The sequence below is a fragment of the Malus domestica genome, chromosome 01 (genome assembly GCF_042453785.1).
Source record: "Malus domestica chromosome 01, GDT2T_hap1".
In the NCBI taxonomy this organism is placed as follows: Eukaryota; Viridiplantae; Streptophyta; class Magnoliopsida; order Rosales; family Rosaceae; genus Malus; species Malus domestica.
In genome coordinates, this window is record NC_091661.1 from 1,823,702 (window position 1) to 1,895,790 (window position 72,089).

A 72,089-nucleotide genomic window follows, 5' to 3' on the forward strand; every position below is an offset into this window, starting at 1 on the left:
AATGGCGTTCTAGGATTCATACAGTCGACCCCACTTAGTGGGAAAAGGCTTTGTTGTTGTTGTTGTTGTTGTTGCTCCAACCCACAACCCAAGGTGACTTTTTATACAGTGGTCACTAATATAATCATATTGAGACCACCCAATTATTGCCCCAACCAAAGATGACTTTAATGGAAGCTAAAATCTCAGTAACCACTTTATCCCATATAAAGAACGCACACAGGACATACTTCCACAGCAAGTGAATGGCAACCTTTAGCGAATTTCAATTAGATTAGAAATTGCTTTCCTTCTTGAAGTTATGGTTATTGTGAAGATATGAATGCATTAGTGCCAATGGTAACAAACAGGAGTGTTTCTTACACCAAAACAAAAAGAAAAGGTGTTTGTACCATACTTAGGGCATCCGTATTTAGATCTCATATAAATACTCGGACGACTCAAATGTAATTATGTAATAAATGAAAGGGCAAATATGTAATAAGTGAGGAGCCCTTATTCTATAAAAGGACCCCTCACTCTCCTCATTAAGGGAGGCCAATTCTTAGGCCTAAGATCCCTAAAGCCTCACTCTCATGTTCAGAGCTCTCATCCTCAAAGAGAAGCTCTCTCCTTCACAATCCTCTCAGAGAAATACAATATCAGTGTGGATGTAGCCTAAACATTGGGGTGAACCACGATACATCTTGTGTTATTTACATTTCTTGCAGACTCACGGTCGGATTTACGTTGTTCCAAGACCCCTCCGATTTTGTGCATCAACATTTGGCGCCGTCTATAGGAATCGACACGAAAGCTATATCGGTTCTCTCTCAAATTTTCACCTCCACCGTGAAACTGCAGAAACCCAAGAACCCAGAAAACCTCACTCTTTGGGCTTTTCCATAAAACCTTCGCAGACTCTGTGCAATTTTAAGAAACCATCCAAAAACCCATTTTCCATCTCTGTTTGAAGAACACAGCTATCACCGCGCCTTTTCATGTCTCTCTCTCTCTCTCTCTCTCTCTCTCTCTCTAAACAATATAATCAGTTCTAGGTGTAAAGACAAAGAGAGGCTTTGGTTGGAATTTGTGAAAGGATAAGCATGTAGAAGCAAACCCATCATCTTCTCCGACAAGAGGAAGAGAAGATGAAGGACTCCTGCACTACTGCCTCCAGGACCCAGGAGGAACTCGATTGGATTTAGCAGAGCAGCCTCGCAGTACTGCCTCCTGCGCTCCAGTGAAATCCTCAGTGGACTGCTGCACTCGACCGCCGGCCACCATCACTTTTTCACCAAAATCTCAGCAAGCCACCGTCTTCCCTCTCTCTCTCTCTCGGCGAAGGGACAAAAGCGAAGTTGTGGAAGAGCTCGCGAAGACTGAGTTGCTGACTCGTAACTCATTCGCGAGGCTTGGCGCAAGAGGTTTGTTGCGACGGCAGAGCTGGCGAAGGCCACGGCGATGATGAGAGGGAGCGTGTGGAACCGTAGGACGGTACAGAGGCTACAGCAGCTGCTGATCTCGACCGTTGGATCGATGAAAGTCAAGCTTCTGCTGTGCTGTTGCATCGGATTCACGCTCATCGTGCTCGCCAGTCGATCAGCTTCTTCCCAGCTCTTTCTCGAGCTCTAGAGCTCTGCAATCAAATCAATGCACTCCGCATTCTGATCAAATCTCAGCCCTCCATTGTTAGCCTTGATGTAAATCTCAACCCCCTCACTCTCCTCTGTCGATTCGCCCCTTTAGATCTCTGCAAATCTTGTGGGGTACTGAAGTTGGATACTTGAATGGTAAAAATGGTAGCCGTTGAGTTTGGGTGCGCAGCTGCTGTACTATTTTTCCTTTTAATTATTGGCAGAGGTTACATGTGCAGAGGTTACATGTGTAGGTCCAGAGGTTATATGTGCAGTATTATCAGGCGGGTCCCATGTGCGGTGGTATGAAGGAGAAGGCGAAGGAGATCAAGAAGAAGGGGAAGTTGCTCAAAGGGTTGTCGAAGAACCTGGCGGCGTATTCTTAGATGGGTTTTGGACCGTTGGATTCTCAAGAGGGTTTGGTCGATCAACTTCAGGGGAAGATGATCTCGGAAAACGCTGAGGAATTATTGCTAAAACAATTAGAACAACTAAGAGCAGAGGAAAAGAATATTTCAGAAAAAGAAAAAGGGAAGAAATGGGCAGAGAAGGAGCTGAGAGATCAAGAAAAGCAAATGGGTGGTGTCAGACCAAAGAAGATGCCCACACTTTCATCATATGCATGTTCCCATTTTCTAAAAAAGAAAAAAAGAAAGCAGAAAAGGAAAAGCTGAAAAGAAGATGCTCCACTATTCCACTATCCCACGGGATAACATGATTAAAGATAAGAAGATGCCCACCTAGGTTCCCCGTCTCCATTTTCTGTTGGACTAGAAGATGCCCATCAACATGCTGAAAACATGTAATTTATTTTTCTTATCTTTCAAAGACATCTTTATAACCCCATCAGAGGGTAAAACAAAAAAAAATTTAAAAAAAAAAAAAAAAAAAACGGCAAGCCTAAAATAATAGGTTGGAATATTATGTGGAGAGCAAAGGCCCATATACCCAAAAGAGCCAGGCCCTCTATTATCACCAACCAGGTGATCAAAAGTACGTCCAGTACTACAAAAAATTATTCGGCAGCCAGGCCCTCTATTATCATCAATTAGGTGATCAAAAGTACGTCCAGCAGTACAAAAAATTATTCGGCAGCCAGGCCCTCTATTATCACCAACCATGTGATCAAAAGTACGCCCAGTACTACAAAAAATTATTCGGCAGCCTGTCGCTATTACCACCAACCAGGTGATCAAAAGTACACTCAGTACTCTAAAATTATACATGAGCATCACTCATGTCAATCATACATAGACATTCATGAGCATCATTCATGTCAACATTCATGAGCATCACTCATGTCAACATTCATGAGCATCACTCAAGTCAATCAACATAAACATTCATGAGCATCACTCATGTCAATCTAGCTTCAAAAGCTTTATTTACAGAGCTCTAGCTTCAAAGCTTCACTTGCAAAGCTTCACCTACAAAGCTTCATATGCAAAGCTTCAGTGTAAGGTATACAAATACCGCCTCCGAACAACCGCCACTTCGGCCCATACATGGATTCAATTTGAAGTCTACAGCCAACATACCCTATTGACTGAAGACTTGGGGGACTACACAATGTACCATATATTGGGCCTCATAAAAAATACTTGGGGGACTTAGCCCATTATTTATGTATTAAGGAGCGAACCCTTATTTTATAAAAATAACTCCCTCACTTTCATTAGAGAACACTCATTATTCATGTATTGAGAAGCGAGCCCTTATTCTATAAAAGGGACCCCTCACCATCATTAGAGAGCATCGCCGCCAGCTGAGCAACCGCCTCGCTGCAAGCATCAACTCTACCTCATTATTCATGTATTGAGGAGCGAGCTCTTATTTTATAAAAGGGACTCCCTTACCTGTATTAGAAAGCAACGCCGCAAATTGAGCAACCGTCTCGTCACGAGCATCACTCCTAACCCATTATTCATGTACTGAGAAGCGAGCCCTTATTTTATAAAAGGGACTCCTTCACCTTCATTAGAGAGCATCACCGCCAGTTAAGCAACCGCCTCACCGTGAGCATCACTCATAACCCATCACTTATGTATTAAGGAGCGAGCCCTTATTTTATAAAAATGACTCCTTCACCATCATTAGAGAGCATCGCCGCCTACTAAGCAACCGCCTCACCGCGAGCATCAACTCTAGCCCATCATTTATGTATTGAGGAGCGAACCCTTATTCTATAAAAGGGACTTCCTCACCTTCAACGCCACAAGCCGAGCCAACCAAAGCAACATAAGCCACAAACCGAGCAGCCTCGCAACATGTGCTACTTCTAATTGAGCACAGCCTCATATCGAGCATCAGTTCAAGACGACATCTAGTTACTTCGGCCCACACATGGACTGAATTTCAAGTCTCCAGCCAAAAGATTCTCTTGACTGAAGACTTGGGGGACTACTGTACCATACTTAGGGCCTCCGTATTTAGATCTCGTATAAATACTCGGGGGACTCAAATGTAGTTATGTAATAAATGAATGGGCAAATATGTAGTAAGTGAGGAGCCCTTATTCTATAAAAGGACCCATCACTCTCCTCATTAAGGGAGGCCAATTCTTAGGCCTGAGATCCCCAAAGCCTCACTCTCATGTTCAGAGCTCTCATCCTCACAGAGAAGCTCTCTCCCTCACAATCCTCTCAGAGAAATACAATATCAGTGTGGACGTAGCCCAAACATTGGAGTGAACCACGATACATCTTGTGTTATTTACATTTCTTGCAGATTCACGGTCGGATTTACATTGTTCCAAGACCCTTCCAGTTTTGTGCATCAACAAAAGGAAAAATGAAGAAAAGGAGAATCGAAAAGGAATAAATAATGCACTAAAAACCCAAAGTTTAATATAGTCGGGGAATCTAGAAACCATAATTCACGATACTCCAGAAGTTGACATTACTAGTTATGATACACCGAGACTTGAAGACAACAGGAATAGAACTATAGCATGATAGACTTAAAATACATCTATAAATCACAATAACTTTCTAAAAAATACAAAGAATCTCAATCATGCAGTGCGAGTCACTTGAATGGACTAATTTACTAAACTTTGAACTTAGCTCCTGTATTGACATAGGTGTTTAGTATATCTTATGCATATCACTATTGCTTAAGGAGAGGGATTCCAATTTTTATTAAAAATGGGGACCTACTGTGGGTGCCACTTTGCATTCTTTTACAACAATGTGAACTGTCTATTTTTCAAATCTCCATTCATAGATCATCCTTTTGAATTGGACCCCGCATGTAGTTCCCTTTTCTCCCCAAAAAATGAGGATCCCTCACCTTAAGTAACCTATATGCATATATATGAAGTTGAGAACACCACATACGCTCATAGAAAGATGGCATCTAAAGAACAAAATGATACAAACATGTCTCCTTACCCCATTTTCAGACAACGACTTTAAGGGAGCCTGATATATCCTTGCAAGTCCAAAATCCGCAATTTTCACAACTCCTTGCTCCTCTTTGTCGCCCATAACCTATGAGCAAAAAATGGGTAAATGTAGCAGACATTTATGCTCGTTCACACTTTGCAAGCAACATAAAGTCAAACAAAGTTGCATCAGGAAGAGAATGAAAAGGTTATACAAATCATACCAAGATATTAGATGGCTTTAAATCACGATGAATGATCCAGTTACTGCAAGGAAGGTTCCGCATAAGTAGTCAAACGATAATGTAGATACAGCAACAGAACAAAACATCAGCAGCGCAATGTCAAACAAATAAAACCATACCTATGGAGATAATTGAGTCCATTGAGCAGCTGCCAGAGCAATGTCTTAATAGTGTAATAATTGATTGCGTGATTAACTTTGTCTCTGTGATGTCTAATGATTTCCTGTGAAGCAAATGCACGCAACCCACGACATATTTCTTCCATCAGCGGAACTTGAAATCCCATTTCAATTGAAAGAAAGAAGAAAAGGGAAAACATCAGATACTCACATAAAGGTCATGTTCTGCGTAATCGAAAGCCAGATAGAGGGACATGTCTGTGTGGTTGATATGAACGTTCACGAGCTTCACCACATTCTCGTGCGATATTTCCCGCAGCAACTGAACCACCCAAAAACAGTTTTTTTATATTTTTTTAAGATTTTATCCAAACCCAAAAGCAAATTCTTCATTTTTCTTAATTTTTGAACAAAATTCCCAAACGAAATTTCGAAGGATAGCGTCTGTAATGCTTAAAATAAATAAATGGGACAAAAAGGATGAAGAAGACCATGATTTCACGGATGGCAGTGGGGGAGACGCCATCACCGTCCTTGGACTGCTTGAATTTCTTGATGGCGATGGATTTTCCGCGGTTGGACGGAGGAGACTTGGTCCTTGCAAGAAACACCAGGCCGTAGGTGCCTTCCCCGATCTTCCCTATCAGATCGTACTGTTGGAGCCACTCCGGCTTGTTACTATGACCACCGCCGTGGCTGTGGTTGTTGTTGTTATGGCCTCTGTTGCCGCTTGCGCCGCCGTCAACCATGCTGGGCTGGGCTGGGCTTCCACCGCCACTCCTCCACCTGTATCTGTACGTGTAGTAATTGGGAAGATAGGCAAATATCTCTCTTTGCTCACTGCTCTCTACCTCCTCCCCCTCTTGCTGGCGAGAAATTTTTTATTGTTACGGAATAGGGTCACTGTGAGAAGATAAATTTTATTTTTTAACTTATTAATATTGCAGTTCTTTTATATTAGTAATGTATTGTGTAAATTCTAATAGATTTAGGAATATCTCTTTATATTTCTGTTGACCCTAGAAATTACAAAGCCTACGTGGCGCGCAGGCCGAATATATTCTAAGCTAACTACGTCCTTCGGTGATTGCGGGGCGTGCCAACTCGTCGGCCGAGGCTCGGCCGAGGAGTAAATTTGATGATGCTGCGTTGGGTCGCGCTACTGACTTCTGCGTCTTGCGATTGCGGCCGAGAAAGGAACGCGTCTCGGCCTCTTGGGTTCTCGAGCCTGAAGACAAGGCTGCTATTTCTTACAAAGTTCACGAACCGAATTCGGCTTGCAATGTGCCGAATGTAATAACTGTAACACCTCACCTCGCCGAGAAGGCTAATGAGATGACCTCGACCAACAAGGATTCGAAAACCCTTCTCGACCGAGACTTGGATAGGCAATCGACCGTTCTCGCCGCAGTGCTGTTGATGCCAACGGAAGATACTGCGAGACCGACCGACTCTACGGTGACAGAGCTATCTATGCCGACTTAAGATATCACCGGTTGCTTCCACAGTGCTGTTGATGCCAACGGAAGATGTGTCAGCGAAAAAGGAAAAGAAAAAGATCTCAAGTTGTGAGAGTTTGCGCAGGGCAATTTTTGTGTTGATTTGCAGAGGCTTTTTCCATTGCTGAATGTCTTGTATTTATAGTAGCAGAACACCGAGCCCGAGTTCTAATCCTATTCGAACTAGGTTTCCCTCTCCGGATTAATGTTACCTCAATCAGTCCTATCTCTGCTAGGACTACGAATCTAGTCCTTAACTGAGCCGGATTCGCCTTCTAGTTTTACTGATCTCGTCGAGGGTCCCCATTGTATTAGGACTCGACTTGCACTCTGATTTAACCGATCTAGGCCTAGAAGCCCATGAGCTGGACGCCCCCATGACTCTCTCGCCGTACGTCTTCCAGGGCCGAAAGTGATCCCTCCCTCGGCCCAAACTGTTATTTTGGGCCCAAACAATTTCTAAAAGTTGTAATCCTAACAGCTAAGGAATTAACCTACCTCCTCCCCCTCTTGCTGGCGAGAAATTTTTTATTGTTACAGAATAGGGTCACCGTGAGAAGATAAATTTTATTTTTTAAGTTATTAATATTGCAGTTCTTTTATATTAGTAATGTGTTGTGTAAATTCTAATAGATTTAGGAATATCTCTTTATATTTCTAAAAGTTGTAATCCTAAAAGCTAAGGAATTAACCTACCCTATTATTATAAATAAAGACATATTGGGATGGAATAGAACACACCTCACAATTGCACATCTCTCTTCTCTCTACTATTGCCGCACCCCTCTCTCTATGGCCTGCCTCCATAATTATTTAGTAAAATTATGCCTACAACACGTTATCAGTACGCTCTTGACGCTGCACTAAAGAGAATTCAATCTTCAACTAAGGGAGTATTACGTTTTAATCATTCTTTTTATGATTAATTTATTATTTTATTAAATTGATCTACATGCTATTGATTCAATTTAATTTTTCTTTGTTGAATGTGATATAACGCATTGAAGATAAAATTTCAGCTTTCCGAGAAGGATCTTCAACAAATTCAAAGGCTTTTGTTGTTTTCTGCCAATCAGGTATGTTTAAAATAAAGGAAGATATTTGAAACAACCATGAAGCATGAAAACATTCCCCATGATGCATGAACCCCCTACATTTATATTTACATTCCAATATATATTGTATATGTTTCATATATTTGTCAATATATATATATACACGTTCCATGCATTACGCAATTTTTGCTATGTGGAATTTGTGAGTCAAAGAATCGAAAGAAATTAAAAGCAATTTAGGGTTTGTCAAACCTTAACTATGTCAAAAAACAAAAACAAAAAACAAATTTTGGGCAATGTGCGGCACCATTGCCGCACCTCCACCATGGCACCATCATAGTAGTAGCCCTTTGGGCCTTGCTGCAACCACATGGACAACCCCCAAGTCTTCGGCCTAGTTGACGTGCATAGGCCCAAAGCCCAATTTGCACCCTAAGGAAGCCCATAGACTTCCTGGCCCATCCTTGTGATCTCGGCCTAATCTACCAGCAAGCTTTGTGCTTGCTAGGCTTTCCATCTGCCATGGCCCGTGATTCTATATGCCAACCCATGTGGCTGGGCTTGTTCCACGAACACAGCCTCGCGTAAGCCAACCCGCAAGCTAGCCTCGGTTGGGCTTGCTCCTACGTCATGGTCTCGGCCCACATATGCCAGCAACTTGCTGCTAGGCTTAAAAACCCTCGACCATTGGCTTGCAACCACAAGTGGGTTGCCTTTTGCAGCCAACCCAAGCCCAAAACTCCTCTAGGGCTTTGCCCGACTCATAGCACCCAAGCCCAAACCCTTTTGGGCTATACTTTTTTTCGACCCAATGCTAATTTTTGGCATTCTAAATAATTTTAACCTGAATGTCATAATTATTTTTGCTTCTACGATCGACCCCGAATGGTCCCGATCTATTGAACTAACTAAAAGTGACCAGCAATCCATTAATCTGATAATTAATCCAAAATTAATGGCCTAAAGCCCACTTTTGGACATTAACGATTCAATAATTTATTTATCTTCTTTGAACCGTTGACTCACTTTCGTAGTCCCGAAACGCTCACACTTGAGTTCCTGAAGTAACTCAAGTCCACTACACTTAAATCAGCATATTGTATTATGTGTTCTTGAAGGAACCTCTCTTTTATGAACTAAACGTTCATAAACTAAAATTGAACCTGTAATTTCAAATTTAGTGTCTTTGAAACCAGAAGTTTTTATAAAACAATACACCCATGAAAACCCGACGTTTTTCATGAAAACCATGTCTTAGAACTAGAACGTTCTAACTTTGATGCTTATGGATGATTCATTCCCATATCACCAATCACAATCTTGTTCCCTCTAATTCTCTGGATTGTCGAACCATCATAAGTTCGATTTCCCTTATTTGGATATTTCTAATAGAAACCACTTTATGTAGGGTACAGGACGTGAATCTCCCCTTGACTATCAAGAAGCTGAGAAACCATTGAAGCTAACAATGTAATGGAAGAGCTGAATAAGCCTCCGCCATGATCTTCATTCGAAGACTTACGCCCGAAGCATTACAAACGGAAGTACCTCTTGAATGAGGATTCCATGGCTCTTTGGCTCACTCATATAGACCGTCTAATCATGAAAGATATTGCCTGAAGCACACTATGATTACGTCCATGAATAAGTACAATTCTGTAGTTTATAAATCCGATCGAATTTTGACTAGAGAATACTTTTCTCGTCCTTCCTTGTTTCTAACTCGCTCATAAAGCAACAAGTGTAAAAAGCGGAAGTTTACCAAAATCTCAGATTTGATTACTACCACAAACTTGAGAAAAAGGTATAGACCCAGCTTCGGTTGGAGTCTACCAAATGGCTCAAACCCAATTCGGTCAAAGCCTACCGAATAATGATGCCTTGCTTCTGCAATGATGCACCAAAGGGTATGCTCTGCTTCAACGGAGCTGCACCGAATAATGCTAACTCTACTTCAGTAGAGACCTACCAAACAGACACCTCCAGCTTTGGCTGGAACCTACCAAACCCAAGTTCGGGCCTGTCTCTCTCACGATCCAATTTCGAGTTTGTTTTTACAACATTTGGTAGAATCAAGGGCTGCTAAGGTGTGGCATCACGTCCGAAGCATGATACTTGGCATCTAAGACCTAAAACTTCAAGAATAAGGGATAGTATTCCCAAACCTTAACCCTACAGAATCTACTTCCATTTTGATGGAATAAATCATTGACTATGCACCTGTTTGTGCCCTTACCAATGTCGTTAAGAAGTACTATTCTCGTAGTCAATATGTGAGACTAATTTTGCTCCACCAAACATTGTTGGAAGAGCAGAATTTTGACATGGATGGCCTTGTTGGCCGAATCCCCTTAGTAAACCATTTACTTTATGAACACTTTTCCATGTTCTTGGATTCAAGTTTGGTGTATGCTTTTTAAGGGAAATCTTAGAGATTAATATGGGATTTCGAAATGACTAGCATGCATATACAATTCAAAATTAATATACATAAGCAACGGAAGCATGTTATCAAATAATATCAAAGCTATAGTCATGCAAATCCCCTTCAAGGTTCATAGGTTTATATATAATGCATCTAAAACATTTAAGTTAAGAACAAAGTGAAGGAATAGATCTATACCTCTTGATCTAGATTTTAGACCAAGGATGGACCACCTCCAAGCCCTTTGCTCCTTGAACTCCTTGAGCCTAGCCTCCCTCCTTGCCTCATCCACATTGTTGGTAAGAGTGCTCCTAGGTTCTCCTTTAGTCTCCAAAGGAGAAGACCTCTAAAGATCCACACCCACTAGTGTAGTGAGATGGATGGAGGAATAACCAAAAGAGTGAAAAAGGATTAGCTAAATCACCCTTAAGGTGGCCGGCCTTTATGTAGTTTTAGAGAGCTATTTCTTTTGCCTCTTTGTTGTTTTAAACACACAAAAACCCTAAGGAATAAATCTCTATAAAGTTCCTTATATAGACAAAAAGAAACCTAGTCAACAACTTGACTTAATATCTCTCCCTCTCCACTTTAAATGGCCGGCCCCTTTGTGTTGGTTTGGGCTTTGGGCTTTTATTTATTTCTAGACATCCAATGCTTGAATAAAAGCCCAATGGGTTTAGGCCCAATGGGCCCAATTAAACCCGAACGTTTCTTTAAGCCCAAAACGATCTTTTATCGCTTTTATGATTTCTTTAGACTTTCTAAATTAATCACAACACTTCCATCATCCATTAATCACTCACCACAAGAGTGTATCGGTGTACAATCATTTTAGGTTCTAATTAGCAAGGTAGTGAGGTGATTGACATCAATCCAATTGATTATATTTAATTCAATCACTTAGTGAATTAAAACTTCCTTTTAATTCACCTTCTTCTTTGATGACTACATTTAATCATCTAGAAGAACTCACAAGCTATGAGTGACATCTAACCATATATCATAGCTACCCAAGCTAATGTAGAAGTTGTTCGGAGAACCTATTCAGTTGGAATTACAATGTAATTCGATCCTTCTCTAAAACAATACTCTCAATCACATTACTAGGGTATGGTTATATCATGTCAAACCCCTAATGTGATTATTCCTTCTTATATGATTCAATTGAGTCGTATAGGAACGCTTTCCTTTATTACGCTCGATACTTCGGCCGAAGATTCCCGAATCATATCTTAGAGTATTCTTCCTCTCCTATTGAGGATTAGAGATTCCTTGTTGCGCATTCACTTGCCTTCATGACTAAGTGGCTTAACCCCAATTATGCCGTGGACACCCACGAATGGGGTGACTTTGACATAATCAAAGATTAAGTACTTAGCCACAAGACAACGACGATGCCTCAGGTCAAAGGACTACTTACATTATTCCAACCATTAAAGTTACTTGCTTGACATGTGAGTAGACCTCCATGCAAGTACTCTCATTTGATTGTGTTCAGTGAACTCATTCCCTTAATGAGCACCTACATACTTGTCTTAGTGTCACCACACGAATGGGATGAGACTTTCCATCCTTCCATTTAAAGCAGACACAGTATGTACCGGTCTAAGTATTGTTAGTATCCCTCCGACAATCCAATGACCAGGAACCTTTTTGGACATTATGGTTATGTGAAGAAGGTCTCTGTAGTCTAACATCATTAGATTACTTCTTCAATCGATCCATTGTCCATGGATTCACTATTTAGGACATATATCGTTTATTGAGATAGTCCTAATTAGTATCTTTGCCATTTGATGTATAAGAATCATCTATACATCCATTCATTTGTCCTGAAAGGTTTCTTCCAAAGATTGACTTTCAGGGCATATTTCCAACTGTTTTACTTATGGATAATTTTATTGATATTGTCCTCGAATATGAGTTAATTTAATCATGTTTCTTGTATACATGTGACCAAATTCAATTAAACACGTGATTAGGTAGGAATGTGGGGAAGTTAGTTGTTTGGATGAATGCGATACTACACACACTAACTTTACACCTAAATCACATCTCTAACAACGACTTTAGGTCTATCCAACCTGATTAAGAGCATTGGCGAGCTCCTCGTTGTATGAATGGTACTGAATTACCATTTAAGGAACCTTAAATTCTCCCCGTCGTTGAGTTTTCTTAAGGATATTTGAGTTGACAATGATCATAAATGAAACCACTGAAGAAAATAGAGTGAAATATCTTTGCACCACCTCCAAAAATGAGTGATGTAATATAAACTAACACACAAATTAAACCCGATAATTTAGATAATTGTAGTATGAACAAGTAGGGATCGTTCTAAGCGGGGGATTAGGAGGGATGCTAATCAACACAAATTAAACTTAAAAACTGAAAATTAAGCTAGACTAACACAAAATAAGAACTGAGGGGGATCTTTTTGACGAATTTGAAGAAAAAAAATTAGATAGCAGCAATCAAATTGAGTTGTAAGGGGAATGTGGGTAAAAAGCTAGCTAGAGGATTCTTCTTCACACATGAAACATATGCACATAAATTGATTTCCAGTTATTCTTTCTATAAACCATGAATGGCAATGCCCCAAATTAATTGTGAACAACACTAATTAACTTTCAAAATTTTCCTAAGTTCATTGAATTGGACTCAGCGACCCAACCAAATTATCCTTCTCAAGTTCCCTAACTATGAAAAGCATGATAGAGACACATATCAAAGGTCATTAAGTTCTGTGAAAATCATAAGCATTGACAAGGCATTCGTAACTATGAAAAGCATGATACTCCTGCCATGGATTTACTTAACTCAATCATGACTAGTGACTTTTACTACTTATAAATATAAGTTCATAACAATTAGGTGAAATTCTCTTATATTCTAGCATCAAATCCCTACATGCAAACTAAGTATGCATCCTTAATAAACATACAAGAATAAGTTATCTATAAAGCTGATAAGTAAATTGCTTTCATGTTTTACGAAACAATAATTGGATGTAATCAATTCATATAATACATATGAACATGACTTCGAATTCACCTTGTTGATGCACAAAACCGGAGGTCTTGGAACAATGTAAATCCGACCGTGAATATGCAAGTAATGTAAATAACACAAGATGTATCGTGGTTCACCCCAAGGTTTGGGCTACGTCTACACTGATATGTATTTATCTGTTTGTAGGGAGAGAGAGCTCTGAGAGTGAGAGCTTTGAGAGGGGGTGAGAGGGGTGAGAAGACTCTAGAAATGGCCTCCGAGGGTGACAATGAGCCTCTCCCAATTGTGAGGGTGAGGGGTCCTTTTATAGAATAAGAACTCCTCACTTATTATATATTCGCCCCTTTCTTTATTACATAATTACATTTAAGTCCTTCGAGTATTTATACGAGGTCTAAATACGAGGCCCTAAATATGGTATAAACAATAGTCCCCCAAGTCTTCAGTCAAGAGAGTCTTTTGGCTGGAGACTTGAAATTCAGTCCATGTGTAGGCAGAAGTAACTAAATGTTGTCTTGAACTGATGCTCAATATGAGGTGGTGCTCAATCTGAAATGATGCTCAACTAGAAGTAGCACATGCTGCGAGGCTGCTCGACTCGTGGTTTATGTTGCCTTGGTTGGCTCGGCTTGTTGTGTTGAAGGTGAGGTAGTCGCTTTTATAGAATAAGGGCTCGCTCCTCAATGATGGGCTATGAGTTGATGCTCGGGGTGAGGCGGTTGCTCAGCTGGCGGCGTTGCTCTCTAATGAAGGTGAGGGAGTCCCTTTTATAAAATAAGGGCTCGCTCCTCAATACATAAGTGATAGGTTAGGAGTGATGCTCGGGGCGAGGCGGTTGCTCAGCTGGCGGTGTTACTCTCTAATGAAGGTGAGGGAGTCCCTTTTATAAAATAAGGGCTCACTCCTTAATACATAAATAATGGGCTAAGTCCCCCAAGTCTTCGGTCAATAGAGTCTGTTGGCTGGAGACTTCAAATTGAATTCATGTATGGGCCGAAGTGGTGGTTGTTCGAAGGCGGTATTTGTATACCCTGCACTGAAGCTTTGTAGGTGAAGCTTTGCAAGTGAAGCTTTGAAGCTAGAGCTCTGTAAATGACGCTTTTGAAGCTAGAGCTCTGTAAATGAAGCTTTTGAAGCTGATTGACATGAGTGATGCTCATGAATGTTTATGTTGATTGACATGAGTGATGCTCATGGATGTTGTCATGAGTGATGCTCATGAATGTTGACATAAATGATGGTCATGAATGTTTATGTATGATTGTCATGAGTGATGTTCATGAATGTTTATGTATGAATGACATGAGTAATGCTCATGTATAATTTGAAGTACTAGGCGTACTTTTGATCACCTGGTTGGTGGCATGAATGGCTAGTTGCCAAATTAGAATACGGGTTGTACATCTCATCACCTGGTTGGTGGCATGAATAGCTAGTTGCCAAATTATATTAGAGTACGGGTTGTACATTTCATCACCTGGTTGGTGGTAATAGCGGCAGGTTGCTGAATAATTTTGGAGTATTGGCGTACTTTTGGTCACCTGGTTAGTGGTAATAGCGGCGGGTTGCCGAATAATTGTGGAGTACTGGGCGTACTTTTGATGACCTGGTTGGTGCTATTTTGGGCTTATGGGCCTTCGCTCTCCACAACATGCCAGCCCATTTATTTTGGGCTTTGTAGTTTTTTTTTTTTTTTTTTTTTTTTTACCCTCTGATAAGGTTTATACAGATATCTCCGAAAGATACGAAAAAAAATTACATCATACAAAAACCAGAAAAGTAAATAACATCATTCTGGTGGGGTGTTTATTCCTCCCTTTTGCTTTCTCTTTTGTTATTTTTTTTTTTGCTTTCTCTTTTGCTTTCCATCGCACTCTCTCTGTCTTTTTGTCTTTGCGCTGCTGTCATACATGTGCACCTACTTAATCATTAATACCTTCTTTACAGTTTACCCACTTGAGGTCCTACCCAGTCAAATCCCAATCCCTCAGATTTTATTCTCTTCTCTACTTTAGCCTTCTGCTTTGCAGGTTTACAGCATGGGTGAGCAATGACTTGGAGGTTAGTGTTGGAAATGTGCCCTAAAGCCAATCATGTGATGATACTTTACGGACATTTCACATGTTAAACTAATCTAGTTTTACATATAAAGGGCATACATTATTGTTTGAGCCGTCTCATATAAATGTTATATGCTTAAACAATAAAGTCCAAGGAATTTGTGATTGGGAGAATGTAATCTAATGAAGTTAGATTCTTGAGACCATTCTTTCGTAGACACATCCTAAACGTTCCTGATCATAGGATTGCTAATTGGGCATTGACAGTCCGTCAAGATCGGTACGTACTATGTCTTCTCTCAGGGAGAGTGATTAGTCTCGAATCATTGGTGTGTGTGACATCAAGACAAGTGCGGTAGGTGCTCAATAGAGAATGAGTTCACTGAACGCGATCAATGAAGAGTTCTCATATTCCATGTCACATGAGAACTCATGGTTGGGATAATGCAAAGTAGTCCTTTGACCTGAGGCATCATAGTTGTCTTGTGGTTAAGACCTTGATCTTTGATTATGTCAAAGTCATCCCACCAGGAGGGTGTCCACGGCATCGTTGGGGTCAAGCCGCTTAGCTATGGAGACAAGTGAATGCGCAACAAGGGATCTCTAACCTTCAAACTGTTTGAGGGAGAATACTCTCTGATATGATTTGAATCTCTGGCCAGAGTATGAATGAGATTTGGGAATGTGTTCCTAATCACATTCAAGGTAATCATATAAGCACAAGACACACATTGGATAGTAGACATGAGAAAATAAACTATCAAACCAAACAATGTGGTCAAGAGTATTAGATTAGAGAAAGACCGTATTGCATTTGTAATCCCAGACTGAATAGGTTCTCCACCTCTTCTGATTAGCTTGGGTAACCATGACATACGGCTAGGTGTCACTCATGGTTTGTGGAAGCCCTAAACGTGTGTAATCACTAAAGGGAGAATTGAAAATAGTTTCAATTCACAATCGATGTAAAATGGTTTTAATCGCCCACTACCTCGCTAAAAGGAACCTAATGGATCGTACACCGTGTAAGGTAGAGATGGACGAAATAAATGAAATGAGTAAGATTAATTGAATGGTTTAATTATTTATGGCAAGGATTAATTAATATGTTAATTAATCAAACGAATAAGTTCGTTAAAGACCACGGGATAGTTTTGGACCTTAAGGCCCAATGGGCTTCGAACGTCAAGCCCATTAACTTAAGTTGTATGACAATTTAATGAATAAAGATTCATTAAAGCCCAAAAGCCCAAAAATCCCTAAATGGCCGGCCATAAGGAATGAATTAGGGTTTTGGTTATTTAGGTCACTTAAAGAAGTGACTATATAAATGACTTTATAACTAAATATTCATTAAGTGAAATAAGGGTTTATTTTTGGGGAAAATGGGTGAGAATTGTCTCTCCATTTTCTCTCTAAAGAGGCCAACACCTTGGAGGTGATTAGCTAGTCATCTAATCCTCCAAGGTCACTCATTCATCATCCAATCTCTCCTTGGTGTAGAGACTTAGAGGTTCTCAATTTTGGGAACTTGGAGAACCTATTCTTCCATCCAAATCCATGGATCTAAGAAGCAAGGAATGAAGGCCCTATCTCTTTGGGTGATTAGCCTTTGCTTATGCAAAGAGGAATCTACAAAGGTATTAATTTCAACTCACTTATTTTTGAGTTGATTATTGGTTCACCAATCTACTAGGCTTTGAATTTCATGGTCATGTTTTGTTTTTGAGTACATACAAGCATGATTCCGCCTTTTAATTGTTAATTGCATGCTATATGATGTTGCTCAAATGAACATGTTTTTCAAAATAATTCCTTCAAGTGGTATCAGAGCCTAGGTCTAGTAGTTGGTGAATCCTTTTGGGTTTTGTAGTTCATAGTATGTGATCTAAAAGTTGTAATTGTTACAAGCTTTATTCTTGCTTCTTTGAAAGTAAATTTTGTTGGAAAATTTGCTATCTCAAATGTTGTAGATGTTGTTCATATGAGCATGAATATTGGAGCTAAAATTTGGTGCCATGCTTTTGGGAAAATTCGGCCAAAATCAAAGGGTGAATTTTTGGGTTCTTGTTTGACTTGTTAAAAGTGTTTTAATGTGTTCTTTGGAACCCCTAAGTACCCTAGTTTGGTTAGATGTTATTTCCCTTAAGTAAGAATGGTTTTGGAATGTTTTTGGGTGGAAAAAGTTCATGGAAAAATTTGGGTTTTTCATGGATGTTCTTCATTGTTCTTGATGTTCTTGTCAAGAACAAAAAGGTTTGGTGTTTTGATTCAAAGTTTTGAATTATTTCATAAAGTATATGTGATATGTTTTTAAATGATTTATTATGTATTTAAAGTGTTAAATATTTGTATAAATGATGATTGAAATAATTGTGTTTGAATTATTTCAAAAACATATCTTATCTTACATACACTTGCATGTTTTTGACAAAACTCACAAATCAACACACACACCAACCTTATCCCTCCCTAAAACCAGCCACTCCCTCAAAGGGAGTACTTTTGGGGCTTTTATGCAATTACATAAAGTTTTGATACTTTTGTGTATTTGCACTTTGGCCCAAAAGTTTACGTTTTTACGTTTAGGTCCAAAAACGCTAAAGGACAAATTGTTTTGTTCCTTTAATGATGTTTTTGCATTATTAAAAGTTTGGGTTCTAGTTGTATTTACATGAAGTTGTGACTTTTGTGTATTATACAAAGTGACCCCAAAAGTTTTTGTATTTGCAATATGGCCCAAAAGTTGAGGTTAATTGCAAGATGGCCCAAATAGGATGAGAACAAAATTGTTTTGTCTCTTTAAATGAGAATTGGATTTTCATTTTGTTTAGCTCCATTTAAATCAATTTTATGGATACAAAAACCAAATGAAAATGTTGCATTCATTAATTAGTTAAAGTGTTAATTAATTAAAGGGTGATTATGAACCTAAGCCTAATATAATTGAGCTATGTGAAAGGCGTTTCAAATTTGTTTGAACCATGGGAATGTGTAGATTAAATTTTGGTTGTAATTTGATTTGATCAAATGTTGTAAAAGGGCTTAAGCTCTTCTTTACTTTAAAGTAATTTGTTAAATGCAAATGTTGTAATGAGCATAAGCTCACCTTTACTTTGAAGTACTTCTTTCTTGCTTTATATGATATGCATGAAAATGAAGTAGTTGGGTCCAACGCCCATAAGACAACACGCCTTAATGTGATTAAACGCGTAACTAAAATCAATCTTCATTCCTAGACTGAGGTTCAACACAAGGCTCGTGTTGAATCTAAACAAAGGTTCATAATCATCCTTAGGCCCTAAGGCAACTATGTAGTCCATCAAATGAATGCAAAGTTTATGTTAGTAGTATCATATACTCTTGCTTTAAAAATCGTTTTAAAAGCATAGTGGGAGTATTATGTACAACTAAAACAATGAGATGGACCAATAGTTGTTATAGGACCAAAATAGTTTTAATAGAGATTAAAATGTATGTTTATATGTGATGAGACCTAAAACCCTCAACCAAACCAATATTAAGTTGATAAGCGAGAGATGTTTAGAATATCTCTTCGTGGCCTTCCACCGTGGTGGGATCCAATCGTTTATGACTTGTACACCGGCTTCACCCTATCATGGGGGAGTACACAGTGCATGCTTATACTCAGGAGGAATCCATATACATATGATGAGGTGAGTGTAGGCAACGAGGATAGCTATATATCGTATCATCGTGAGGCTATTCTTGAACCCCTTCACACACTAAGCATGGTGGGAAGAACTTAACTAAGTGCAATGGAACCAATATCATATCATTGTGAGGTTACATTCTCTAGAGGCCAAATAAGATGGGTACTTGCATGAGTTGCAAATGAGTAAGCGTACTCTCTCATTATTATTGTTGCTAGCCATATATCGTATCATCGTGAGGTGGGCTTGGTAATAGTGAGCCTCCCATAACCTACTAGGAGTTTCATCCAAAACTCTCGAATTCCTATGAGGGATATGGAATTTGCCAAAAATAGTGGGTGGTGCTATTTTGATTTAAAGACCCGAATCAAATGGCTTAAAATCAATCAATTTATATTCGTTATGTATTTGTTTACCAATATATTTGCAAACGCTATCCAACACTTGACAAAACCGAATGTTTTAGTTTCCGGACTTAGGTACCACAATCCCAAAGAATGTCTTAAAAGGATTGCATATGTATCTAAGTAGTCTCATCCTCACAATCTTCCTATTGATAATGTATCATTAGAAGAATATGTTAGAAAAGGTCTATCATAAAGAGGACAACACTTTTAATGTCATAATTCTTCAATTACAATTTGTTGTATGAAGAAATAGGAGTTGCTTTGAACAACTCTTAGTCAATGCAAACACTTAGTGCTTGTTTCTTTGTTAAATGAACAAAGAACTTGAGAAGAAAGCACAAAGGCATGAACACTTAAATGTGCCATGATTCTTCATTTACAAATTGTTGTATGAAGAAATGAGAGTTGCCTTGTACAACTCTTGAAGGTTTGTAATTATGTTTAGAACATAATGGTTGGTTGACAAAAATAGTCCATTAACATGGACTTATGATGATTTTGAATCATTGAATGTTGAAGTGATAAACCACTTAAACGAGACGGAAACTAGGCAAGGACTTCACCTTTGTTTCCCTATCCTAATCGTTCACTAAGTTTATTGTAAACTATATAGTGAACAATAACCACATACTCTCCAAAATGTTTGATGTGTATAACACAATTGAAAAAGGTTTCAAGAGAGATAGTGGGAGTTTAGGGACCATGACTAATGTAGTCAAAGGTGAAAGTCAAATAAAGAAGATAAATAACTCCAAGGGAACAAACTTTCTTTATGAAAGGATGGATATTGGAAGGGGTATTTGCAAGAAATGTCTTGCAAGTGTCAAGGACACACCTTTCGAAGGTGTTGTAAATTGTTCTTGAATAGTTCAAAACAGTTGGTTCTTCTACTTGAATGCATGATTCTGTATTAGTGACTATGTTTTACAATCGTTGTAAAAGTGTGGCTAATAAGAAGTAGAAGATAAATGAGAGAAGAGAAAGTACTTCACATTCGAAACGTGAATCAAATGTAGATCTCTGCGAAAGCAGATGGTACTTACTTCCTCATATGAACTACCAAAGAAATTGGAAAAACATAGATTGTCTTTGTATTCCAATTTTAAGGAACTAAATTCAGTCACTATGTGAAATGGATAAATGTTTTGTTTGACAAAACAATGTTCTTTATTAATCAATGATTGGATTATGGTAATCTAATTAATTATCTCTATAGTAGAGATAATATGGTGGTGTTAACTGTTTAGAAAATAATGATGCTTAAAACCCAAAAGGTTGCAAGGTAGTGACTAATCCCAACTAAAGTTGTGATACCTCTAAAAACATAAGTTATGAGTTGGTGAAAGATGGATGCTTTGGATCGTTAGATCCGGATCCAATACCTTCTTGTTAAAATTGTATAGAGGCAAAATGTTTGAATCTTTATTCTTTTGGAAAGAAGAAAGAATCACAAAGTTGTTGAGATTAATTCACTTAAATGTTAGTGGCACTTGTCCACAAACATAATATTACTCATGTTGAATTACATTCACCGAAGATCACTCTCGGTTGGACTATAGTTTATTTTGAATAAACACAAGTCCGAATACTTTGCAAAATGTTTCAAAGAATTCAAGTAATGTAAGTTGATGAGTAAGACGTCTAAAGTATTTACCTCCTTAGATTTGATCCAAGGAAAGGTAACACTTTAGATGAGTTTCCTTGAAAGATATCAAGGAAAATAGCATCATAAGATAATGTATTTCTCCATTAGGAGAAGAACGAACTTGAATAAGATTTAGTTCGTTAGATGTTATCTATTACCCATATATAGGATATATACTTCTAAAAACAATATGATTGTCAATGAGAAGATCTTCCAATATTTTCATGACTCCATAAGATGTAGTTGGAAAAGAAAGACAAATCTTAAGCATGTTAAAGATTTGGGGTTGTGTGCTAACAAGCAATATTTGTTTGATAATAATCTTGTAGGATATCCTTAAAATAACTTTTGGATATCGCTTCTATAAACCAACTAACAAATGTTGTTTTGTTGGATAGTTCATTGTAATTCTACAATGTGATTTGCCTAAAAGCAAATGAACGAGAGATAGAACTCAAAGAATGGGTTCTTTGAGAGACAAGAAAGTAATCAACAAATATAACAACCTAGTTCCTATACCACAAGCTCCAAGGTAGTCGATAAGGATTTAAAAACCGTCTCAGTTGAATGGTTTTGAACTTTATGACTATGTCATAGAGTTGCACCTCTTAATTCGAAAGAAATAAGAATGAAAATCCTTATGACTACATTGAGTGCATATACGATATATACTCAAGGAAATGGTAAAGTACCATTTGACTCGAAATAATGAAACCTTCATAGCTAATTGGTAGCTTAAGGTGACTACAATCAAAGAGAATGGTTAACTTTAAAGGAACCATTTTTGACGTAGTCTTAGTTTCAATTAATTCAAAGATTGTTAGCTACAACTAAATGGTGATCCAATGTTTTGACATAATATGGGTTTCCGAAACCATTATTAAGATAGTCTTGATAATATATGTCTAAAACTATGAATCACAAGACATGAAAGTTGTAGAGATCCATCCATCATGGATCTTAGCAAGTTAGTGGGAGCTATTTGCATTTTATGAGAAAAATGATCAAATCGTTTGATTTCTCATAAAGATGTAAATGAATCTTTTGTTTACTAGTTTTACAAAAGATTAGTGGGAGTTAATCATGTTCCTAAAAATTTAAATATATATGATATATTAATTTTGGAAATGAAAAGAATACTTCTTCGTTAAAGTTATGACTTTAATACATTATATGAAGATAGAATGTATATGGGAGATATAGTCTATATACATGGGATGGAAATCTATAATGATATATTTCATGATATAATTGGATTATATCAATCCCTAATAATAGACAATGGATGCTAGGAAGTTTCTCATATGATGATAAACTTCAATTAGAAGGATGACTCTAGTAAGACTAGCAAGTTGCCCTTCTCAAAGGGAACGTGCCCCTTTGACTCCCAAAGAAATAATGCGTAAATAGAATCCTTTATGCATACGCAGAAAGGTGATTTATGTATTTCATATTGTATGAAAAACATTGATATGAGTTGTACCTAGAACGGTACAAGATGATATCAGTGCAAGCCCAGGATTAGAACCATGGCAACTGTCAAGTGAGTCCTTAAGTATTTAAGAAATACTAAAGGATAAATTCCTCAAAGATCGAGGAAGAATCAAAGTAACGTAATGGAAGCGTAAATGTATTAGATTATGAATCTAATCCATCATTGGATGTTTCTTCATTATGAATGAAGAGATAAACAGATATCTCTTTATTATGAGTAAAGAGATATTTGGATGGAAACATTAAAGTAATGACTTTAGTGTGTTCCATTATGAATGCAAGATATATTGCCATATAGAAGTTTACAACAATGTTGTTTGGATGGGAAAGTTCATTTATGAACTCTCTATTCGGTTCCAACCAGAAAGTGTATGACACTAATGGGGCGATAACTCAAGCCTGGGAATCAAGGTCTCATCAAGATCCGAACACAAATGAGAGACTGAACCACATGATTGAGAATCATGTATAATGGTGACGTTGTTATTCTCAAGGTTGCTTCTGTGGATAACACATATAGATATCCACTGCCTAGGCCTACTATTCAGCCATTTATGAAATGACTACAGAAGAGATATCATCATTGATGATCAAGCTGATTGGCTCTAGTGCAAGTGGGAGATTGTTGGAAATGTGCCATAAAGCCAATCATGTGATGATACTTTACGGACATTTCACATGTTAAACTAATCTAGTTTTACATATAAAGGGCATACATTATTGTTTGAGCCGTCTCATATAAATGTTATATGCTTAAACAATAAAGTCCAAGGAATTTGTGATTGGGAGAATGTAATCTAATGAAGTTAGATTCTTGAGACCATTCTTTCGTAGACACATCCTAAACGTTCCTGATCATAGGATTGCTAATTGGGCATTGACAGTCCGTCAAGATCGGTACGTACTATGTCTTCTCTCAGGGAGAGTGATTAGTCTCGAATCATTGGTGTGTGTGACATCAAGACAAGTGCGGTAGGTGCTCAATAGAGAATGAGTTCACTGAACGCGATCAATGAAGAGTTCTCATATTCCATGTCACATGAGAACTCATGGTTGGGATAATGCAAAGTAGTCCTTTGACCTGAGGCATCATAGTTGTCTTGTGGTTAAGACCTTGATCTTTGATTATGTCAAAGTCATCCCACCAGGAGGGTGTCCACGGCATCGTTGGGGTCAAGCCGCTTAGCTATGGAGACAAGTGAATGCGCAACAAGGGATCTCTAACCTTCAAACTGTTTGAGGGAGAATACTCTCTGATATGATTTGAATCTCTGGCCAGAGTATGAATGAGATTTGGGAATGTGTTCCTAATCACATTCAAGGTAATCATATAAGCACAAGACACACATTGGATAGTAGACATGAGAAAATAAACTATCAAACCAAACAATGTGGTCAAGAGTATTAGATTAGAGAAAGACCGTATTGCATTTGTAATCCCAGACTGAATAGGTTCTCCACCTCTTCTGATTAGCTTGGGTAACCATGACATACGGCTAGGTGTCACTCATGGTTTGTGGAAGCCCTAAACGTGTGTAATCACTAAAGGGAGAATTGAAAATAGTTTCAATTCACAATCGATGTAAAATGGTTTTAATCGCCCACTACCTCGCTAAAAGGAACCTAATGGATCGTACACCGTGTAAGGTAGAGATGGACGAAATAAATGAAATGAGTAAGATTAATTGAATGGTTTAATTATTTATGGCAAGGATTAATTAATATGTTAATTAATCAAACGAATAAGTTCGTTAAAGACCACGGGATAGTTTTGGACCTTAAGGCCCAATGGGCTTCGAACGTCAAGCCCATTAACTTAAGTTGTATGACAATTTAATGAATAAAGATTCATTAAAGCCCAAAAGCCCAAAAATCCCTAAATGGCCGGCCATAAGGAATGAATTAGGGTTTTGGTTATTTAGGTCACTTAAAGAAGTGACTATATAAATGACTTTATAACTAAATATTCATTAAGTGAAATAAGGGTTTATTTTTGGGGAAAATGGGTGAGAATTGTCTCTCCATTTTCTCTCTAAAGAGGCCAACACCTTGGAGGTGATTAGCTAGTCATCTAATCCTCCAAGGTCACTCATTCATCATCCAATCTCTCCTTGGTGTAGAGACTTAGAGGTTCTCAATTTTGGGAACTTGGAGAACCTATTCTTCCATCCAAATCCATGGATCTAAGAAGCAAGGAATGAAGGCCCTATCTCTTTGGGTGATTAGCCTTTGCTTATGCAAAGAGGAATCTACAAAGGTATTAATTTCAACTCACTTATTTTTGAGTTGATTATTGGTTCACCAATCTACTAGGCTTTGAATTTCATGGTCATGTTTTGTTTTTGAGTACATACAAGCATGATTCCGCCTTTTAATTGTTAATTGCATGCTATATGATGTTGCTCAAATGAACATGTTTTTCAAAATAATTCCTTCAGTTAGGGATGCTGTTGGAAATGTGCCCTAAAACCAATCATATGATGATACTTTACGGACATTTCACATGTTAAACTAATCTAGTTTAATATCAAGGGCAAAGATTATTGTTTTAAGCCGTCTCATATAAATGTTATATGCTTAAACGATAAGTCCAAGGAATATGTAATTTAAAGAAGTGAGATTCATGGGACCATTCTCTTTCGTATACATATCCTAAACGTTCCTGATCATAGGATTGCCAATTGGGCATTAACAGTCCGTTAAGATCAGTATGTGCTATGTCTTATCTTAGTGAGAGTGACTGGTCTCGAGTCATTGGTGTGACTGACACCAAGACAAGTACGTAGGTGCTCAATAAGGAATGAGTTCACTGAACACGATCAACGAAGAGTTCTCATACTCATGTCACATGAGAACTCATGGTTGGGATAATGCAAAGTAGTCCTTTGACCTGAGGCATCATAGTTGTCTTGTGGTTAAGTCCTTGATCTTTGATTATGTCAAAGTCACTCCATTCGAGGGTGTCCACGACATAGTTGGGGTTAAGCCACTTAGTCATGGAGGCGAGTGAATGCGCAACAAGGGATCTCTAACCTTCAAACCGTTTGAGGGAGAATACTCTATGATATGATTAAGAATCTCTGGCCAGAGTATGAATGAGATTTAGGAAGTCGTTCCAAATCACATTCAAAGTAATCATATAAGTAAATGAATCACATTGGATAGTAGACATGAATAAACTATCAATCCAAACAATGTGATCAAGAGTATTGTATTAGAGAAAGACTGTATTGCATTGTAATCCTAAACTGAATAGGTTCTCCACCTCCTCTGATTAGCTTGGGTAACCATGACATACTGCTAGGTGTCACTCATGATTTGTGGAAGCCCTAAACGTATATAAACACTAAAGGGAGAATTGAAAGTAAGTTTCAATTCACAATCGATTTGAAAGAGTTTTAATCGCCCACTGCCTCGCTAAAAGGAACCTAATGGATCGTACACCGTGTAAGGTAGAGATTGAAGAAACAACGGAGATGAGTAAGAATAATTAAATGGTTTAATTATTTATGGCAAGGATTAATTAATATGTTAATTAATCAAACGAATAAAGTTCGTTAAAAGACCACGGGTTAGTTTTGGGCCTTAAGGCCCAATGGGCTTTGAACATCAAGCCCATTGACTTAAGTTGTATGACAACTTAATGACAAATAATTCACAAAGGCCTTAAAAGCCCAATGAAACCCTATGGCCGGCCATTTTGTTAAAGGAGTGGGTTTTGGACTTAATTACAAGTTTGCCACTCCAATGAATAAAGGTATAAATATGACTTTATAGCCAAAATTCATTTAGGGTTTCTTTTAGAGAATTGGAGAGAACATATCTCTCTTTTCTCTCTAAGAGGCCGGCCCCCTTGGAGGGATTAGCTAGTAATCTTTCTCCTCCAAGGTCACTCATCTCTTCTTCACATCTTACCTTGGTGTGGAGACTTAGAGGTTCTCTATTTTGAGAACTTGGAGAAACATATTCTTCCATCCAAATCCATGGATCTAAGAAGCAAGGAATGAAGGCCCTCTCCTTGAGTGATTAGCCTTTGCTTATGCAAAGAGGAATCTACAAAGGTATAAATTTCTCAACTCACTTTGATTTGAGTTGAGTCTTGGTTCACCAATCTACTAGGCTTTGAATTTCATGGTTAATGTTTTGTTTTAAGTGCATACAAGCATGATTCCGCCTTTTAATTGTTAATTGCATGCTATAGATGTTGCTTAAATGAACATGTTTTTCACAAAATTTCCTTCAAGTGGTATCAGAGCCTAGGTCTAGTAGTTGGTGAATCCTTTTGGGTTTTTTAGTTCATAGTCTTTGATTTAAATGTTGTAATATGTTACAAGCTTTATTCTTGCTTCTTTGAATGTAAATTTTGTTAGAAAATTTGCCATCTCAAATGTTGTAGATGTAGTTCATATGAGCATGAATATTGGAGCTAAAATTTGGTGCCATGTTTTTGGGAAAATTCGGCCAAATCCAAAGGGTGGATTTTTGGGTTCATGTTTGACTTGTTAAATGTGTTTTCAAGTAACTTTTGGAACCCCTATGTACCCTAGTTTGGTTATATGTTATTTCCCTTAAGTTTGAGTGGTTTTGGGATGTCTTTGGGTGAAAAATGGTCACCATGGGAATATGTAGATTAGATTTTGGTTGTAATTTGATTTGATCAAATGTTGTAAAAGAGCATAAGCTCTTCTTTACTTTAAAGTAATTTTATTCAAATGTTGTAAAGAGCATAAGCTCATCTTTACTTTGAAGTACTCCTTTCTTGTATTATTTGATATGCATGAAAATGAAGTAGAGGGTCCAACGCCCCTAAGACAACACGCCTTAATGTGATTAAACGCGTAACTAAAATCAATCACCATCCCCAGACCGAGATTCAACACTAGGCTCGTGTTGGATCTAATCAAAGGTTCATAGTCATCCTAAGGCCCTAAGGCAACTATATAGTCCATCAATGAATGCAAACCTTATGTTAGTTGTTGATGCACAAAATCAGCGAAGACTTTGGTACAACAGAAAGTGTCAGGTTTTGTGACCTTCGCTTGGTTGCTTCGGTCACTAGTGAGGATAAGTACGTAAATGAATAGAGACAGAGAAGCAAACACAGGATGTACGTGGTTCACCCAGATTGGCTACGTCCACGGAGTAGAGGAGTTCTTATTAGTAGTGAAGGGCTTACACAAGTACAAAGGATCAAGCTCTCAATTTAGTGAGTTCTTGTGAATGATTTAACACAAATGGCATTAGGCAATATTGTGGGGGAATGACCCCTATTTATAGAAAAACTTGTAGCTTTGTCACATTGACATGTGTCATGTTGTGATTAGTTCTTGATGTCGACACGTGCTGCGCTCTGATTGGCTTCTAATCTTGACACGTGTCGAGTAGTGATTGGCCTCCTGGTCGGAGGGGAACTCTTCTGGGTCCTTGACAGTATAGCGTTGGCCGGTGCTCGGTAGTTTCGGGATTGGTCAAGTATGGTACAAACAGTGCTCCCCTAAGTTCCCGAGTGAGGGAAACTCCTCGGTTGGGGACTTGCAAGATCCAATCCCTTGAGTAATCACGAAACTTCTAAGTACCGAAGTGTGGTCTGATCTTCATCTGCCCTTCTCTGGAAGTACCTTTCCTCCATCCGGGAATGGTGTATTTAGCTGATGTTGACGCACAAGGTAATGTATCAATTTCACTTGAAGCTTACTTGTAGTTTCGGGCTTGGTCAAGTGCGATACAAACCCTATAGTAGGAGTCCCCCAAGTCGCCGAGCTAGGAGATCTGCCGAAAGAGGTGACAGACAAGGTAAGCAGTCAAACTTCCAAGTAAGCAACCCAGGAGCAGAGGTTTGACTTTGGCTTCCGGTTGATTGTTCTCATTCTCCTTGTCTCTCATTCATCTGCCAGGATAAGGAGAAGCAAATGGATAAGAGATGATATGAGATACTTTTGCTTTTGAAGAAGTAACTTTCCACAGGCTTATTCTTGAACTGTGCTGGAGGGTTTTCTGGTGCCCTTCAGAGTATAAGGCCGACTAAAAAATTTGAGGGTCAAAACAAGTCCATCAAATCTAGAGTACGTTCGACCTTGATGATATGGGATACTATTGCTGTTGACGGAATAATGAATGTGGTATGGAAAGGTGTCGTGCTGTAGTGATCTGTTTCAGCCCACCGTTGAACCTTCTGCTTCAATCTTTTGCATGGCAGAAGTGGTGTGCAACCTTTGCATTTAAATGGTCCTTCAGAACATTCCTTCATAGTGACTCATTCACGCTTGGCAGCTTCAGTGTAAAGAGCCAATATCTGATCAACTGTCATGAGGTATTTGCCGGTGGAATTCGTGACCTTGACAGCAGTTGAGGATGAGTACTCGAGAGCAATGCTAAGTAAACGACCAGGCAAAGGCTCCAGGCAGTCAGTTCCAAATTGGAGGTTTGATTTCAGGTTCCGACTGACTGCTCTCTTTCTCCTTGTCCTGCAGGTGTGGACAAGGACAAAGACAAAGACAGGGAGAAAGCATGATATGAGATACTCTTGCTTTCGACCCTGATGATATGAGATACTCTTGTTCTTGGTGTGGCTTATTTGCTGAGGTATTATCGGGGGGAAATAAAGCTGAGTATTTCGAGAGGTTATGTTGAGGGTGCCTTTTCGAATGCGAGAAAGGGTTGAGCATTTTTGCAGGTTTTCCTGTCCGTTGAGGAGGGAGGTCAATGTATATAGGGATTTCCCAATAACAAGTAGTAATGCTATTCCTTTACCCTTCTTGGTCACAGCAATGTAGTGGGAGCTGCCAGCTTCACGTGTTTTAATTTTGTCAGAGCACTTTGAAAAAGTGGTATGTGGTATCTGGAAAGCTGATATTACGTGTGAAGATTACAGACAAGCTTTATCTAAGGAAATCTGGCTCTCGAAGTTCTGAGAGTTGTGCCTCTTCGGTTTTCGAACAAGCAATCCCGTCGAGGATCTGACTCTCGAGATTCGGAAAGCGGTGTTACTCCGGTTTTTGAGAAAGTAATTATGTTGGGAGTCTTTTCTCGAATGTGAGTAAAGGTTGGACGTTCTTGCCAACCTGTCTTGCCGCAAAACACGGAAGTCGACACACATAGGGACTTTCCAGTTGTCAAGCAGTGGTGCTGTTCCTTTACCCTTATGGGTAATAGTAGGGTAGCTGGAACTTCGAAATTCTCGTGCCTAAACTTTGTCAGAGATCTTTGACAAAGTTATATGTGGTACCCGAGGAGTTGATGGTGCATATGGAGAGCGGTGATTGAACAGTAAGATTCACGTGCTTTCTACTTCACCAGAAATCTTCGACAGATTGCCCGTAATTTTCGCAAAGCTGAGTGTGCATGTGACAGGTGCTGACGAGGCTGAAAAAGCAGGTGCTTCTTCGATTTCTGAGATCGGCCCTCGTGGTCTCTGAGCAGCCCAGCTTTTGAGAAAGCAAACGCCTCTTCGATTTCTGAGATCGGCCCTCGTGGTCTCTGAGCAGCCCAGCTTTTGAGAAAGCAAACGCCTCTTCGATTTCTGAAGCTCCGTCGAGTGCAGATTTTTATAGAGGCTGGCATTAAGTTCCACAGCACACTTGAATCTCTACCAGTAGAAGCTCATTTCTTGCACTTCTAAGATCTTGATTTGTCTGACCTCTTCCTTCTTCAACACATTTGAAAATGTCTGGACCCTCCGACCGTCGTTTTGACTTGAACCTTGGAGAAGAGACAGCCACGCCTTCTCCAGACAACATATGGCGCCCATCCTTCATATCCCCTACTGGTCCTCTTACCGTTGGGGATTCTGTGATGAAGAATGATATGACCGCTGCAGTGGTGGCCAGGAACCTTCTCACTCCCAAAGATAACAGACTACTTTCCAAACGGTCTGATGAGTTGGCTGTTAAGGACTCTCTGGCTCTTAGTGTTCAGTGTGCAGGTTCTGTGTCTAATATGGCCCAACGCCTATTTGCTAGAACCCGCCAAGTTGAATCATTAGCTGCTGAAGTGATGAGTCTCAAACAGGAGATTAGAGGGCTCAAGCATGAGAATAAGCAGTTGCACCGGCTCGCCCATGACTATGCTACAAACATGAAGAGGAAGCTTGACCAGATGAAGGAATCTGATGGTAAGGTTTTACTTGATCATCAGCGGTTTGTGGGTTTGTTCCAAAGGCATTTATTGCCTTCGTCCTCTAGGGTTGTACCTGGTAATGAAGCTTCAAATGATGAACCTCCAATGCCTCCTCCTTCTGGGGTTTTGTCAAGTACTGAGGCTCCGGATAACCACCCTCCGGTGCTTTCTCTTTCTGGGGCTCTACCGACTGCTGAGACTTCCCCTAAGCAACCTTTGTGAAGGCTCCCTTTTGTTTGTTTATTTTGACTCATGTATATGTACATATTTGTGGCTTATCGAAAATATTAATAAATAAGCTTTGCTTCATTTCAACATATTGTGTTAAATACACCAGAGCCTTCTTCATAAAGTTCTTTGAATTTTTGCTTTTGTTGAAACCTGTATTGTTGAAGCTTTGTGAGTGAAGCATGTAGTTTGAGGTAGTGTTCCCTTAATTTCCCGAGTGAGGAAAACTTCTCGGTTGGAGACTTGAAAAATCCAAGTCACTGAGTAGTCACGAACTTTTGAGTACCAAGGCGTAGTAGCATATGGTGGGAGTCCCCCAAGTCTCTAGTCGAGGGAGTTGACGAATGAGGTGTCTTGCTAATAGTCCATGTCGTAAGTACCAAAACTTCATTCTTTTGTTTTCTAAGTGGTAGCCCCGGACTTTTTCTTCATATATTTTGTTTATGAAGGTTGCTAGGCCCGAATAAGTGGAATTGCAGAAGGTGTAACGGTTGGTAGCTGTTTTATGGAAAGCCATCTGACTACGATAGTCTTGCACATGATGACTATAGGGAGATACACACACATACTGCTATGATAGAGGGTGTAACCGTTGGTGCATTACAATCATAATGGAAGCATCACAATGATGGAAGCATCACAATGATGAAAGCATCATAATGATGAAAACACCATAATGATGAAACATCATAATGATGTTTCTTTGGTGGAATTGGTTTTCATTTCCCCTAACAACCTGAATTGGTTTTCAATATAAGACCATCAGCTGTAGCTCGAATCACAAAGTTGTCTTCATGAAAGTTGTTCTTTAATTCCTTAACTACAACATATCCAAATTTGAGAGCCATCAGATCAGTACAACTCTAGAAATTCAGGTACGACGAGTGATTGTTCATCATTTGTCTGTCAACACGTCAGACCTGTTGTGAGCTTCAAAAACTCCATTTTCTCTTGCTTAGATCAACAAACTTTCTTCAGCGAAGTTGTTCCTTAACTTGTGAACTACAACATATCCAAAATTGAGATCCCTCGGAGCTGTATAACTCAAGAAATTCAGGTATGATGAATGACTGGTTATTATTTTTCTGTCAACCCGTCAGATTTGTTGTGAGCTTCGAAACTACATTTTCTATTGTTCAGATCAGCATGCTTTCTTCATTGAAGTTGTTCCTCATCGTCTCTTTCATAACATATCAAAAATTCAGAATGAACTAATGGTTAAATATTTCCAGATCTTCGAAACATCACAGCAGCTTCGAAATCTGCAAGAATCCGACTGTCATGCTTGGAGCTTCAACACTTTAATTTCCGTGGCTCAAACAGAAATGGTTCCTTCTTGAAAGTTGTTCATCTGCTCAAGAACTAGAGGGTGTCCAAAATTCAGCTCCATTGGAGAGAAGCAGCAGCTGCAAAAATTTGATAGAGAAAAGGAGGCGAAGCTTTGTTGGATTTCTAGGCTGGGGAAGATTCCAGTTTTTGTAGCAACTTCAGTACTGGTGAATTGCTTGTATTTTTGTCCATAACTAAATTTTGGACTTTGAATTATTATTTGATCTATCATAATATGTTTGGGAACATATATAAGTGAATAAATAAGAAGGAAGATTTTGGGCCCTTGTGGGTGTAAAACAAAAAATGTTTAGGTTGTGTGAACAAAATTTGTTTATTTGGAGCAAGGTTTTGTGTTGAAGCTTTGTAGGTGAAGCTTTGGTGTTGAAGCTTTCTAGGTGAAGCTTTGATGGTGAAGCTTTGTAGATGAAGCTTTGTAGATGAAGCTTTCTAGGTGAAGCTTTGATGGTGAAGCTTTGATGGTGAAAGTATGTAGATGAAGCTTTCTAGGTGAAGCTTTTTTAGGTGAAGCTTTGTAGGTGAAGCTTTTTTAAGTGAAGCTTTGGAGGTGAAGCTTTTCGGGTGAAACTTTTTTGGGTGAAGCTTTGTGGGTGAAGCTTTTGAGGTGAAGCTTTGTGGGTGAAGCTTTGGAGGTGAAGCTTTTCGGGTGAAGCTTTTTTGGGTGAAGCTTTTTTTTTTTTTTTTTTTTTTTTTTTTTTTTTTTTTTGGCGCTTGACACGGTCTTCATTTGCTTGTTTTGTAGTGACTGTGGAAGACGGATTGCTTTCTGATTGAGAAGGGTTCCGGCATCGCTTTGCACCATCTTCATGTGGGTAATATAGGAACTTCCTTATGTTTTGATCATGCATGTAGTGATAGAATTTGTTTCTTCTTATTGTAGATGTCAAAGCCTGGAAGTTCTAGTGATGAGGGCTCTTCTAGCTTTAGCTCTAAGTCTGAGTCTGCAATGTCGGAGTCTTCAGGGTCTTTGTTAGAGTCCGGTACTAGAGAAACATTGGATGATCTTCCCAACCGTCAAACTTTAGCTATTGCTAGTTCTTCCTCCATGGCGTTGGGTGAGGGGGTTGTTTTTGATGCCATACCCATAGTTCGCTCTGAGTTCACAGCAGACCATCTAAAGAATAACTTGTTAGATAATGAGAAGCAGGTTGAGGCGCTAAGGCAGTCATGTAATATCCCTCGTAGTGTAGGGATACGTTTGGTACATGATGAAGAATGGCCTTCTGAGCCTCCCCAGGGTCATGTTATGTTCTACACCCAAATATTACTGACTTTAGGGGTGAGACTACCTTTACATCCGTGGTTGCAAAAGATGTTATCTTTGATCGGATATGCACCTGGGCAACTCAATCCTGGTTTCTGGGATACTTTGATTGGATTTTATATCATTTGGATGGAGTGTGGGTTGTGTGAGCCTTCCTTCCATCAGTGGCGTTACTGTTACAAGATGCGCCCAGCAAAATCATGCACTGGTTATGCCGAGTGTGCATGTCGGAGTGAGAGAGAGCGTATTGTGTATGGTAAGAAAAAGGCATACTACACATGGAAAAACCGTTGGTGCTTTCTGTATAATGATTGGGAGTATGATAAGGGTGTCACGCCTGAGCGACGTGTGCTTACTCACTTCCAGACTGTAGGTTGTAACGTATCAACCGTTCGTACTATTTGCTATTTGTTGTGGTCTTTTCTTGCTTCTAACACTTTGCTTCATGTAGTGACGCGGGGCACCATCCAACTGTTTGGGCAGGAGCTATCTGACATAGAGAAGGTGTTGAGGGTGCCCAAAGAGGATAGACACTTAAGCAAGCTACGACCCTTATTTCGTCGGTACGGTTTCCAACCCTTAGTTTCCGAGAGCCAGGGACGATCGAGTAAGTTGTATCCTTCATGTAAACTTAGCTCAATTCCTTACTTTATTTGGAAAGTTGTATTTCTTATTTTGATTTTCCTTATGCAGTGGAGAAGGTAAGCAAGAAAACAGGGACTAGCACCTATAAAAGGAAAGCACCAGTGTTAGTTCCTTCGGAAGACATCCTACCGCATAAGAAAATTCATAAGTTCCGAGGGGAACCATCCGTTAGACCTAAGTCCCAAGATGGGGTCCTTAAGGGGCCTGCCTTTAGGAAGACTGGAGTCGAGGCCGTTGATAATGCTGCTGCCGTAGTTGCAGGAGAAGGGAGCCGACTGTTGCCTCATCCTCTTACTATGGAGCACACTGTCCAGGAAAGTGATCCTGGTTCCCGCCATGAGGGGAAAGGCAAGGAAAGAGCTGGCAGTGTCCCGTGGAAGGACTTGAGGGTTGCCACGCGGCCAAAGGATTTTGGGGATATCAACAATTGCTTGGCAGGGCGTCGATTCGCCTTCGATGAGCTCGGAGAGCCCTTAGCTAAGGATGAATCGGATTGCGACCGGATGTTGAAGCTGTCTTCATATGTGAGTGTTACTTTGTCATTTCCTTACTTTTTCCTCTTTATTATCATTATTTAGGTAGTGATGATCGTCTTGCCATGCAGGTTATGGCCGAGTATCACGACAGACTGCAAGAGGTTGAGCGGTACAAGGCAAAACTGAAGGAGAATAAGCAGCTTGTGGACGAGGCCCGAAGGAATAAGGGACTTTTGACTCAGGCTCTCCAACTGAAGGACGAAACCATGGAGAGCTTGAAAAGGCGAAATGGTGAGAACCTAAGGCTTAAGAAATTGTTTGAGGCAACTAAAAAACAGTTGGAGGTGGCTACCTTGGAAGTATCCAAGGTTAGGGGAGAATTTGATGGTGCCTTAGTTGAGATTTCTGAACTGGAGAAGAGCATTCCAACTGAAAGGGAGGCTGCTGTGCAAGAATACTTAAGTTCTTCGACCTTTCATCTTGCTATTAAACCCTACTGTGCTCAAGAAGCTCGCTTTGAAAAAAGGAAATGGATGGCCGTCCTTGATCGTTATGATGATGGGAGCATTCTTCGAAAATACCACGAAGATATAGATAAGCATCATCGAAAGGGCGAGACATTTGTCCTTGCTGTTGATCCTAGCAGCGAAGATGAGTCTGATAATGAAGGTAGTGCTGATGCACAGACTCAGCATGGTGAAGAGGATCTTGGGGATGCAGAGGATGATGGTAGGACGCAGAATGATACTGCCAGGGGTTCGGCTTCAGATGAGAATGAATAGCAGTGTCTTTACTATCTGCATGTATTCTGGATGTAGTAGTCTGATGTGTGTATAACATGTGCCCATGTTATAAGCTTGAGAGTTTTGGATTTTAGGTGTTTATGAGTGTTTGCACTATTATTAATGCATGTTTGGCTATGTATGAATAGATCTATTGTTTGGATATAAGCCATTGTTTGGTTGTTCCTTTCTTTGTATAGTCTTGTCGACACATACTTAGATTTTGTTTCGTGTTGGATATATCTGCTTTGAGGTTTCAACACTTGAGTGTTCCCTTGCTAGGAATGTAAAAGAGTGAGGGCTGAGTTGGCTAAATTACCTCTTTATTGAATTCATTGCCAAATGGCCTTCATTACATAGGATGCCGAACGGCTATAGCTCAACACTTGTACATCGTGAGTCTATTTGTAGTAGTACTTCAAGTGATCAGCGTTCCATGGATGGCCAAGGGTCTTGCCATCGGAGCTTCTAAGTGTGTAAGAGCCAGGGCGACTGATGCCAATGACTTCATACGGTCCATCCCAGTTTGGACTAAGTGTGCCTTCACTCGGGACTCTGTCGCAGAGTAATCTTTTCTTTAAGACCCAGTCTCCTATTTTGAAAGAACGAAGCTTGACCCTAGAGTCATAATAGTTGGAGATGCGCTGCTTGTAGGCGACATTCCTCAAGTGAGCTTGGTTTCTGTGTTCCTCGACTAAATCCAAGTTGAGGGTGAGTTGTTTGTCATTTTCACTTTGAATGTAGTTCTGGACTCGGAATGTTGCTTGCTCGAGCTCAACAGGGACAACCGCCTCTGTGCTAAAGGCAAGTGAGAATGGAGTTTCTCCTGTTGAAGTCCGATATGAAGTGCGATATGACCAAAGAACTTGGGGTACAAATTCTGGCCAACAGCCTTTAGCTTTGTCCAAGCTGGTTTTCAAAGTGCGCTTGATTATTTTGTTGATGGCCTCAACTTGTCCATTAGACTGGGGATGAGCTGGAGAGGCAAAGCATAAGTTGATGTTGAACTTAGAGCAGAACAACCTGAACTTCTTGTTGTCAAACTGTCGCCCATTGTCAGTGACTATCGCATTGGGAATGCCGAATCTACAAAGGATGTTCTTCCACACGAAGTCTTCTATCTTTGCCTCAGTAATGGTTGCCAAGGGTTCTACTTCGGCCCACTTTGTGAAGTAGTCCACTGCAACGACTGCGTAACAGACTTTGCCCTTCCCTGCCGGCATTGGGCCGATCAAATCAAGTCCCCACTGGGCGAAGGGCCAAGGGCTGATCATAGGAGTAAGAGGCTCTGGAGGGGAATGAGGAATAGTTGCATATCGTTGACATTTGTCACATGAGCGGGATACTTTGATGGCATCCTGGTGGAGTGTTGGCCAGTAATATCCTTGGCGAAAAGTCTTGTGTGCTAGGGACCGAGATCCAGCATGATCTCCACAGACTCCCTCATGTATTTCCCGAAGGACGATTTCCGCCTCGGCAGGCGTAAGACACCTTAAGTATGGCAGGCTAAAACCTCGCTTATAGAGTTGATCATTGATGATCAGGTAGCGGGTAGACTTGTATCGAATTTGCTTAGCCTGGACTTTATCATTTGGGAGGGTGCCATGAGCAAGGAAATTATAGATCGGGGTGATCCAACTATCCCCCTGTTGTAAGTTGCATACTTCTGCGGCCATGGTGCTTGGTGTTGCCAACAGTTCGACATGAATTTTTCTTCCAATCTTGTCTTCCACAGCTGAGGCGAGGCGAGCCAGGGCGTCTGCATGACTGTTTGCCGCTCGAGGAACTTGGGTGATCTGGTAGTGGAAGTGCTTGAGCAAAAGTTGTGTTTGCGCAAGATATGCTGCCATGGAGCTGTCCTTAGCATCAAAGTTGTTGGTAACCTGGTTGACCACTAATTGGGAGTCACTGAAAATATCAATTTGTTTAACCCCGAGGTGTTTGGCCAAACGTAATCCTGCCAGAAGGGCTTCATACTCGGCCTCATTGTTTGATGCCTTGAATTTGAAACGAAGAGCATACTCCATTGCTACTTTGTCGGGCGTAGTCAAGACTAGTCCCGCTCCACAGCCCTGTTGGTTGGATGAGCCATCAACATACAGACTCCATGCTGAGGTCGTTGATTCTACCTTCTGAGCTTCCGGGGGTAATGAAGCCACTGCTTCAGGTGTAGAAGCAATGTCAACCGGATATGTGAAGTCGGCAATGAAATCTGCTACTGCTTGACCTTTTTCGGCTGGTTTTGGTTGGTAGGAGATGTCAAACTCACCCAATGCTATCGCCCATTTGATCATTCGCCCAGACGTGTCAGGACTCTGGAGTATCTGTCGAAGAGGGTGATTGGTAAGCACGATGATGGCGTGTGCTTGGAAATAAGGGCGAAGTTTCCGAGCAGACATGACCAATGCTAGAGCTAATTTCTCAATGTTGGAGTATCGTGTCTCCGCATCTTGTAGGGCTTTGCTAGCGTAGTAGACAGGTCGCTCAATATTCCCATCCTTTCGAATGAGAACGGAACTTACGGCTGAAGCTGATACCGATAGGTAGATAATGAGAATGTCTCCTACCTCGGGCTTGGAGAGTAGAGGGGCTTTACTCATGTACTCCTTGAGGTTTTTGAATGCCTCGGCACATTCATCAGTCCATGTAATGTACTTCCTACTTCCCTTAAGTGCTTTAAAAAAGGGAGCACATTTGTCTGTGGCCTTAGAAATGAACCTGGTTAAGGCTGCCACCTTGCCAGTAAGGCTCTGGATGTCCTTTGAAGTTACCGGTTCCTTCATGTCGAGGATTGCTTTGATCTTCTCGGGATTAGCTTCAATGCCTCGTTGGCTAATCATGAAACCTAAGAATTTGCCAGAGCCTACGCCGAAGGCACATTTGTTGGGGTTTAACCTCATTCGATACCTCTTCAAAATAGTGAAAGTTTCAGATAGGTTGGTGATGTGTTGGTCAGCATGTTTGCTCTTGACTAACATATCATCAACGTAAACTTCCATGCTCTTCCCAATCTGCTCGGCGAACATTGAGTTGACTAGTCTCTGATAAGTCGCTCCTGCATTCTTTAGGCCGAAAGGCATGACTTTATAGCAGTATAGTCCTCTGTCGGTAGTGAAGGCTGTGTGTTCTTGATCCGAAGGGTTCATGAGGATTTGGTTGTATCCTGAGTAAGCATCCATGAAGCTCAGGAGTTCACACCCGGCCGTAGAGTCTATAAGTCTGTCAATAAGAGGAAGAGGGAAGCTATCTTTCGGACACCCTTTGTTTAGGTCGGTGTAGTCAACACACATTCTCCACAAGACCTTTTTAAGCAAAAGACTTTCTTTGGTCGGATTTTTCTTAACAAGGACCACATTTGCTACCCATGTCAGGTAATTGACTTCGCGGACAAAGCCTATGCCTTTGAGTTTTTCAACTTCTGCTTTCATTGCCTCGTATCGTTCAGCGTCATAAGATCTTCGCTTCTGTCTCACCGGCTTGATCTTGGGGTCAATACTCAAACGATGACAGATGACATCGGGAGAGATGCCTGGCATGTCCTCGTATGACCAGGTGAAGACTTCAGTGTTCTCTTTCAAAAAAGATATCAATGCTAACCGAAGGGGTGGTGACAATGTGGTGCCAATCTTCACCATGCGATCTGGATAATCTCTTGAGATAGGTACCTTCTCCAACTCTTCAGCAGGTTGGGCTTGCTGGGTGAAAGAGTCATCTCGAGGATCATCGGGTTGATTGTTGCTATCAGGAAGATCCAAGTTCGCTTCATCTAGGCTGGTCTTTGTGACTTGGTCATGTACAGACAGGGTTTCCTTGGGTCCGGGCAAGTGTTGTTGCTTAACTGAAGTGTTGTAACACGATCGTGCACTAAGCTGATCTCCTCTGATGTAGCCGTTGCCATGGGGGGTTGGAAATTTCATCAACAGCATATGCGTGGATACCATAGCCTTGAGATCATTGATGCCTGTGCGCCCAAAGATGACATTGTATGCCGTTGGGCAGTCAACCACTAGGAAGTTAGTGGTAATGGTAGCCGTGTAAGGGCCTGTACCAATAGTAAAGGGTAAATGTATGCTCCCTAAGGGTTGCACGATATCACCGGAGAAGCTTATCAGAGGAGAAATCGAGCGATCGAGCAAGTGTTCAGCTACACTGAGCGCCCTGAAAGCTTCGGCAAACATGATATTGACCGAAGCCCCCGTGTCTACGAGGATTCGTCGAACATCAAAGTTGGCTATGTGAGCCTCCACGATCAATGGGTCGTTATGAGGGTAGATGATGCCTCTTTCTTCCTCAGGGTAGAAACATATCGGATCCCAGTTAGGTTTTTGATACTTCCCTCCCCTGATGTCTTCCACGTGAAACACTTGGTGACCAGGCCTCAGACTTCGTTCACTGTTTTTCATGGCCCTATTGGAAGATTCAGATATGGGTGTGCCGCCGCTTATGGAATATAGGACATTCACCTGGCGTTGGTTACGGTTATCCCTTTGAGGGTGAAGAAGGAATTGATCAATTTTTCCTTCTCGTGCCAAAGCTTCAATACGATCACGGAGGATGATACATTTCTCGCTATCATGGCCGTTATGCTCATGGTAGCAACAAAACGTGCCCGCGTTATTCGGGGGCGTGTAATCTGGGTGCCTCGGCTTTGGTTTGGTATCAGGTAAGCTATGCTGGGGTAAATGGCCGCGCATGTGGCATTCAAGGGCGTGTATGTCTCATACCTTGGGGTAGGGGGTATCTTGACGCGGGTTTGACCCACTGCATTGACTGCCTGGGGGCGAGCGTTATTGTGGCGATACCCTTGGTTATCGGGATAGTGTCCCTTACTCTTTTTACTGAAAGGAGAGTGGTGAGGATGGAAATCCTTCCTCTTGCCTTGAAATTGATATGTCTGTTGATTCGGTGAAGCATTATGCAAGGCATGGGGAGGTGCCACTGCTGTTTGGGAAGTCGAGGTCTTTTCATTTAGGTGAGTCTAGCTTCCACCTCCCACTTGTTGATAAAGGATGGTTGTAGGGGGTTTCTCCTGATATGTCTTTGCCTCGGCGGAGGCATGGTTATAAGCCTGCGCCATCACCTCAGAGTAAGTCTTCCAAGTATTGGCATTGATCATGTATTTAAAGAAACAATCACGTAGGCCTGCCGTGAAGGCTTTGAGGGCAGTCTTGTCATCTGCCTCGGCACACCGGGAGTATTCATGGCTGAAGCGGCCAGCATACATACGTAATGACTCGTCTGGCTTCTGGCGGATAGTGTACAAGTCATCTGCAGAGTGCAAGCGATCGGTTTGGAAAATGTGTTGGGAAACAAATAGTTTCCTCAATTCCTCAAATGAGTCTACCGTCTCAGGTGTAAGACGACAATACCAATTTAGAGCTCCACCAGAGAGGGTGGAGGGGAAGAGAAGACATCGCTCTTCGTCGGTGTGCATCCGGTATGCCATGGTGGACTCAAAGAGGTTAAGGTGCTCAATCGGGTCCTCTTTTCCAGTATAAAGTTGCAAGCCAAGCTTTTGCTTTGTCTTTGCTTGAAGGGGGGTGTTGAGGATCCTCCTTGTAAGAGGGCCAGGCCTGGGTTGGTTCCAGTCAGGTATTTCAGCCTGACGTTCAGCCTTCAACTTGTTTACTTCCTCAAGAAGTTGTAGGACAAGGGGGTCCTGAGCGGAGTTATGTGTCACTGGAGCTTTCTTTCGTAAATCTCCATCTCCTCTTGGAATTAGGAAGGTTTGATCAAGGGCATGTGATTTTTCCCTGGACTCGCTGTACTGGCTTCCAGGGTATGTCTGTCGGAACACCTCTGAGTCCCCTGTACCCTCATGTCTCTCTGGGACTTGTTGCCCCTTCCCCAAATTGGTGGCCGGCTTGGGCCGTGGCAGGGGACCGAGTCTCTCAGAAATCCTTGGGTCATTAATCTTTGAGCTTATATGGATGGAATTCTCTCGACGTTGCTTCAGGAAATCCCGACAATCGCGAAAGACGGCTTTCGATCCTTCTGCCCCTTCAGTAAAGAGGTGTCTCCTTCCACTTCTCATGGTTCGGGTCGAAGCAACTGGGTTAAGAGAAGCCTCATGTTGATTATCAAGTCGAGGGGTAATCTGTTCCCTATCAGGGATATCTATGTCGAATGCATGTGACCCTCCATGTTGGAGGGCACCCAGTTGATGGTTGACTTCCACGGGGGCAACAAGCTCGCGTGTCTGAGCTTGCCTAGCTTCGTGGAGTGTCTCGAAGAGCTTCTCATATTGCTCCTGGAGGACCTCATTCCTCATTGCTATCTTGTTGTTCTGAGCTTCCAACTCATCGACTTTAGCTTGAAGAAGAACTCGTTTTCCTTCCTTCTTTCGTTGTTTCGCACTATGTGCAAGGGGGGTGTCATTCTGTGTGCTGTGGCTTCCTTCGCTTCCCATGTTGGAGAGGGATGCCTGGTCAAAAGAAAGTGTACGAATGATAGAAACCAGCTTGACACAGCTGAAGAGAGTAGGAATAAGTGTCGTTTCCCACAGACGGCGCCAAATGTTGATGCACAAAATCAGCGAAGACTTTGGTACAACAGAAAGTGTCAGGTTTTGTGACCTTCGCTTGGTTGCTTCGGTCACTAGTGAGGATAAGTACGTAAATGAATAGAGACAGAGAAGCAAACACAGGATGTACGTGGTTCACCCAGATTGGCTACGTCCACGGAGTAGAGGAGTTCTTATTAGTAGTGAAGGGCTTACACAAGTACAAAGGATCAAGCTCTCAATTTAGTGAGTTCTTGTGAATGATTTAACACAAATGGCATTAGGCAATATTGTGGGGGAATGACCCCTATTTATAGAAAAACTTGTAGCTTTGTCACATTGACATGTGTCATGTTGTGATTGGTTCTTGATGTCGACACGTGCTGCGCTCTGATTGGCTTCTAATCTTGACACGTGTCGAGTAGTGATTGGCCTCCTGGTCGGAGGGGAACTCTTCTGGGTCCTTGACAGTATAGCATTGGCCGGTGCTCGGTAGTTTCGGGATTGGTCAAGTATGGTACAAACATTAGTAGTATCATATACTCTTGCTTTAAAAACCGTTTTATAAGCATAGTGGGAGTATTATATACAACTAAAACAATCAAATGGACCAATAGTTGTAATAGGACCAAAATTGTTTTAATAAGATTAAAATGTATGTTCATATATGATGAGACCTAAAACCCTCAACCAAACCATTATTAAGTTGATAAGCGAGAGATGCTTTGAACATCTCTTCGTAGGCCTTCCACCATGGTGGGCTTCAATCGTTTGTGACTCATACACCGTATTCGTCCAGTTCTTGGGTATGCAAAGTATGTGCTTACATTCAGGAGAAGCCTATAAACATATGATGAAGTGAAGGTAGGCAACGAGTATGGTCAATATGATATTCTTCTGAGGCCATTCTTGAACCCCTACTTGAACTAGCATGGTGGGAATGACTTAACTAAGTGCAATGGTGCCAATATGATATTCTTCTGAGGCATCATTTTCTAGAGGCCAAATTAGATGGGTAATTACAAAAGTTGTGAATGGCTAAAGCGTTATCCTCTCATCATTATTGTTGCTAGCCAATATGATATTCTTCTGAGGTGGGCTTGGTAATGGTGAGTCTCCCATACCCTACTAAGAGTTTCATCCAAAACTCTCGAATTCCAATGAGGGATATGGAATTTGCCAAAAATAATGGGTGATGCTATTTGATTTAAAGACTCGAATTAAATGGCTTAAAATCAATCAATTTATATTCATTATGTATTTGTTTACCAATATATTTGCAAACGCTATCCAAAACTTGACAAAGAAAAGCCGAATGCTTTAGTTTCCGGACTTGGTACAACAATCCCAAAGATTGTCTTAAATGGATTGTATATGTACCTAAGTAGTCTCATCCTCACAATCTTTCTATTGATAATGTATCATTGGAAGAACATGTTAGATAAGTCTATCATGAAGAGGATAACACAAACAACCAATGCTTATTCCTTTGTTATATGAACAAGGGAACTTACGAAGATTAGCATAAAGACAAGGACACTTTTAGTGTTGTTAGTTCTTCACTTACAAATTGTTGTATTAAGAAATAAGAGTTGCTTTGAACAACCCTTAGCTAATGCAAACACTAGTGCTTGTTTCTTTGTTAAATGAACACAGAACTTGGGAAGAAAGCACAAGGGCATGGACACTTTATGTGCCATGATTCTTCACTTACAAATTGTTGTATGAAGAAATGAGAGTTGCCTTGAACAACTCTTGAAAGTTTGTAATTATGTTTAGAACATAATTGTTGGTTGACAAAAATAGTCCATCAACATGGACTTATGATGATTTTGAATCATTGAGTGTTGAAGTGTTAAACCACTTCTAGAAACGGAAACTAGGCAAGGACTTCACTTTTGTGTCCCTATCCAAATGGTTCACTAAGTTTATTGTAAACTATACAGTGAACAATAACCACACACTCTCCAAATTGTTTGATGTGTATAACACAATTGAAATAAGTTTCAAGAGAGATAGTGGGAGTTTAGGGACCATGACTATTGTAGTCAAAGGAGAAGTCAAATGAAGAAAGCGAAATAAACTCCAAGGGAACAAACTTTCTTTATGAAAGGATGGACATTGGAAGGGGTATTTGCAAGAAATGTCTTGCAAGTGTCAAGAACACACCTTTCGAAGGTGTTGTAAATTGTTCTTGAAAAGTTCAAAACAGTTGGTTCTTCTACTTGAATGCTTGATTCCGTATTAGTAACTATGTTTTACAATTGTTGTAAAAGTGTGACTAATAAAAAGTAGAAGATTAATGAGAGAAGAGAAAGTACTTCACATTCGGAACGTGAATCAAATGTAGATCTCTGCGAAAGCAGATGGTACTTACTTTCTCATATGAACTACCAAAGAAATTGGAAAAACCAAAGATTGTCTTTACATTCCAATTTTAAGGAACTTAATTCCATCACTATAAGGGATGGATGAATGTTTTGTTTGACAAAACATTGTTCTTTATTAATGAATGATTAGATTATTGTAATCTAATTAATTATCTCTATAGTAGAGATGATATGGTAGTGTTAACTGTTTAGAAGATAACGATGCTTAAAACCCAAAAGGTTGCAAGGTAGTGACTAATCCCAACTGAGTTGTGATACCTCAAAAACATAAAATACGAGTTGGTCATAGATGAATGCTTTAGATCATTAGATCTGGATCCAACACCTTCTTATTAAAATTGTATAGAGGCGAAATGTTCGAATCTTTATTCTTTTGGAAAGAAGAAAGAATCACAAAGTTGTTGAGGTTAATTCACTTAGAAGTTAGTGGCACTTGTCCACAACATAATACTACTCATGTTGTATGACATTCACCGAAGATCACTCTCGGTTGGACTATAGTTTATTTTGAATAAACACAAGTCCGAATACTTTGCAAAATGTTTCAAAGAATTCAAGAAATGTAAGTTGATGAGTAAGACGTCTAAAGTATTTGCCTCCTTAGATTTGATCCAAGGAAAGATAACACTTTAGAACAGTTTCCTTGAAAAATATCAAGGAAAGAAGCATCATAAGATAATGGATTTCTCCATTAGGAGAAGAACGAACAAGAATATGATTTAGTTCGTTGGATATTATCAATTACCCATATATAGGATATATACTTCTAAGACAATATGATTGTCAATTAGAAGATCTTCCAAAATTTTTCATGACTCCATAGGATGTAGTTGGAAAGAAAGACAAATCTTAATCATGTTAAGATTTGGGGTTGTGTGCTAATAAACAATATTTGTTTGAGAATTATCTTGTGGGTATCCTTAAATTAACATTTGGATTTCACTTCTATAAACCAACTAACAAATGTTGTTTGTTGGGTAGTTCATTGTAATCCTACACCAGGATTTGCCTAAGATAGAGCAAATGAACAAGAGATAGAACTCAAAGAATGGGTTCTTTGAGAGACAAGATAGTAATCAACAAATATAACAACCTAGTTCCTATACCACAAGCTCTAAGGTAGTCGAGAAGGATTTATAAACCGTCTTAGTTGAATGGTTTGAACTTTATGACTATGTCATAGAGTTGCACCTCTTAATTCGAAAGAAATAAGAATGAAAATCCTTATGACTACATTGAATGTATATACGATATATACTCAAGGAAATGGTAAAGTACCATTTGACCCGAAATAATGAAACCTCCATAGCTAATTGGTAGCTTAAGGTGACTACAATCAAAGAGATTGGTTGACTTTGAAGAAACCGTCTTTGACGTAGTCATGGTTTCAATTAATTCGAAGATTGCTTGCTACAACTAAATGGTGATTCAATGTTTGGACATAATATGGGTTTCCGAAACCATTACTAAGATAGTCTTGATAATATATGTCTAAAACTATGAATCACAAGACATGTAAGTTGTAGAGATCCATCCATCATGGATCTTAGCAAGCTAGTGGGAGCTATAAGCGTCTTATGAGAGAAAGATCAAATCGTTTGATTTCTCATAAAGATGTGAATGAATCTTTTGTTTACTAGGTTTACAAAAGATTAGTGGGAGTTAATCATATTCCTAAATTTAAATATATATATATATATATATATACACACACACATATATGATATATTAATTTTGGAAATGAAAAGAATACTTCTTCGTTAAAGTTATGACTTTAAACATTCTATAACGATAGAATGTATATGGGAGATATAGTCTAAAAACATGGGATAGAAATCTATAATGATATATTTCAAGATATAATTCGATTATATCAATCCCTAATAATAGACAATAGATGCTAGGAAGTTTCTCATATGATGATAAACTTCAATTAGAAGGACGACTCTAGTGAGACTAGCAAGTTGCCCTTCTCAAAGGGAACGTGCCCTTTAACTCCCAAAGAAATAATGCGTAAATAGAATCCTTTATGCATACGCAGAAAGGTGATTTATGAATTTCATATTGTATGAAAACATTGATATGAGTTGTACCTAGATAGGTACAAGACGATATCAGTGCAAGCCCAGGATCAGAACCACGGCAACTGTCAAGTGAATCCTTAAGTATTTAAGAAATACTAAAGGATAAATTCCTCGAAGAATGAGGAAGAATTAGAGTAACGTAAAGGAAGCGTAAATGTATTAGATTATGAATCTAATCCATCATTGGATGTTTCTTCATTATGAATGAAGAGATAATAAGATATCTCTTTATTATGACTAAAGAGATATTTGGATGGAAACATTAAAAGTAATGACTTTAGTGTGTTCCATTATGAATGCAAATATATTGCCATATAGAAGCTTACAAACAGTGTTGTTTGGATGGGAAAGTTCATTTATGAACTCTCTATTGGGTTCCAACCAGAAAGTGTCTCTAGTGTACCGACACTACGACACTAATGGGGCGATAGCTCAAGCCAGGGAATCAAGGTCTCATCAAGATCCGAACTCAAATGAGAGACTAAACCACATGATTAAGAATCATGTATAATGGTGACGTCATTATTCTCAAGGTTGCTTCTATGGATAACATATAGATATCCATTGCCTAGGCCTACTACTCAGCCATTTTTGAAATGATTACAGAAGAGGTATCATCACTGATGACCAAGTTGATTGGCTCTAGTGCAAGTGGGAGATTGTTGGAAATGTGCCCTAAAACCAATCATATGATGATACTTTACGGACATTTCACATGTTAAACTAATCTAGTTCAATATTAAGGGCAAAGATTATTGTTTTAAGCCGTCTCATATAAATGTTATATGCTTAAACGATAAGTCCATGGGATATGTAATTAGGAGAATGTAATTTAAAGAAGTGAGATTCATGGGACCATTCTCTTTCGTATACATATCCTAAACGTTCCTGATCATAGGATTGCCAATTGGGCATTGACAGTCCGTTAAGATCAGTATGTGCTATGTCTTATCTTAGTGAGAGTGACTGGTCTCGAGTCATTGGTGTGACTGACACCAAGACAAGTACGTAGGTGCTCAATAAGGAATGAGTTCACTGAACACGATCAACGAAGAGTTCTCATACTTATGTCACATGAGAACTCATGGTTGGGATAATGCAAAGTAGTCCTTTGACTTGAGGCATCATAGTTGTCTTGTGGTTAAGTTCTTGATCTTTGATTATGTCAAAGTCACTCCATTCGAGGGTGTCCACGGCATAGTTGGGGTTAAGCCACTTAGCCATGAAGGCGAGTGAATGCGCAACAAGGGATCTCTAACCTTCAAACCGTTTGAGGGAGAATACTCTATGATATGATTAAGAATCTCTAGCCAGAGTATGAATGAGGTTTAGGAAGTCGTTCCAAATCACATTCAAAGTAATCATATAAGTAAATGAATCACATTGGATAGTAGACATGAATAAACTATCAATCCAAACAATGTGATCAAGAGTATTGTATTAGAGAAAGACCGTATTGCATTGTAATCCTAAACTGAATAGGTTCTCCACCTCTTCTGATTAGCTTGGGTAACCATGACATACTGCTAGGTGTCACTCATGATTTGTGGAAACCCTAAACGTATATAAACACTAAAGGGAGAATTGAAACTAAGTTTCAATTCACAATCGATTTGAAAGAGTTTTAATCGCCCACTGCCTCGCTAAAAGGAACCTAGTGGATCGTACATCGTGTAAGGTAGAGATTGAAGAAAAAACGGAGATGAGTAAGAATAATTAAATGGTTTAATTATTTATGGCAAGGATTAATTAATATGTTAATTAATCAAACGAATAAAGTTCGTTAAAAGACCACGGGTTAGTTTTGGGCCTCAAGGTCCAATGGGCTTCGAACGTCAAGCCCATTGACTTAAGTTGTATAACAACTTAATGACAAATAATTCACAAAGGCCTTAAAAGCCCAATGAAACCCTATGGCCGGCCATTTTGTTAAAGGAGTGGGTTTTGGACTTAATTACAAGTTTGCCACTCCAATGAATAAATGTATAAATATGACTTTATAGCCAAAATTCATTTAGGGTTTCTTTTAGAGAATTGGAGAGAACATGTCTCTCTCTTTTCTCTCTAAGAGGCCGGCCCCCTTGGAGGGATTAGCTAGTAATCTTTCACCTCCAAGGTCACTCATCTCTTCTTCACATCTTACCTTGGTGTGGAGACTTAGAGGTTCTCTATTTTGAGAACTTGGAGAAACATATTCTTCCATCCAAATCCATGGATCTAAGAAGCAAGGAATGAAGGCCCTCTCCTTGGGTGATTAGCCTTTGCTTATGCAAAGAGGAATCTACAAAGGTATAAATTTCTCAACTCACTTTGATTTGAGTTGAGTCTTGGTTCACCAATCTACTAGGCTTTGAATTTCATGGTTAATGTTTTGTTTTAAGTGCATACAAGCATGATTCCGCCTTTTAATTGTTAATTGCATGCTATAGATGTTGCTTAAATGAACATGTTTTTCACAAAATTTCCTTCAGATGCCAGCTGTTTGAGCAACTACGATTTAGAGTGACTTGTTCTCGATCTGAGTTGGTGGAATTCAAGGGAAATCTATGAGATTCATGTGGGATTTCTAATGACTAGCATGCATATACAATTCAAAATTTATATACGAAAGCAACGGAAGCATGTTATCAAATAATATCAAAGCTATAGTCATGCAAATCCCCTTGAAGGTTCATAGGTTTATATATCATGCATCAAAATATTTAAGTAAAGAACAAAGTATAGGAATAGATCTATACCTCTTGATCTAGATTTTAGACCAAGGATGGACCACCTCCAAGTCCTTTGTTCCTTGAACTCCTTGAGCCTAGCCTCCCTCCTTGCCTCCTCCACTTTGTTAGTATGAGTGCTCCTTTGGTTCTCCTTTAGTCTCCAAAGTAGAAGACCTCTAAAGATCCACACCCACTAGTGTAGTGAGATGAATGGAGGAATGACCAAAAGGGTGAAAAGATGATTAGCTAAAATCACCCTTAAGGTGGCCGGCCTTTGGTGTTGAAGAGAGAGTAATTTTCTTTTTCTCTTTAGTTGTTTTGAACACACAAAAACCCTATGTAAAAATATCTCTATAAAGTTCCTTATATAGACAAAAAGAAACCTAGTCAACAACTTGACTTTCACTCTCTCCCTTTCCCTTTAAGTGGCCGGCCTTTAGTGTTTGGTTTGGGCTTTGGGCTTTTATTATTTCAAGTCATCCTATGCTTAAATAAAAGCCCAATGGGTCTAGGCCCAATGGGCCCGATTAAACCCGAACGTTTCTTTAAGCCCAAAACGATCTTATATCGCTTTTATGATTTCATTAGACTTTCTAAATAATCACAACACTTAATTAATCCAATTAATTATTTCCATCATCCATTAGTGGTATCACTACAAGAGTGTATCGGTGTACAATCATTTTAGGTTCTAATTAGCAAGGCAGTGAGGTGATTGGCACCAATCCAATTGATTATATTTAATCCAATCACTTAGTGAATTAAAACTTCCTTTTAATTCACCTTCTTCTTTGACTACTACATTTAATCATCTAGAAAAACTCACAAGCCATGAGTGACATCTAACCATACATCATGGCTACCCAAGCTAATGTAGAATTTGTTCAGAGAACCTATTCAGTTGGAATTACAATGTAATTCGATCCTTCTCTAAAACAATACTATCAATCACATCATTGGGGTATGGATATATTATGTCAAACCCCTAATGTGATTACTCCTTCTTATATGATTCAATTGATTCGTATAGGAACGCTTTCCTTTATTACGCTCGATACTTCGGCCGAAGATTCCAGAATCATATCTTAGAGTATTCTTCCTCTCTTAACGAAGATTAGAGATTCCTTGTTGCGCATTCACTTGCCTTCATGACTAAGTGGCTTAACCCCAACTATGCCGTGGACACCCGCGAATGGGGTGACTTTGACATAATCAAAGTTCAAGTACTTAACCACAAGACAACGACGATGCCTCAGGTCAAAGGACTACTTACATTATTCCAACCATAAGAGTTACTTGCTTGACATGTGAGTAGACCTCCATGCAAGTACTCTTGTTCGATTGTGTTCAGTGAACTCATTCCCTTAATGAGCACCTACATACTTGTCTTAGTGTCACTACACGAATGGGATGAGACTTTCCATCCTTCCAATTGAAGCGGACATAGTATGTACCGGTCTATGCATTGTCAGTTTCCCTTCGACAATTCTATGACCAGGAACCTTTTGGACATGATGGTTATGTGAAGAAGGTTTCTGTAATCTAACATCATTAGATTACTTCTTCAACCGATCCATTGTCCATGGATTCACTATTTAGGACATATATCGTTCATTGAGATAGTCCTAATTAGTATCTTTGCCATTTGATGTATAAGAGTCATCTATACATCCATTCATTTGTCCTGAAAGGTTTCTTCCAAAGATTGACTTTCAGGACATATTTCCAACAAGAATCCATTGATTCGCATTCTTTATCCAAAGGCAGAGGGGCAGGCAATGGATTGTTGCTTTGGGTTGTGCTTTGAGTTGTGCTTTGTGATTGGGCAGTTTTGTAAGCAAGCATAGTGTCCTCTGCCGCCACGTGTTTCTCATTCTTCCAGCCCTCCTCCTTCTGCTCGACCGACGACACGATGCGCCACGCCGTGAACACTCCTGGAGCCACTTACTCTGTACGGCCTGTAAGTCCCTTCACTGGTCAACGAATCCAAGTCAAACCCAGTCGATGTTTGCTGAGGTCGCCGCGGCATTGGAAGAGGCCATAAGGTGTCCTGGGAGCCGACGGAGCTGCTATCGGGCGCCGAATAATTTTGGCATTGTATGTCTTCAGACGTTGAACATTAGTTTGAAGACCCTCGAGAGAACGATTCTTCCTACGATGATCAACAGAAATTCCAATGGTTGGTGCAAGTTTCTTTGGAATCCTAGCTGACTTCAATTCTTCAAAAGTAAAACCTCTACTAGCTCTCACTTTCATGTTATACTTGAGAATCTGTCCATGAACAATGGGACACAAGGGCCCAGTGGTTGGACGAGGGAAGATTTTCACAGCCTTCTTTTGGCGAGCAGTCCTCTTCCTGGTCTTCTTGGCTTGCTCGTTAAACCAGGTTTTTACATAGTTCTGCCAATGCTTCCTGAAGTGAGAGCTCGGGATAACATTGTTGTGCTTCACCCTGGCTTACCAGGAAATCGGCGTCGGCGTCAACGTCGCGATGAAATGCTTTCTAACTTTAATGCATGCATGGGGTTTTGGAGGGGGAAATTAAGGCTTTGGGGTTGTTGCGGTGGTTGACCCTGTCTGCTACAGGAGAAGTGGCGAGAAGGTCGTCCGGATATGGCAAGGAAGAAATAGAGAGATAAGAAAATGTGGTTTTATGGAAAAGTCACTGAATTTAGAGCCACGTGGTTTGTTTTGATTCGCATAATTTGTCAGCAAGTTGGGCTAGAAATCAAATGTGAGAAGGAGATGGGTTTTGCAGTGACTCTGTAGGGGTCTGGTTCTTGGGTTTCTGCAGATTTACGGTTGGATTTACATTGTTCCAAGACCTCCGGTTTTGTGCATCAACATTTGGCGCCGTCTGTGGGAAACGATACGAAAAACTATGTCGGTTCTCTTCCATGGCAAGGCAGACTGGCAAAAATGCCTAACCTTTACTCACATTCGAGAAAACACTCCCAACAAGATTGCTTGCTCAAAAATCGAAGAGGCACCACTTTCCGAATCTCAAGAGCCACACTCCCAACAGGATTACTTTCTCAAAAATCGAAGAGACACTGCTCTCCGAATCTCAAAAGTCAGATTCCCAACAAGATTGCTTTCTCAAAAATTGAAGAGGCATCGTTCTCTGAATCTCGAGAGCCAGATCCCCGACAGGATTGATTGTTCGAAAATCGAAGAGGCACCACTCCCCGAACTTCGAGAGCCAGATTTCCTTGGATAAAGCTTGTCTGCAATCTTCACACGCAACATCAGCTTTCCAGATACCACAGACCATTTTTTCAAAACGCTCTGATAAAGTTAAAACATGTGAAGCTTGCAGCTCCCACTACATTGCTATGACCAAGAAGGGTAAAGGAATAACATTATTACTTGCTCAAAAATCGAAAAGGCACCACTCTCCGAATCTCAAGAGCCAGACTCCCAACAGGATTGCTTTCTCAAAAATCGAAGAGGCACCGCTCTCTGAATCTCGAGAGCTAGATCCCTGACAAGATTGTTTGTTCGAAAACTGAAGAGGCACTGCTCTCCGAACTTCGAGAGCCAGATTTCCTTAGATAAAGCTTGTCTGCAATCTTCACACGCAACATCAGCTTTCCAGATACCACAGACCACTTTTTCAAAGTGCTCTGACAAAGTTAAAACACGTGAAGCTTGCAGCTCCCACTACATTGTGATGACCAAGAAGGGTAGAGGAAGAGCACTACTACTTGTTGTTAGGGAGACTCCTATATATGTCGACCTCCATTGTCCACAGCCAAGATTCCCAACAAGATTGCTTTCTCAAAAATTGAAGAGGCATCGTTCTTTGAATCTCGAGAGCCAGATCCCCGACAGGATTGCTTGTTCGAAAATCGAAGAGGCACCGCTCCCCGAACTTCGAGAGCCAGATTTCCTTGGATAAAGCTTGTCTGCAATCTTCACACGCAACATCAGCTTTCCAGATACCACAGACCACTTTTTCAAAGCGCTCTGACAAAGTTAAAACATGTGAAGCTTGCAACTCCCACTACATTGCTATGACCAAGAAGGGTAAAGGAATAACATTATTACTTGCTCAAAAATCGAAGAGGCACCGCCCTCCGAATCTCAAGAGCCAGACTCCTAACAGGATTACTTTCTCAAAAATTGAAGAGGCACCGCTCTCCGAATCTCAAAAGCCAGACTCCCAACATGATTGCTTTCTCAAAAATCGAAGAGGCACCGCTCTTCGAATCTTGAGAGCCAGATCCCCGACATGATTGCTTGTTCGAAAACCAAAGAGGCATCACTCTTCGAACTTTGAGAGCCAGATTTCCTTGATAAAGCTTGTCTGCAATCTTCACATGCAACATCAGCTTTCCAGATACCACATACCACTTTTTCAAAGTGCTCTGACAAAGTTAAAACACGTGAAGCTTGCAGCTCCCATTACATTGCTACAACCAAGAAGGGTAAAGGAATAACATTACTACTTGTTGTTAGGGAGACTCCTATATATGTCGACCTCCATCCTCCACGGACAGGCAGACCTGCAAAAATGCTCAACCCTTCCTTATATCTGAGAGGGCACTCTCAACGAATCCTCTCGAAATACTCAGCTTTCTTCCCCCTTAACAATACTTATGCAAACTAGGCACATTAGAGCAAAAGTATCTCATATCATCAGGGTCAAAAGCAAGAGTATCCCATATCATGCTTTTTCCCTATCTTTTCCTTTACCCTTGTTCTTACCTGCAAGACAAGGAGAAAGAGAATAATCAGTCAGCACTTGGAATCAAGCTTCCAGTCAGGAACTGACTGCCTGGAACCCCTTACCTGACAACTTACCTAGCATTGCTCTCGAGTACTCATCTTCAACATCTTAGGCTCCCAGAAAAGATACCACATCTGCCTGAGGAACAAATAGGGCAAGTGAGAAGGATACAAGGAAGCATGTGGAGATAAGCGTAACAGAACACGTGCCGATTCATCCACTACTTCGTCAACAGCAAAAGTATCCCATATCATCAAGGTCGAACGCACTCTTGATTTGATGGACTTGTTTTGACCCTTAAATTCTTAAGTTGGCCTTATACTCTGGAGGAAACCAGAAAACCCTCCAGCCCAGTTCAAGAATAAACCTATGGAAAGTTACTTCTTCAAAAGCAAAAGTATCTCATATCATCTCTTCTCCATTTGCTTCTCCTTATCCTTGTTGCTGTTTACGACACAAGGAGAAGAAGAACAATCAACTGGAAGCCGAAGTTGAACCTCTGATCCAGGTTGCTTGCTTGGAAGTCTAATTGCTTACCTTGTCTGTTACCTCTTTCGGTAAATCTCCTAGCTCAGTGACTTAGGGGACTCCTACTATAGGGTTTTGTATCGCACTTGACCAAGCCCGAAACTACAAGTAATCTTCAAGTGAAATTGATACATTACCTTGTGCATCTTCATCGGTTAAAGATACCATTCCTGGATGGAGGAAAAGTACTTCCAGAGAAGATACCACATCTACGTATGAGACAGATAAGGCAAGTGAAAATGATACCATACTTCGGTACTTAGAAGTTTCGTGATTACTCAATGGCTTGGATCTTGCAAGTCCTCAACCGAGGAGCTTCCCTCACTAGGGAACTTAGGGGAGCACTGTTTGTACCATACTTGACCAATCCCGAAACTACTGAGCACCGGTCAACGTTATACCGTCAAGGACCCAGAAGAGTTTCCCTCTAACCAGGAATCCAATCACAGCGCGACACGTGTCGACATCAGAAGCCAATCATAGCGCGACACGTGTCAACATCAGAAGCCAATCACAACACGACACGTGTCAATGTCAAAATGAAACTAGAAACTCTCTTCTATAAATAGAGATCATTCTCTCACAATATTTCCTAATGTCATTTGTACTAAATCATTCACTAATACTCAGTAAAGGAGAGCTTGAACCTATGTACTTGTGTAAACCCTTGACAATTAATGAGAACTCCTCTACTCCATGGACGTAGCCAATCTGGGTGAACCATGTACATCTTGTGTTTGCTTCCCTGTCCCTATCCATGTACATACTTATCCACACTAGTGACCGAAGCAATCTAGCAAAGGTCACAAACTTAACATTTTCTGTTGTACCAAAGTCCTCGTTGATTTTGTGCATCAACACACCTCTAGCTAAAAAGAAACTTAGTTACACATGTTCATCATAACTAAAAAATAATCTAAAATAAACATTGAAACTAAACAAGGATAGAAAAAACTCTGAAAATCTCCAATGGTTGAATGCAATATGCGGCACACTCTTTCTTCTTTGATACTTGCAAGTTGCGGCACAAGCTTTGAATAAGGCATGCAGCACAAGTCTTCTCTCTCCAATTGTTGCGGCAGAAATACATATATATATGGTAGGGTTCGGCAGACACCAAAGAGAAAAAGGATTAAGGTGTTTGAATGGATTATGACTCCTAGAATCAGATGGGAAGTATTTAGAATAGGATAAGGACTCCTTTTGCAGTGGGAGATAATATGAGATAATGTTGGATAAAATGGGATAATGTATCGATAAGGTAAGATAAGATAAGGTAAACTGGATAAGATAAGATAAATCTGGATAAGGTTGGATAAGATTATATCTTTCCTTGTCTTCCAAGCTTCCAAATTTGATTCCTCCATATTTTAACACATATTTAGCACATGTTAAACACCAAAAACATCCACCCCCACTGCTCCACACGCATGTTATCCAATCCAAGTCCAAAACTACTCCAAATTGCTCCATTTAGCCATCTATTGTCATCTTTACAAATTGGACCTACAATAATACGAAAATAACATAAATTACCAAAATAAATGGAAATTAACTAAGAAAATGCAAGGAAATAAGATAACAGAGTCTCAGAAATACGCTCCTATCAATCAGCCTGAAGCTTTGATTTGGGCCAATGGGTTGTCTCTCAACTGGGAACACACCATATGTGGCCGGCCTAGAGCTTGGTGATTGAGCAGCTTACTTGCTTTAGCATGACTATTTGGGACACTTAGGTTGAACAATGATGTTACGACGCATCTCCTTACTCGAAGTAAGGAACTTGTGCCTACAAGCACACTTTGCCAAGCCTGTTCATTAGGGAAATTGATTTTCTATATCATTCCTCGCAAAGATATGAAATCACCCCTTTTTCACAATGGATTCAAGGGAACATATATGGACTAATCCAACCAAAATGGGACCATATAAATACTTATGGTTTTGGTTGATGAATCGACAAACTGGTCATATGTTTGTCCACACACATTGCTGTTAAACCTCATGCCTTACTAAGGGATCACTACTATACTTATCCCATAAAGTTTGGGAGACTAGATGATGTCGGAGAGTTTATATCAACAGTTTTCGATAAAGTATTGCATGTCTTTTGGGTTTATAATTGAACATCGAATTCCCATGTTCACCCCAAATAGCCTCACCTAGTGATCATAAAGCACAATTTAAATGTTCGCTCGGATCTTGGTGAACATACCAAGTTTTCAGTTGTTGCCTAGGGCTATGTAATCTTGTACGCAATTATGTTGATCCGCCTTGAGGCCCATTTCCACCCAACCTATTTGACATTACATTTGGTTATTGGGTATGAACTTGACGTTTTTCGTATTTACGCATTTGGGTGTGCATTCCATGTGCCAAGTTGCGCCGCCGCAACGTAACAATATGGGTCCTCAAAGAAAGATGTTATGGAGCCTAAAATAATCCCAAAAATTCTAGAGGCGACACATGGACTTTTATTCAAGAAAGACAAGATTGCCCTTAATAAATGGGCAGGTTTCTCAGATACTCCCACACGCAGCTCACACCTATGAAGGTCCCATCAGCTAAATACGGTTGCCCACAGCTCACCTGCCCTTGGCAAGGAAAAGTCAAAGCATTAAAGATAATGACTAATTACCCAAATCATATCTTTAATATGACGACCCGTCCTAATTTTCTATGTAATTTTCTCCTTGAATGTGTAAATTGACATTTATGCCCTTATTGGCAAAGTGACATGGACGTGATTATTCGTCTTTAAATTATTTTCCTCGTTATCATAATTAATTAGTACTTGTCCTTACGAGTGTGTGAGCGCGAGTTAGACCCGAATCGGAGTCGTAACGAAAAAGTTACGTTAAATTAAAGTGCGTTAAAAATGTGTAGATTTATTCACATGCGTGTTAATTATTCAATGTTTGAAAACCACTGTTTTTGATAAGGCACATTAGATTTCACGGGATTTCTGCTGTACAAAACCTTATCAGTTTTCTTCTTTAAAAATTGAACATGTGCCTTTTTTCCCTCACCCACCATTAGTCACCTTCCCATATCTTCTCACCCAATCTGACATCACTCTCTTTTCCTTTTAGCCAATCAGAAGACATATCTCTCTCTTATCTTCTCCCTCTCTCTCTTCACTTGTCACTCTTTCTTGTTTGCAATTACAAGGACCACCTTTAAAACCTCATAGATCGAACTTAAAAAGTGCACCATCGTGTTCCTCTCGAACCCACGAACCTAACCGTACAAACTGATTCTCAAATGGATGAGTTTTGACTCGTTAACTCGGAAGTCTGACTCAGATGAGTTTGCTCCGACGTGATCCTAGCCGAGTTACAAGTTCTTGAAGGTTGTGGAAGCACCTAATCAACTCCCTGAAGTCCCTAGACTAAGTTTGGAGTGGAGTTGGCATGAGAACACACGTTTTCGAAGAGTCGAAAAATAGGCCGAACCTTTCGAGGCTTTTTAGTCCATTCCCATCCACTTTTTAGACTTTTGAAAGGTACAATCCTGTTCTACTCCTCAAAAGCTTCATTTCCATATAAAGATCATTGAAAATGGTTTAGATATGAGCAAGTTATGAGGCTTTCAAAAAATTTCCTAGAAACTGGCAAACCAGATGGCGGCACCGACGTCGGCAGATGGCGAGACTCATCGAGAAGACGAAGAATATTCTGTCAACTTTGACGGAATATTCTAACGGCGACAAGTAACGTTGTTAAGTTCCGTTACTATTTAACGGAATATTATGTCAACTCTGATAGAATATTCCCTGGTTTAGTTAATCTCTGACCTGCGTGTGGCTGTGGCCTAAGCGATGCATGAGGGCGCATCCGGCCTTCGGCCGGCAAGTGCTTGACACGTATGGGTCTACGATGTCGTGTAGAGTGTTTTCGTATATTTAAACCTTCCATTTGAGCAAACCATGGGGAGTTTTTCCTAGCTTTTAGTATATGTGAATTAATTAATTAGTTTTAGTTATTTCATGTATAGGTGAAATTTATCCCGAGGACGTATGAAGACAAGCAAGGCTAGGATGTTACAATCCATTGACGTATCAGTGAGTGGGCATTTGTTTTCGTATATGTATATATGTGTGTGTGTGTGTGCGTGTGTGTGTGTGTATATATATAAATTTTATAGTTTCCACAAATGCCTTTGAATTGATTTATGCATATCATTCCATGATTAAATAACGTTATAAGAAATGTTGTACTGTTGTGAAATGCTAAAATAATCCTATGGGATGCGCAGGTAAGTTTATTATGTTGACTAGAATTATTGAATTGTTATGGCATGCTTATATTTGTGTAGTTTGCTCATCATTGCTGCACCTCGGTGTTAGTACTCGCCCAGGGCCAGGGCCAGTTGTTGTGTTCCTTTCAAGTAAAAATATAAGGATAGTATAATGGCACAAGTAAGGGTGTCGAACCACAGTGACCGATTAGAACTCTACAAATTACTAGCTTTATATGAACCCTAACTAAAAAATAAAAATGCAAATTGAATTTAGATTTTTCAATTGAAAACTAAAAATAACTTAAAATGCAAGACAAGATAAAGATAAATGATAGGTTGATTCAGAAATAATGGGAATGGAACTAGGGATACTGATTTCATCGTTATAAGCCAATTCCATGGAAATTAAGTCAAAACGCATTCAACTTTCCAATCTGCAACTAGGGTTCATTTTACTCATTTATGATCATCCATTTGATGTGTGGTTGTGATCAAGTATTCCTAATCTGCAACCTAGTTGTGATGTTCAACTTAGATTACCAAATAAGAATCCATTAAGAACAAGAAAACTTCCAAGAACCAAAGCAATCACATGGCAGGATGTATGCATAGCAATTTCTTCATTCATTCACATGTCTACCAAGATTAAGCATGATGTGTACTATAACCTTGATCAAATAATCTGTAAGAAACCCTAATAGTGATCGAACATTAAGATAAACAAACAAATTGAACTATAAAATCAGTGAATGAAACAAGAAAACAGATTGAAGAATCAAATACTTTAACTTAATAACATAGAATAGTTTTGCAAGGCTACATCGAAATCCCCAACTATGAACTTAATTACACAACATGATTACAGAATATATAAATATCAAGAACAACATGAGTGAAATTAAATTCATAGAAGAAACCCCTTGAAGTAATTCTAATATTGAACTTCTCCAAGAACAGCGCGGCTACGTGGTTTCTTCGGTGGCAGCAGATGACGAAGGGAAATAGGGTTTTATTTTTGCAAGAAAGGCCAAAGGAAGAGAAGAGATAGAGCTCTGGGCGACCCCTAAGGGGGGCTTGTCTAAAAGTGATATGAAACCCTAGTATTTATATGCTAAATGGGATGCAAGATATTCTAAAGTGATCCCAACAACTTAGCCTTTATTTTACATGTTTTTGCCTTATTTGGCACCTCCAAATCAGGCTAGATATCCCAATTCCTTTCCCATTCTGTTCTTGGTCTTCTAATAAGCCAAATTCATCTTGGATTCTTTATTTGGGCTTGAAAACAGGCCACTAAACTTCTTTCCACGTTTGAATAAGGATCAGCTCCAAAAATGGCATGTTTTCACTTCTTTTGCCTTCAAATTGATCCTAAAGTACATGTAACTGCAGACTAACACAAAATGAGGTAAAATGCAACTAGTTTAACTTAAAAACATCACAAAGAGACTAGCAATAGATGGTATAAATGCATGAAATATATTAGTTATCACCAGTCTTTCACATGTATGTTCACCTCCGCACTGCACGCTCGCCTTGGATCCAATTAGGTGCCAGTCCTGTCGTATAGGTTGCATTAGGAAACTCTGACTCGTAGGTGACTGTGATTAGCGCTAGTTTTCATGTGATTGTTGATAAGCTCATATTTATATATATTTTACATCAAATTCACTTGTCTTTTCTTAGTTAGTTCCTTATATTTTTGAGCTATTTACTTTGTTTTTGTGTTTTGTGGGATTTGTCAAGCAAATAAAAGAAAAATTGCACAAGTAGGATTTTTAGTAACAAATTCGTCAAAACTGCCTGTGCAGATCAGCTGACTTTGGAAGCAAGTTACGAATAGCTTAGAATGAATTAGAGAATGAGCCTTATATTCTTGGAAATCTACGGATGTCTATTTTCCGGAGCATTTCACGGATTGTTAATATCATTTTTCTAGAAGAAGTTATGGCTGTTTTAATACTGAAAGGTTTCCAAGACGTTGAGCAGTTTGTAACTGCATTGAAGGCAATAAATCCAATAAAACTAGCAGCCAAAACTGATGCAGTCAAGAACAAGCCAGCTGACACCTATTCAAATATCAGATGAAATGGAATTAAAGATGAAGATTAAGTGGGAGTAATTGACATAAAGGTTGCCCAAAGAGTTACAATTGTTTTACCATTTCCTCTCACTTATTGTCATCACTAAATGACTATTAGTGGGGTGAGTTATGGAGCAGAAATGGGGCAGCAAGCATGGGCATAAAGGCTGCAGGTTGCAGTGGCAAAAGAGGTTTTTCTTTTAGAGGAAAAAAAGATGGAAAAAAAAGAAGGAAAGGAAGGAGAAAGAGGACAAGGCAGCTACGTTGGGGAAGGAAGGAAAGAAAGGAGGAAATCTTGGCATTCTCTTCTTTTGGTTTTATCTTCTCAAACTCATGTCTTTCTTTTGGTTTAATTTGAGAACTATGTGTAACTAAATGTTTAGAAGTTAGGGGCTGTTTTGAAGCCCCGAATATGATTGCAAGTTTGTTATGACATTTCGTTTGAATTACTTTTATGAATGGATGAAAATTGGTTCACTACTTGTCTCATTGATGAATTCTTTATTTGTTTTCTATGGATGCATACTTAGTAAGCATATCTAGGATTCTAATGCTATGAATATGTGTGTGTCTGCCCTTGTTGAATGAGGACCTACATATGTTCTAGAGTAGTACTTGTTAATTGCGATTAACATGTGAACTAATTTCTAGGATAAGTAAGACAATGCTAGTACTTACGATGCCTTGTGATGACTCAAACTCTTTTTTTTCTTAATGATTACTTCTTGTTAAATCTATGAACACGCCATTCTAGATTGCATGCTAGGAACTAAGTTAAGTTGAAAACGTCATTCTCTTAACATACTACGTAAGAAAGAGTAATAGGTTGAGTTCTAACATTGAGCCAACTTGAGCATCTTCATCTGGAAATAAAAGAAATTTGAATGAAACATAACATGTTTGCATGATTATTTGGTGGTGGATAGCAATACCCCTAACTCGTTTTTCTTAATTTGTGAACTACTTAATATCTGTTTCTGTCCTGTTTTTGTTCGATTTAATTTAAATAGAAAATCAACTCCAAAAATCCCAAAATTTTGTGTGAGTGTAGCTCTTTGTGTCTAGTATCTGCATATAAAATTTCGTAGAATTTAGATAAGTGTAAGTCGGTCTAATAATTATTGTTTGGTGGCTGGTCAGTAGGGACAGCAACCAGTTTTTGTGACATTTTAAGTAGTTAGATAAAACAATCTTCTGTGGGAAAGACCCTTATTTTCATATGCTACAATTGACAAATCTTATTGTTAATAAGGAAAATCAATAGGACATTTGTGTGCTACTTTATGTTGTGCTTTTAATCCTATCAATTGTAGCACTAGAGCGTATATTATGATTACACCCAGTCCTGTTGTACGGGTTACATTAGGCGACTTCAACTTGTGTGCTAGCTTAGATTGATGAGCATCAATTCAGTTGTAAAGGTCACATTAGGCGACTCCGACTTGTGTGCTAGTATAGATTGATTGAACACCTGATTTTACTTATATTACTATTGAGATATTGTGATATGGCATACTTCTGGATTTACTGTTGATTTGCATTTGATTTCATACCTATACATAATATGATTTTCTGGAAACTATACATGCTTTACAGCGAGGGGTTAGTATGTTCAGAAAATATATGGATTTTATAAACTTTTGTTTTTGCCCACTCACCCTTCTATTTTTTGCCTTTCCAGGACCTAGTTAGCTGATTTACTTTGTGGCATACAAGGAATATCTGGCGGTTCTGACATATCCATAAATAATGTAGGGACTTTTCCCGTTATGTATTAAGTACTTAACTAGTTTTGACTGCACTCTTTTGTCATCTATGCTTTGAATATTTGTATTTTATGGGTTCTACCCACTACTGCGCACTCACTTTATTAGTTTAAATAATTTCTAGTTTTGGTTTTAATTTATTCACATTTTTACATCACTTACACTTTTGGTTACGTCACCTTCGGGTGAAGGCTAGCATGCCTTGACTCCGGTCATTTTCCCGATTTTGGGCAACTTGGTGAGGTGATTGCCAGCGCATTTAGTCCACACTTCGTCTTCCCTAGAGGACTACCCTAGATATCGTATCCCATCTTCAGATGAATAATTTCTTTGGCAATGAAGGACTCAAGAAATCCGAGGTTTGGATCGACCATGTTGAGAAGACTTTCCGAGTTATGCAGCGACAAGGGAATCTTCCCGATGAGAGATGGGTCGAGACAGCAACTTGGTTCTTCTGGCTGGAAGCTGGATCCTGGTGAGCTTAAGAGTCACGCCCATTGTCTGCTGAAGATGCCATAAATTAGGATGTTTTCAGGTGTCTGTTTGAGGCTAGATTCACACCTCTAGAGTACAAGGATCGAAAGAGAGAAGAATTCATAGAGCTAAAGCAAGGTCAGATGTCAGTCACATAGTACCATCGGAAATTCACTAACATATCCCGTTATTGTCTCGAGATTGCTAAGAATCCCAGATAAATGCTCCATTGTTTTAAGAAGGGGACTCGTAAGCGACTGCGTTCTTTGGCGACTTCTACTCCTTGCTCTACCTACCGAGAATTCTTTGAGGTTCTGCTTCGTGTTGAAGACTCCAAGAATGCTCTTGATGATGAAGATGATAATAATAATAATACTCAGAGGAATAATAACAGGGGGCCGTCATCTTTTGGCCTTCGAAAGACTCAGAATTTCAAGAGAAATGGTAATAGTTCAGGATCGTCGAGCAGCGGTTAAAGTTCCAATACGTCGCGAATGGGCGTCAAGTTCACAGGTAGTTCCCACTTTCAAAATTAAAGGAACCCTAGCAATTCTGGTGCTCCGCTCTGTCACAAATGCAATAACTGTCATTTGAGTGAGTGTAAAAGGGGAAGTAGTAGGTGTTATACTTACCGTTAGATGGGGCATAAAGCTAATCAGTGTCCACAAAGTTAGCAAAATCAGCCTCTTACACTACCACCCGCAGTTCTTCTACAACAAATTCAAGAACCTGGTACCTATCAACAGACAGGTTATGAGGGTGTTTTTCATTATCAGGGTGACATACCCCAGTACCAGGGAAGAGCATATCAGTACTCGCCTGAGGTTCCTTATTACCAAGGCAGCTATTCGCATTACTAGGCTGGTTATACGCCGTATCAAGGCATCAGATTACAGTGGTATGATGGAGGACAGTCCCAGAATCTTGATGTAGCCTTTAGCAGTGGCGGTTCAACCATGCAGACTAATCAGACCAATCAGGGTCAAGGTAATCAGGGACGTGGCAACCAGGGAAACAGGGGTCGTGGAGGCTGACAACAGGCATAAGGTCGTGTCAATCACATCACCTTACAAGATGCTCAGGGTAAGCCCAACTTGATGTTGGAAATGTGCCCTAAGGCTAATCATATGATGATACTTTACGGACATTTCACATGTTAAACTAATCTAGTTTAATATAAAGGGCAAATATTATTGTTTAAGGTCGTCTCATATAAATGTTATATGCTTAAACAATAAGTCCAAGGAATATGTAATTCGGAGAATATGATCTAAAGAAGTTAGATTCATGAGATCATTCTCTTTCGTATACATATCCTAAACGTTCCTGATCATAGAATTGCCAATTGGGCATTGACAGTCCGTTAAGATCAATATATGCTATGTCTTCTCTTAAATAGAGTGACTGGTCTCGAGTCATTGGTGTGACTAACACCAAGACAAGCATGTAGGTGCTCAATAGAGAATGAGTCCACTGAACACGATCAACGATGAGTTCTCATACTCATGTCACTTGAGAACTCATGGTTGGGATAATGCAAAATAGTCCTTTGACCTGAGACATCATAGTTATCTTATGGTTAGGTCCTTGATATTTGACTATATCAAAGTTACTTCGTCAGAAGGTGTCCACGGCATAGTTGGGGTCAAGCCATTTAGCCATAAAGGTAAGTGAATGCACAACAAGGGATCTCTAACCTTCGAACCATTTGAAGGAGAATACTCTATAATATGATTAAGAATCTCTGGCCAGAGTATGAATGAGATTTAGGAAGTTGTTCCAAATCACGTTCAAAGTAATCATATAAGTAAGAGAATCACATTGGATAGTAGACATGATAAACTATCAAACCAAACAATGTGGTCAAGAGTATTGTATTAGAGAAAGACTGTATTGAATTGTAATCCTAAACTGAATAGGTTCTCCACCTCTTCTTATTAGCTTGGGTAGCCATGACATATTTGAAGGGAAATCTTTGAGATTCATGGATGGGATTTCTAAATGACTATTATGCATATACAAATCAAATTTAATATACGAAAGCAGCGGAAGCATTTAAAACAAATTATCAAAGCTATAGTCATGCAAATCCCCTTCAAGGTTCATAGGTTTATATATAATGCATCAAATAAAAATTTAGAGAAAAGAACAAAGTGAAGGTTTAGTCTTATACCTCTTGATCTAGACTTGAGACCAAGGATGGACCACCTCCAAGCCCTTTGTTCCTTGAACTCCTTGAGCCTAGCTTCCCTCCTTGCCTCCTCCACTTTGATAGAATGAGTGCTCCTAGGTTCTCTTCAAGTTTCCAAAGTAGGAAACCTCTAAAGATCCTCACCCACTAGTGTAGTGAGAAGGATGAAGGAATAACCAAAGGGTGAAAGATATGTTAGTAAAATCACCCCAAGGTGGCCGGCCTTTGTGTAGTTCTTAGAGAGATATTCTTTTGCCTCTTTGTTGTTTTAACCACACAAAAACCCTAATGAACAATATCTTATAAAGTTCCTTATATAGACAAAAGAAACCTAGTCAACAACTTGACTAAATATCTCACCCTTTCCACCTAAAGTGGCCGGCCCTCTTTGTGTTGTTTGGGCTTTGGGTTTTGATTTATTTCAAGTCATCCAATTCTTGAATAAAAGCCCAATGGGTTTAGGCCCAATGGGCCCAATTAAACCCGAACGTTTCTTTAAGCCCAAAAAGATCTTTATCGCTTTTACGATTTCTTTAGACTTTCTAAATTAATCACAACACATAATTAATCCAATTAATTGTTTCCATCATCCATTAATTACTCACTACAATAGTGTATTGGTGAACAATCTTTTAGGTTCTAATTAGCAAGGCAGTGAGGTGATTGGCACCAATCCAATTGATTATATTTAATCCAATCACTTAGTGAATTAAAACTTCCTTTCAATTTACCTTTCTTCTTTGATGACTACATTTAATCATCTAGAAGAACTCACAAGCTATGAGTGACATCTAACCATATGTCATAGCTACCCAAGCTAATGTAGAAGTTTATTCGGAGAACCTATTCAGTTGGAATTACAATGTAATTCAATCCTTCTCTAAAACAATACTCTCAATCACATTACTAGGGTATGGATATATTATGTCAAACCCCTAATGTGATTATTCCTTCTTATATGATTCAATTGAGTCGTATAGGAACGCTTTCCTTTATTACGCTCGATACTTCGGCCGAAGATTCCCGAATCATATCTTAGAGTATTCTTCCTCTCTTATCGAAGATTAGAGATCCCTTGTTGCGCATACACTTGCCTTCATGACTAAGTGGCTTAACCCCAATCATGCCGTGGACATCCGCGGATGGGATGACTTTGACACAATCAAAGATTAAGTACTTAGCCAAAAGACAACGACGATGCCTCAAGTCAAAGGACAACTTACATTATTCCAACCATTAGAGTTACTTGCTTGACATGTGAGTAGACCTCCATGCAAGTACTCTCGTTCGATTGCGTTCAGTGAACTCATTCCCTTAATGAGCACCTACATACTTGTCCTAGTGTCACAACACGAATGGAATGAGACTTTCCATCCTTCCATTTGAAGCGGACACAGTATGTACCGGTCTACGCATTGTCAGTGTCCCTCCGACAATCCAATGACCAGGAACCTTTTTGGACATTTGGTTATGTGAAGAAGGTCTCTGTAATCTAACATCATTAGATTACTTCTTCAATCAATCCATTGTCCATGGATACACTATTTAGGACATATATCGTTTATTGAGATAGTCCTAATTCGTGTCTTTCCCTTTTGATGTATAAGACTCATCTATACATCCATTCATTTGTCCTGAAAGGTTTCTTCCAAAGATTGACTTTCAGGGCATATTTCCAACAATCTCCCACTTGCACTAAAGTCAATCACCAGTGTATCTTATACATCTTGTTGAGAGAGCTTATGCTCGTAGGTTAACTTGGTTATGTATAAATCCTTTTTATTTAAAAGGGATTCACTTATCAAATGTTTCCAAAACATTTGACGATGTCTCTTTCTCGTGTTCGAATACTTTGATGAGACCTTGATTCCGTGGCTTGAGCTATGGCCCCATTACGTCGTAGTATCCTACTAACGACCTTATGGTTTGGATTCAATCATTGGTTCTAAAAGAACCCCTTCCATTCAAAACACCTTTTGGAGTAGTTTTTAAAACTATATATCAATATATATTTCGTTTGTATACTTTATACAAACTTTGCTCCAAGCTTGAGACCATTGTAGTACAATACTAACAATTCATTCATATGATTAGTGCTTCATCCATTATGAAGTTCCATTTGTTAAAATGGATTATTTTCACTTTGGTTAACAACCTAAGTGAATGCACGCTTCCAGAGTCCCACTATGATGTTTCTTTCTTAAAGGCAATAATACTCTATCATTTGCTTTGGTTCTGATCCTGGGATATAGTAATATCTTAAAGTGATAAACCCTTTGGTTTCTTCATCTTTGGATATCTACTTCACAAGTCAACACATGTGTCCATTTTGTGATTTTATGACACATTCATTATAAGGGTTATGAAAGTGATTTCCTATCACATAGGAAAATGCTTTCTTAAATCTACAACATTTGAGATTTTAATTCCCATATAACATTATTGAGATAGCCTTGCTATATCAATAAGTCCAATTTCAAGTCTATACTTCAAAATTGACCATGTCATGTTTTGTCATTTCTCGAGTAACATCTATGTTTTATTAAGTCTATCAAATAGACTTTATTCACATCTTGTTGCTCAAATTATAACATCACTCCCACTGGCCTTGTTGTAACTTAGCATTCATTCAAACATAACATTTATATTTTCTTGATTTGAATGCATATTCCTCCCATTTACTTAGAAGAATCATACACAAAAGAATTCCTTCTCAAGTAATTCCAAAATTGTGTGACTTGCTTCATTAAGTCTATTCATTTAAATTATATGGTGTCATACACCATACTTCAAGTTTTAGTCATACTAAGACCTTTAATGTATTCATATAAGAATTATCCAAGTCTTTAGTGGAAGCAAGGCTCCTACTAAGGATATAGAAAGTCAACCATTCCTTCTAGGTGGTTGATATAATTCTTTATCAAAACTACATAGAGCAATATTGTTACATGAGATGTTGAATTTGGATTGTCTTGTTGTTAAACCATATGTTGTGACTCATTTTGAAACTATTCCCTTTTGTTTCATCAACTTGTCCATATGCTTAGTTATTTAGCTTGTTCTCTTAAAAGAGAATGATGGACAACTCCCAACATATAACCATTTTATGCTAGGTTGACGAAACCAACATTCAAAGACTATTCTTTAGAATGTTACACAACATAGAATTTTAATGTTTAAAGAGCTTGAGTCCTTTTAACAATTAAAATTACAAACTCTTAATAACAGTCAAGTACTATTATTCTTTAGACAACTATAAACCAATTACATTCAAGTTTATATCCATTTTCACACCTCCCACTATTTCTCATGACTTTAATGAGAAATCATTTCATACATTCAAAAATGTATAAAAGTGGATTTATATTGGTAGAAGACATTGTGTAGTAGCTTTAAAACATTTCAAGCTTATTTGTTTCAATCTTCACTAAGTTAATGTCTTTGTTTATTAAGTGACTAAAGTCTTTAAACATTTTATAGATTTAGACACTTCTTTCTTGGTTTAATCACTAACACAATTGACATTTTAAAACCTTTGAAGAATGCCCAATTAGTTGTTCAAAAATACTAATTGAATCAAGAGTGATCTTGATCATTGTGTTTCAAGTGACAACCATATAAGAAACAATTTTCTTATTTACTTATATCATTATAATGTGATCTTCCTTTTCTTCAAGAAAGGAGTCTCTAGACTTTTGTCAATTCATATAGAACTCATAGGTAGACAAATGGAACCAAATCTAAAGATTCATTGTATCCTTTTATGTCCTACATGTGAGATCTATCCATAATTAATAAATCTAAAGTTTGGTTATCACATTACAATAGGTGATATAACTCTTGTATCTCATCTAGGATACTTCAAGACAATTTTCAATTCATAACACTACTTTAAGGAAATAGTATATTTAAAAAAGGCATACTTCACATTACATTAATATGATAGTTCAAACATTCATAATGTTTAATACAAAAAGTATTAGCTCTATACATTTAGAGACTAATTTAAATACCTTTATACATTTAGACATTAATAGTGGTCTTCCATCATATGAAGCCACATAATAAGTTCTTATCAAAATAAGAAAGTTTAAAGACAATCTTTAATGCCTAACAAACTTCCTAAGTAGTAAGCAAAAAAAAAATATAGTGGCCGAACCCTTCACCACTTTTTCCTTGCTTGTTCATCTTCTACTTGGCTTCTCCACCTATATACAATTACACAAGTGATTAGCTCTTTATATCAAATATAAATATTTAGAAGATCTAACATTTAGAATTGAAGATAAGAACATAAACCATACCTTGTGGCTTGTCCTTAAGACTTGCAAGGTATAACCTGCAATTCCTCCTTAAATGCCCCTCCTTTCCACAGTGGTGGCAAGTCCCTTTGGGCTCCTTTGCCTTCTTTTTCCTCACTCCTCCTTTCGGCTTAGGAGTGGGTGGCTTCTTCTCCTTCCCTTTGCCTTTGCCTTGCGCTTGGCCTTGCAATAGGATGGCTTGTTGTAGGCTACTGCAGCAGTCCCTACAACGTTCTCTTTCTTCATAGTCTTCTCGGCAGTTACTAACATATTTAGTAACTCAAAGAGAGTACTATCCATCTTATTCATATTGTAGTTCATTACGAACTGCGCGAATGAATCAGAAAGAGAAGCCAATATGAAGTCCTGGGCCAATTCCCCGTCAAGTGGAGTACCAAGGTTCTCCAATTGTTCAATGAATCCTATCATCTTCAGTGCATGTTGATGCACTGGAGCCCCCTTGACCATCTTGGTCTTCAGAAGTTCACAAACAGTGCTGAAGCGACGGTTGCGCGTCCCTTCACCATATAACTCCGTAAGATGGAGTATTATGGAAGATGCACTATCCATGCCCTCGTGCTGTCTCTGTAGCTCCTTATTCATGGAAGCCAAAAGATAGCACTTGGCTTGTGTGTCATCCTCAACGTGCTTGTCATACTTAGCACGTTCATCCTCAATAGCCTCAGGGCCGAGAGGTATGTGAGGTGGAGCCTTGTCTAGCACGTAAACAATCTTCTCCAATGTCAGAAGAATCTTGACATTACGATACCATGATGGGAAATTGTGCCCTTCTAGGCAATGTTTGTCGAGTATTTTCGCGAGTGTGCTTCCAACCATATCTATATACATAAACAATAAAATAATTAGATTGATTGTTGATTAAGTCAAACGATTCGGGTCTTTAAACCGAATGACACCACCCACCATTTTTGGCAAATTCCATATCCCCCAAGATGGAATCCGGGAGATTTCAAAGAAAGCTCCTAGCGGGTTATGGGAGGCTCACTATTACCAAGCCCACCTCACGATGATACGATGTCGGCTAGCAAAAATAATAATGAGAGGGTACAATTACCCATTCACAACTACCTCTTGTGATTACCCATCTTTTTGGCCTCTAGAAAACAATGCCTCACGATGATACGATGTTGGCATCATTTCTCTTGGTTAAGTTCTTTCCCACCATGCTGGTTTTGCTAGGGGTTCAAGCATGACCTCACGATGATACGATGTTGGCCACACTCGTTGCCTACCTTAACCTCATCAAATGTTTTAAATAAACTCCTCCTGAGTATAAGCATGCACTTTGCACTCCCCCATGATAGGGTGAAGGCGATGTACAAGTCATAAACGATTGGAGCCTACCATGGTGGAAGGCCACGAAAAAGTGTTCTAAGCACTCTTACGCTTACAACTTAATATTGTTTGTTTGAGGGATTTTAAGGTCTCATCATTTTTATTTATTTAATCACAATCAAATAAATAATGTCCTATTATAACTACTAATCCAAAGTAAATGAAATTAGTAGCATATGATATCCCCACTATTCGTTTTCATAAAACAAATCAATATCAAAACATTTTTCAAAATATTGGAGATATATATAACTACTAATTATATTCATTATGGTTTAGTAGCGTATGATACTCCCACTATTTGTTTTGAGAAAAACAAATCAGTATCAAAAACGAATTTTTCAAATATTGGAAGTAACTACTACTACTAAGGGTTTTTGCATTCCTTTGAAATTGGACTTTATAGTTATCTTAGGCTCTTGGATGACCATGGACTTATTAGGTTATTGCAACAACGAGCCATCATTGTTGAATATAAACTTGAGGAGGTTGTGTCAATTTAATTATGTGCTTATCAATCCAATTAAAACATTTTCATTGAGCCATTAGAAATGAAAGACAATCATTCATTGCTAATTAGGGCATTGGACCCATTTAATCTTTAATCTCATGTTAAAACCCTCTTTTAGTTATGTCTCCTTACCAATAGTTAAAGAAACTCTAGTCTAGCACTAGAGGGAATCAACTAACGAATAGAGATTAAGAAGTAATAAGAATTACAAACCGATTTGTACAAATTCCTATAAATTACATATACTAAAAGGCGAGAGATAGATTAACGTCAAACGTGACAAGGTCCAATTAAACAGTAATTAAAACACATTCCCAAGGTTCAAACAATTTGATTTTAGCGCCTTATCTCATAGCTCAATTATCGTTTAAGGCATAAGTCCATAGTCACCCATTTTATAACTACTTAAACACATTTAAATAATCATAATGGAATGCAACATAAACATTTAGATTTAGTGCATATGGGCATAATAGTATTATGAGTTTAAACAACTAACAAAATTAAAATCAAATATTTTAACTTTCTAGTTAGTAGGGGCCTAAATGCAAATATGAAAAGTTAGGGGTAAAACCGTAAATATTTCAAAGTAAATATCAACTTTTCAAAGATTACAAAATAGCCCCACAAGTGGATAAATCCACTAGAGAGGCCGGCCACATTAAGGGGATGGGAGGTTTCTTACACACTCTTACACAACATGCATTAAAAGCCACATTATG

At 39.3% G+C, this 72,089-nt stretch overlaps 1 protein-coding gene and 2 long non-coding RNA genes across 3 annotated transcripts in view; 2 read left to right on the forward strand and 1 right to left on the reverse strand.

The window, feature by feature from the left end:
* Nucleotides 1-6,286, reverse strand: part of LOC103426540 (cyclin-dependent kinase E-1-like) — an 18,950-nt gene extending 12,664 nt beyond the window's left edge. Inside the window, exons 1-5 of the mRNA XM_029098270.2 lie at nucleotides 5,857-6,286; nucleotides 5,577-5,687; nucleotides 5,366-5,469; nucleotides 5,226-5,268; nucleotides 5,009-5,107 (exon numbers count right to left, since the gene is read on the reverse strand). Coding sequence (XP_028954103.1) covers nucleotides 5,009-5,107; nucleotides 5,226-5,268; nucleotides 5,366-5,469; nucleotides 5,577-5,687; nucleotides 5,857-6,114 — 615 coding nt within the window. The 5' untranslated portion in view covers nucleotides 6,115-6,286. The remainder of the gene's footprint in view (nucleotides 1-5,008; nucleotides 5,108-5,225; nucleotides 5,269-5,365; nucleotides 5,470-5,576; nucleotides 5,688-5,856) is intronic.
* A 24,751-nt stretch (nucleotides 6,287-31,037) lies between these two features.
* Nucleotides 31,038-32,593, forward strand: LOC139196385 (uncharacterized). The gene is made up of 2 exons (XR_011581226.1): nucleotides 31,038-32,036; nucleotides 32,212-32,593. It is a non-coding gene; the product is annotated as an uncharacterized lncRNA (long non-coding RNA).
* A 465-nt stretch (nucleotides 32,594-33,058) lies between these two features.
* Nucleotides 33,059-34,266, forward strand: LOC139196386 (uncharacterized). Its single transcript, XR_011581227.1, has 2 exons — nucleotides 33,059-33,137; nucleotides 34,045-34,266. It is a non-coding gene; the product is annotated as an uncharacterized lncRNA (long non-coding RNA).
* The last annotated feature ends 37,823 nt before the right edge of the window (nucleotides 34,267-72,089 follow it).